The 71795-nt window shown below is 38.3% G+C and overlaps 4 protein-coding genes, 2 long non-coding RNA genes and 1 pseudogene across 7 annotated transcripts; 2 read left to right on the top strand and 5 right to left on the bottom strand.

The window, feature by feature from the left end:
* Window positions 1–13262: 13262 nt before the first annotated feature.
* LOC126613817 (cysteine-rich and transmembrane domain-containing protein WIH2-like) lies at window positions 13263–14541 on the bottom strand. Its single transcript, XM_050281417.1, has 3 exons — window positions 14272–14541; window positions 14012–14177; window positions 13263–13455 (listed from the first exon to the last, which is right to left on the bottom strand). The coding sequence occupies exons 1-3, from the start codon at window positions 14321–14323 to the stop codon at window positions 13410–13412; spliced, it is 264 nt and encodes an 87-aa protein (XP_050137374.1). The 5' UTR covers window positions 14324–14541; the 3' UTR covers window positions 13263–13409.
* A 911-nt stretch (window positions 14542–15452) lies between these two features.
* On the bottom strand, window positions 15453–16367 carry LOC126585798 (uncharacterized). Its single transcript, XR_007610655.1, has 2 exons — window positions 16145–16367; window positions 15453–15893 (listed from the first exon to the last, which is right to left on the bottom strand). It is a non-coding gene; the product is annotated as an uncharacterized LOC126585798 (long non-coding RNA).
* A 33-nt stretch (window positions 16368–16400) lies between these two features.
* On the bottom strand, window positions 16401–19288 carry LOC126585783 (uncharacterized). Of its 2 annotated transcripts, none has more exons than XM_050250321.1 (6): window positions 19059–19288; window positions 17851–18060; window positions 17482–17638; window positions 17239–17385; window positions 17049–17111; window positions 16401–16964 (listed from the first exon to the last, which is right to left on the bottom strand). In XM_050250321.1, exons 3-6 carry the CDS (start codon window positions 17561–17563, stop codon window positions 16891–16893), a joined length of 366 nt encoding a protein of 121 aa, XP_050106278.1. In that variant the 5' UTR covers window positions 17564–17638; window positions 17851–18060; window positions 19059–19288; the 3' UTR covers window positions 16401–16890. The 2 variants fall into 2 exon arrangements, with proteins under 2 accessions (XP_050106278.1, XP_050106271.1); XM_050250314.1 differs by having other exon boundaries at window positions 17812–18060.
* Window positions 19289–29330: 10042 nt separating this feature from the next.
* Window positions 29331–31586, bottom strand: LOC126601673 (uncharacterized). Its single transcript, XM_050268416.1, has 2 exons — window positions 31495–31586; window positions 29331–29868 (listed from the first exon to the last, which is right to left on the bottom strand). Exons 1-2 carry the CDS (start codon window positions 31584–31586, stop codon window positions 29331–29333), a joined length of 630 nt encoding a protein of 209 aa, XP_050124373.1.
* Window positions 31587–32782: 1196 nt separating this feature from the next.
* On the bottom strand, window positions 32783–35834 carry LOC126584231 (uncharacterized). The gene is made up of 3 exons (XM_050248683.1): window positions 35496–35834; window positions 35048–35187; window positions 32783–33275 (listed from the first exon to the last, which is right to left on the bottom strand). Exons 1-3 carry the CDS (start codon window positions 35746–35748, stop codon window positions 33117–33119), a joined length of 552 nt encoding a protein of 183 aa, XP_050104640.1. The 5' UTR covers window positions 35749–35834; the 3' UTR covers window positions 32783–33116.
* A 3851-nt stretch (window positions 35835–39685) lies between these two features.
* On the top strand, window positions 39686–41122 carry LOC126613392 (uncharacterized). The gene is made up of 3 exons (XR_007619936.1): window positions 39686–39780; window positions 40141–40207; window positions 41035–41122. It is a non-coding gene; the product is annotated as an uncharacterized LOC126613392 (long non-coding RNA).
* A 3512-nt stretch (window positions 41123–44634) lies between these two features.
* Window positions 44635–45292, top strand: LOC126613683 (uncharacterized; annotated as a pseudogene).
* The last annotated feature ends 26503 nt before the right edge of the window (window positions 45293–71795 follow it).

Genomic DNA, 71795 nt, shown 5'->3' on the forward strand with positions numbered 1-71795 from the left:
AGACTTTAGAAGTGATTTATTTCCCTTTCTTAGAATGATCTAATTTCCAATTAATGTGGAAATCTACATCAAAATATGAAACAATCTTACGTTTCCTAAAGCAAGGGAAGATCTCTACACCTGCTGCCCTTTCTTGCGAGCAACCCAACAGGTGTGGAGGCATTTATGGAGCAAGAAATAATCAAGAAAATTATGGAGGCGACAAGTGAACTTTTGGGTGAAAAAGACAAAATTATCTTCGAGGCACACCGGGATTCCCACACGCATGCAATGGACAATAACAGCTTAATCAAGGAAAAGTCAAAGGTGATCAAAATGATAATTATTCAAAATCCTCTCATCACTCCTCATCAAATCCTCACTCAAAATGTAACTCCCAATTATCCTATTTAAATTAGGATTGATTACCAGGTTAATTGCAAGATATTAACCTCAAAAAACTACCATAAGTGGCCGGTCCCTATTCTCCAAATAGGGCTGGCCACACCCCTATATATAGTCTCATTTCTCCACCAAAAAACTAAGTTCATTCTCTCCCTAAAATTTCCTAAACATTTTCTCTCTCAAATTGTAACTTTGGCATTGGAGAATATTCAGCCAAAGCACCCCCCCCACCCAAATTCATTGTGGGCACATAAGGTTCTTGGCCTTGATCTTATGTATTATTGTTTTGCAGGTGTATTTTCGTCAAATGAGAAGAACGTGGAAATTTGCATCCACAATTATGGTTAGGAATTTTTACTAAACTTTTATTTTCTCAAAATATGCTTCTAAAGGTTTGCCTCATCTTCACTAATTTTCTAGCCATTCACTCGCTCTAAATTTTGTAAGGGCTTATCGGCCATTCCTTGTATTCCCAATTAATTTTATAATAAAATCTCAATTTCCTTCATAGTTGAGTAGAATTATGGTCAATTAGCAAATGTCTTCCATAATTTTAATGTCTTTAGTAGTGGGGTCATTTCATCGTCAATTCATAAAGTAGGATAATACCAAAGATGCTAGTTAGCATCTAGCACTTATCGATACTTTGATCATCTCCACTAATTTGGTAGCTGCTGTTCACTAGCTCTATATTATATTGATTGTGTCCTTAGACAAGACATGGAAAGAATAGTAGCAATCCAGAATGTCACTGCAGTTTAAATAATCGAAATGAACAAATTTTGTGACATACTTTTGGGTTTTGGCATCTCTAATAATTGTGGTCGTGAAAAACAATCACTTTCACGATAAAAATCGAATTTGTTGGGGTTGGATTTGGGAGAGGGAGGAAAAGAAAAACAAGGAAACACACAAATGTGTTGTCTTTCAAAAGAATCTGTGATAACAAGTTAGCAGGTTAAACGATACAAAAAGAGAGCAATTAATCAAGTTTTGGAGTATTTTGGAGAAACTTTACAAGATAAATTATAACTTATATTGAATGGTTATACTTCTAATTGTACTGAGGTTTTTAGTAATTAAACTAAACACATGTCGAGCTATGCATGTGGTTAAGTGTGATTAGCAGTAAGCTGATAGCCGTCTCTAAAATCTTTGACAAAATGAGCATTCATTAGCTGTGAAGGTGCGAGAAAGTGGTTTCTTCTAGTGAATTTAAGTTGGTCAATTTATGAAATTAGTTTAATAGTACGTCCCCTACACTTTATGGATCTTAAGTTTAAATCGCCATTAAAAAAAGGGAAACAAATAGTATCTTAGTGGATAGCATGAAGCTACGTAAGATTCTTGGGCTAGAATCTGCCTTGGAAATATGTCTCCTTTCTCCCTCTGGGCTCACTGTTTGGTAGATTGGGAGCTTCCGTGTCTTCTCTCACAAAAGTAATTTGCCAAGTGTTTCAGTGCCGTTTGATTGAAATCAAATGAGTGATACAGTAAAGAAAGGGTATAGTACAAGTGGGTCGAAAGTGATCTGCTACAATACATGAAGCGATTCAAATAACGTGAATGATGGTATTAGTATCGCATACCGCCGCCATACTGACAACGTACATAAATGTATTGAAACTGAATATCGGGATCATATCAACATTCAGATTCGAGTGGATATGGACACTTTAGCCACCCACCGAGACGGAGACCAAGTAGCAAGCTAACTCCATAGAATTCGGCAGATGGTAGAATTTCAACATGAAGTATACCCAATCAGTACGAGGAGCAAGTCGGTAGTTCTCTTAGGAGCTTGTTCCATCGCCCACTGATTAATCATATGGATCTGTTCATTTGCTAAGAAAATCGAAGGACCGTAGCAAAGTTCGCAAGTTTTGATTGAGAAATTCTTCTGTACTAGCCTTTATACATGTGCTCACGTGCATATAAAAGATATTTTTTGAATCACGGCGCGCTATACTCAACTTATACATTTTAAATATATTTATATGCATGAATTGCTTCAATTTTTTTTTATTTCACTGTTTTCTTTTTTATCACCGGCGCTATGCGCATGGACGGTTTGCTATAGGACCCCAAACTGAAAATGGGATCCAGGATCCCAAACCAAAATTTTTTGGGACGGAATTTGAAGACCAATCTCGAACCGAAATTTCGGTATTCCCAATTTTTTAGGATTACTGAAATGTTTTTGGTATTTTGAGATGGATCAGGATTGTGTTCTGGGTTTTGGGCTTTTGGGCATAAATTTGAGATTTTTGGGTTGTGGCCTAACATTTGGGCCTTTGGCTTAAAATTTTGTTGCCCAATTTCATATCAATTGAAATTTAAGTTTTTTTACCAATTATCAATTTGAAATTTCTTACCAATTGAAATATCAAAACATTCTTACCAAGTCAAATTGACATTCCAAAGTTCCAAACTATTTAATTTCATACTTTTATTTCTAATATAGTCTACTCTCAAATTACTTAAATTTAACATTCAACATGCATGCAACCAAAATAAATATACATATGTATTTTCGGTTTAGTTCGGGATTCCCATACCATTGAATATGTAATCCCGATTCTCGTACCAAAAAGTTTAGGATCAGTTCAGTATGGATCCCAAAATTTTCGGTACTATTGGTTTGAGAATTTTTGGGTATGGGATCGAGATTTTTTTGGTTTGGTTTGGGATTTTCGGAAAAAAAATTCAGCCATAGCTACGGGCCTCTTAAAATGTCTTGAACGTATTTAAAAATAGAGAAAATAGTATTTAATAAACAACTGTTTGTGTGATAATTCGATACAACACTTGCAACTTTACATAAGAAGTCATAGCTCTTATAAATTCAAAGAGTTGTACAATTGGACTAAATAAATAATATTAAAACATGCTAGAAGAAACTCGTGGATATTCCATATAATGGTGAGATACTAATTATAAAAAAATAAAAACTTAAAAAAAAATATTTGTTATGACTAAAATTACCAAATTATCCCTGCATTATTTTTATTTATTATTTTTGGTTGCTTTTGAACTTTTTTTGTTTGGAGGGCATTTCTTGTGACAGCCCGTCCCGAAATATATTTTATTGATGGTGAAATGACTAAAGTGCCCTTGAATGTTTTGTGGTGTTGTGGGGTCTAAGCTTAGGATTTGGACCCATTTCTTTTATTCCTAAGTGTTTGGAACTTAAGTTATTTTCTTGTTTTTTGTTGGGGGCCAATCCGGACTACACATACACCCACACACGTTGACTCTCTCTCTCTCTCTCTCTCTCTCTCTCTCTCCTACTCTCTCAACTTCCATCCATTTTTCCGTACAACCACACGTACCACTTCGAACCTAGCTCACTAATCGCGGATCGAGGCATTGAAGGTTGGTTTTGTGTTCCTTGCCAGCTCCAGAGTTCATTCATGTTCCTAGTTCGACATGAAGACCTCGTTTTCCCAAGAACCAGAGAACCCAATTTTGGAGCACTGTTCATTCGATCGTGAGCGTGGACCTTCTAGTGAGTTTTAAGACCCTAGGAAGCTTTAGAACATCTTCATGAAGCTCGGGGAAGAAATTTGAAGTGATTTGGATGTCGAGAAGCCCTGTTTTGGTAAGTTGCAGAGGTGGCCGGATTATCGTGTCTTTTCCAATGAAATCATGTGGATTTTAAGACCTAAAAGTGGTAAAATTTTGTTCATCTCATCCTAAACTTCATTTTGGTATATAATTCATGAATTTTGGTTGAGCATCGAAAAAGATATGAAGTTTTAAAGATTTGTCTAGTTTCCAGTGATAACAGCGGCACTAGCGTCGGACTCTGGCGAACTAAGGAAGAAGGACAAGAATATTCTGTCAAAATTGACGTAATATTCTAACGCCGTCAGGTAATTATAACAGTATATGCTGATTTTTAACGGAATACTCCCTAACGCCGTTAGGGAATCCGTTTGGTGTGCCAGGCACATGCCTGCGCGTGGGCAACACGTCTGGCCGTGCCTTGGCTGGCGTGTGGGTGCTCGAAATTTTTTTCTAAAAATATGGGGGTGTTCCTGAGGTTAAGTAGATCTCGGTGGTATATTTAAATACCCCATTTGAGCAATGTGTGAGAAGTTATTACCTAGTTTTGTGTATGTGCTTTAAATAATGTTTATATAGTTGTTTTGCATATAGGTGAGACCTATGTTGAGGACGAGCGCAGTCAAGCAAGGCTCGGAGGCTACGACCCTTCCACATATTAGTGAGTGGGCTTTTCTTTTTCAGTATATGCCTATATACTTGGTATTTTTCCCAGAAAATGCATTTAAATGAAATTATGTTTTGAATTGCTATGCCTATTGATTTATACTTAGAATATGAATTAGTATAGTATGCATAAATATGATTAAATATTGTGGACGCTCAGGTAAGTACCAGGTAAGTTGTATACTGTTTATGTGTGATTTGATGATGATGTGAGATGTGTTGAGAATTTATAAACCTGCACCTCGGTGTTAGTGCTCCCGCCAGTGGCCAGGGCACAGGCCTTCACGTGATGTTCACCAACCGCACCATACGCTCACCTTGGATCCAAGTTAGGTGCACAATCCTGTCGTACAGACCATTATAGGTGGTTCTGACTCGTAGGTGACCCTCGATTATTCGCACAGTCTTCATGTGATCATAACACTAGAGCGTATTTATTTATTTACACCAGTCCTATCTTACAGACCACTTTAGATGGTTCCGACTCGTGTACAAGTATACTTGTTGAGTTATAGATTCAGCCGTACATGCTACTTTAGGTGGATCCGGCTGATATGCTATTTAACCTGAGCTTTTGATTCTGTTATTTTGAGATATTTGGCATGGCATATTTAAGAATATCATTTTCTGAGTATGGTTTTGAGATATATATATATATATATATATATATATATATATATATATATATATATGCATTCTATTTTCTGGGAAATTATATAGGTTTTACGACGAGGGGTTAGAACTTTTGATAAATGAAATGGTTTTGAAAAGCTTTGTTTTTGCCCACTCACACTTTCTGTTTTGCGCCCCTCCATGTTCTAGTTAGGAGTGCTTGTCGGTGGCTTAAGAGGAATTCACGGCAGCTTTGACAGATTATCACCAATGTAGGATTATCTTTGGTGTTGTATAATTAGTATTCGTCCTGCTGGACTACACTTAGGCTACTTATGCTCTGATTGTGAACTCACACTTATTGTCACACTTGCACCTTACCTTATCTAGTGCTCTAGTTAGTTGGTTTTTATTTATTCGCATTTCCTTATCTTTAATGCTTCCGCACTATGCTTATAGCTACGCCACCATCACGTGACGGCCATCATGCCTCGATCTAGGTCGGGGTGTGTCAGTTTGGTATCAGAGCCTAGGTTTGGCAGTCTTGCATATCTTGTGAATACTCTAATTGTTTTGGTGTCTTCTGTCAGAATTATGCCGCCTCATAGAGAGCCACGTTCTTCAGTTGAGCCTAGTTTCCTTGATATTGCTTAATTAGGGGAAGTTATAGATAATGCTATTCAGTCTTCGCTTCGTCCTCCCCAAAGGACTCTTCTGGAGATTGTATATAATTTGAAGTTGAATCATTTCTTGGGTAATGAAGGGTCTAAAGGAGCAGAGAAATGGATTAATCATCTTGAGAAGACTTTCCGTTTGATGCATAGACAGGGAAATCTTCCGAATGATAGGTGGGTTGAGATGACTACTTGGTTTTTAGGTGAGCAACCTGCATCCTGGTGGAGACAGGAGTCGTATCAGTTGTCACCAGAGGAAGCTGCTGATTGGGAAGTTTTTAAGTAGTTATTTCATAAGAGATTCATTCCTCAAGAGTATATAGATCGCAAGAAACAAGAGTTTACAAATTTGAAGCAAGGGAAGATGACTACTAATGAGTACTACATGAGGTTTACTAATTTATCTCGCTATCACCCGGAGGTTGCTACTAATCCGGTTAAGATGCTTCGTCGTTTTAGATTGGGTACTAAAAAGAAGTGGCGTTCTATGGCGACCACAACTTCTTGTGCTACTTACCAAGAGTTTTATGAGGTTCTAATGTGAATTAAAGATTCAGAGAATATGCACAGTGATAGTGATAAGGTAGATAATGATGGAAATCAGAAGAAAGATAATAAAGGTAAAGGTCAATCATCTTTGGGACCTCACAAGTCTCAGAGTTTTAAGAGAGATGGAACTAGTTCCAGTTCTTCTAGCGGAGGTATGAGTTCCACTGGTCAGATGAGAGGTGGTAAATTTTCTAGGGGTACTCGTTTTCAAAGGCAGAGAGATTCTGGTAGCACAAGTGCACTTTTATGTTGTAGGTGCAATAATCGACACTTTGGAGAGTGTAGGCAAGGCAGTAGTGGATGCTATACTTGTGGTCAAATGGGACATAGGGCTATGCATTGTCCTTAGAATCAACAGAGGCCCCAACAGCCTTCCTTACCACCACCAATGTCGATTCAGCCTATTTCAGGAGCTAGCAGTTATGGTTAGACGGGTTATGGAGGTACTTATCATTACCAGGGCGATGTAGCTCATTATTCTGCAAGACAGTATCAGTATCCACATGACCCGTATCAGCAGAGTGGTTATCCTTAGTATCTTGGAGGTAATATGCCATATCCGCTGTATTCAGTTGGTGGATCACAGTGGTATCCTGGAGGACAATCCCAGCACGTGAAGGTTGCTTCTATTAGTGCGAGATCTTCAAGGCAGCCTGGTCAGTCGAGTCAGGGGCTAGGTGTGCAAGGACGAAGTAATCAAGCTAGCAGAGGTCGATGAGGTCGACAGCAGACCCAGGGACATATCCAACACATGACATTGTAGGATGCTCAGAATAATCCTGATTTGATCATGGGTACGTTGAATATTCTTGGTCATTTTGCTAGAGTATTAATTGATTATGGTGCTACACATTCTGTTATTTCTCATACGTTTGCTCAGTTGACACAACCTCATCCTACACCTCTTGGCTATGATTTAGAGTTTACGATGCCTAGAGGGGAGAGATGTTATGTTAGTTGTGTATATCCAGGATGTCCCATGTTAGTGGAAGATGTAGTTATGCCAGCTAATCTCATCCCGTTAGATATTGTGGATTTTGATGTGATTTTTGGCACAGATTGGTTGCATTACAATCGTGCCAATATAGATTGCTATGGGAAAGCAATTACTTTTCATCGTCCTGGATTGCCTGAGGTTATTTTTGTGGGCGAGCGTAGTGGGGTGTGGCATGGTGTTATTTCTACCATAAGAGCTAAAAAGTTGTTAGAGAAAGGTTGTCAGGGGTATTTAGCTCATGTAGTGTTGAATGATAAGATTCCTAGTAGTGTGGAGAATGTTCGAGTGGTTAGGCATTTCCCTAATGTGTTCCTTGATGATTTACCTGGATTGCCGTCAGACCAAGATGTGGAGTTCACTATTGATTTGTTTCAAGGTACAGATCTTATATCTTTAACTCCTTATCGAATGGCTCCTTCTGAATTGAGGGAATTGAAGATTCAATTGCAGGAATTAGTTGATAAGGGTTTTATTCAGCCTAGTACTTCACCTTGGGGAGCTCCGGTGTTATTTGTGAAGAAGAAAAACGGGATTTTGAGGCTATGTATTGATTATAGGCAATTGAATAGGGTAACAATTAAAAACCATTATCCATTGCCGCGTATAGACGATTTATTTGATCAGTTTCGAGGTGCCTATGTGTTTTCTAAGATTGATTTGAGGTCTGGTTACTATCAATTGAAGATTAAAAGTGAAGATGTTCCTGAAACAGCTATTAAGACTCGATATGGTCATTATGAGTTTCTTGTGATGCCATTTGGATTAACTAATGCACCTGCAACTTTTATGGATTTGATGAATCGAGTATTCTAACAATATCTAGACAGGTTTGTTATTGTTTTCATTGACGATATTCTGGTATACTCTAAGTCTAAATCAGAGCATGTTCGACGTCTTACTTTGGTGTTGAAGAAATTAAGGGAACATCAGTTGTACGCAAAATTTAGCAAATGCCAATTCTGGATGGATCAAGTGGCATTTTTGGGACATGTCATATCGACTCAAGGTATTCAGGTGGATTCTCAGAAAGTGGCAGCTGTTAAGAATTGGGAGCAACCATGAACCATCACCGAGGTACGAAGTTTTCTTGGTTTAGCAGGTTATTATCGACGGTTTGTTAAAGATTTTTTCAGTTATTGCATTACCACTAACGAGGTTAACTAGGAAGGATGTTAAGTTTGAGTGGGATGATAATTGTGAGCAGAGTTTTCAGTAGTTGAAATATTGTCTCACTCATGCACAATTTTGAGATCTACAGTGATGCTTCCTTGAATGGCCTAGGTTGTGTGTTGATGTAGCATAGTAGGGTGATTGCTTATACGTCGCGATAGTTGAAGCCTCATGAGATGAATTATCCTACTCATGATTTTGAGTTAGCAGCATTCGTTTTTGCTTTAAAGATTTGGAGACATTATCTTTATGGCGAAAATGTAAGATCTTTACGAATCATAAAAGTTTTCAGTATCTTTTTACTCAGAAGGATTTTAATCTTCGGCAATGAAGGTGGATTGAATTGCTCAGTGATTATGATTGCACAGTTAAGTATCACCATGGTCTTGCAAATGTAGTGGTGGATGCACTTAGTAGGAAGCCTCAAGGGAGAATTAATGCTTTATACGCTTGTCATGTTCCTCTTCTAGCGGATTTGAGGTCCACTAGAGTGAAGTTAGGAGTGGAAGATCGAGGGGAAGCCTTACTTGCTAATTTTCAAGTCATGCCAATATTAATTGATCGAGTGCTCGAAGCTCAGATGAATGATGAGGAGCCAGTGACGATTTTGGATTGGAAATATAAGGTTCTGAGGAATAAGATCGTGCGCTTGGTGAAAGTTTTGTGGAGGAATCACTCGGTGGAGGAAGCCACCTGGGAGACAGAAGAACGTATGAAAGAGTTATATCTGCGCTTATTTTATGGTTATTAGCGGTTGTTCATTGTTGTATGGAAATTTTGGGGACAAAATTTTCTTAAGGAGGGTAAGTTGTGACAACTCGTCCTGAAATATATTTTATTAATGGTGAAATGACTAAAGTGCCCTTGAACGTTTTGTGGTGTTGTGGGGTCTAAGCTTAGGATTTTGACCCATTTCTTTTATTCCTAAGTGTTTGAACTTAAGTTATTATCTTGTTTTTGGTTGAGGACTAATTCGGACCACATATACACCCACACACGTTGACTCTCTCTCTCTCTCCTTCTTTCTCGGCTTCCATCCATTTTTCCGTACAACCGTACAGACCACTTCGAACTTAGCTCACTAATCGCGGATTGAGGCTTTGAAGGTTGGTTTTGTGTTCTTTGCCAGCTCTAGAGTTCATTCATGTTCCTAGTTCAATGTGAAGACCTCGTTTTCCCGAGAACCAGATAACCTAGTTTTGGAGCACTGTTCATTCGATCATGATTGTGGACTTTCTAATGATTTTTAAGACCCTAGGAAGCTTTAGAACATCTTCACGAAGCTCGGGGAAGAAATTTTAAGTGATTTGGACGTCGGGAAGCCTTGTTTTGGTGAGTTGCAGAAGTGGCCGGATTATCGTGTCTTTTCCAGCGAAATCCCGTGGATTTTAGGACCTAAAAGTGGTAAGGTTTTGTTCATCTCATCCTAAGCTTCATTTTGGTATATAATTCATGAATTTTGGTTAAGAATCGAAAAAGATATGAAGTTTTAAAGATTTTTCCATTTTCCGGCGATAACAACGACATCGGCGAACCAAGGAAGAAGGAATAGAATATTCCGTCAAAGTTGACAGAATATTCTAACGCCGTCAAGTAATTATAACGGTATATGCTGATTTTTAACCGAATATTCCCTAACGCCGTTAGGGAATCCGTTTGGTGTGCCAGGCACGTGCCTACGCGTGGGCAGCGCGTTTGGCCGTGCCTTGGCTGGCGTGTGGGTGCTCGGAAAATTTTTCTAAAAATATGGGGGTGTTCATGAGGTTGAGTAGGTCTCAATGGTATATTTAAATACCCCATTTGAGTAATGTGTGAGAAGTTATTACCTAGTTTTGTGTATGTGCTTTAAATAACGTTTATATAGTTGTTTCGCATATAAGTGAGACCTATCCTGAGGACGAGCATAGTCAAGCAAGGCTCGGGGTTTACGACCCTTCCACATATCAGTGAGTGGGCTTTTGGTTTTCAGTATATACCTATATACTTGGTATTTTTCCCAGAAAATGCATTTAAATGAAATTATGTTTTGAATTGCTATGCCTATCGATTTATACTTAGAATATGAATTAGTATAGTATGCATAAATATGATTTGACATTGTGGACGCTCAGTTAAGTTGTATACTGTTTATGTGTGATTTGATGATGATGTGAGATGTGTTGAGAATTTATAAACATGCACCCTAGTGTTAGTGCTCTCGCTCGTGGCTAGGGCACAGACCTTCACGTGATGTTCACCTCCCGCACCATACGCTCACCATGGATCCAAGTTAGGTGCACAGTCCTGTCGTACAGACCATTATAGGTGGTTCCTACTTGTAGGTGACCCGCCACGTGATCGTAGCACTAGAGTGTATTTATTTATTTACACCAATCCTGTCATATAGACCACTTTAGGTGGTTCCAACTTGTGTGCAGGCATACTTGTTGAGTTATAGATTCAGCCGTACATGCCATTTTAGGTGGATCTGGCTGAGATGTTATTTCACATGAGCTATTGATTTTGTTATTTTGAGATATTTGGCCTGGCATATTTATGAATATCATTTTCTGAGCATGGTTTTGAGATATGTGTATATATATATATATATATATATATATGCATTTTATTTTCTAGGAAATTATACAGGTTTTAGGGCGAGGGGTTAAAACTTTTGATAAATGAAATGGTTTTGAAAAACTTTGTTTTTGCCCACTCATACTTTCTGTTTTGCGCCCCTCCAGGTTCTAGTTAGGAGTGCTTGTCGGTGGCTTACAAGGAATTCTCGGCAGCTTTGACAGATTATCACCAATGTAGGATTATCTTTGGTGTTGTATAATTAGTATTCGTCATGCTGGACTGCACTTAGACTACTTATGCTCTGATTGTGAACTCACACTTAATGTCGCACTTGCACCTTACCTTATCTAGTGCTCTAGTTAGTTGGTTTTTATTTATCCGCATTTCCTTATCTTTATTGCTTTCGCACTATGCTCATGGCTACATCACCCTCACGTGACGGCCATCATGCCTCAATCTAGGTCGTGGTGTGTCATTTCTGTCCCATTATTATTAATTATAAAAAATAAAAACTTAAAAAAAAAATCTTTTTATGACTAAAATTACCAAATTACCTCTGTATTATTTTTTGCTGCTTTTGTACTTTTTTATTTGAAAGGCATTTTTGTCCCATTATTTTTTGGTGAAGCCGTGACCCCAAAAGTTGGCTTCCGCCTTTATGTATAGAAGATTTGTTTGGTAACTATGCTCCTTTTTAAACGCGTGCAATTTACCTGACGAAAAATTCTCATGGAATTGAGGTCAATGATCAATGCCTCTCAATTTGTCAAATTTTGTAACCGTTTTAATGATTTTTTAATTCAACACCAAAGTTACAATTCGTTACTTATAACACAAAATCAATGCTCTCAGAAGAAAAAATAAATTGAAGAGGGTATACAACAAGGATAATGTTACAGGGTCAAATTTTTTAAATCATATGATGTGGTTGTAGATGACTGAATAATTAATGAAGTGCGATTAAGATGCTTATTTCTTAATGGTGGCGTATCATTTGGTTTAAAAATTTAGTCTCCCTAACATTATCCTTACAACAAATGACCTTGTTTACGAACTAAGAGCATTTCTAAATAAGATGCCTAAATGTCAAAATCAGCAATAACAGTAAAAAATAAGACAACAGCAATGCTTTTCAACTGAGAAACTAAATTTGATGTGGCATGACATAGAATAACATATCTCCCCCTCGCTGCCAAATTTGACACCATCCTCAAAAAAATTTAATTAATTATTAAATGCTTTTTTTTAATTTTATTGATTTAAAGCGTTACCTTTTTATTTCTTTTCATTACCATGCGATGTTTAAATATTTTTTTTACTTTTTAATTCATTTTCTTTTATTACCAATGCAAAGAAGATAAATATAAATTTTTTATTATATGTTCAAAATTTGACATATCGATCGTAGAGCAAAAATTTAAAAGATGTCAAAATATCACATAAAGCTATCAAATTCAAACTTTTCTAGTGTGCAACTTACAAATTAAACGATCCTTTTTTATTTGATAAAACGATATTTTGGCAACTGTGCTTGGATCAACAAAGATTTAGTATCGAACTCGTCGTTCAAAAACTCAACCTAAGGCTCTTACTTAAAACTAAAAAAAATGGCTTTTCGAACTAAAATGCCCCTCGATTAGGTCGTTGATAACTTCATATCACCCAACCAACGCATCTGTAATTCAATCACATCGCCAAAACATTAGAAAAGCACTACACTTGCCTGTACTCCACAATGGCACGAGTGGTAGGCCCATCCACTACCAACATTCATCTTCTTTGGGTGGGAAAAGACTGAAAGCACTAGAGAATGCGTCCATTCTACGACAATTCATGACATCCAACCAAAAAATAAACCCAGACATAAGACTTCCAAGCGAAAACAACAGCGGAACTTCGAGAGAATTGTTTTTAAGTAACCCCGAGAGAGTCGATACGCCGTACTCGCTCTGAACCGTTAAATATCGACAATGTGATGGGTTAAATAAGCATAACTCAATCATAGTAAACCGTAATCAGCTGATAAACGATAGCTGATCACAGTTGACTGCTTGATCAAAAAATAAGAATGATGATGCCGAAAATTGACATAAACCTGCTGTTATTCAAATCCAAAAAGTAAATTTACTCACATAAATCCAACATATAATTCCTTGAGTTTGCATTACATATTCCAAAACTAAACAACACTATTAAACATCAGACACTTGAGTAAATCGCCAAGACATCCCTCAGAAGCAAGCATCCAAGAGGCAACAACAGCAGAGTGCTGCTAAACTGCACAGTACATAAACAAACCATGTCAAAGATCGTACGCAAATGTTGCTGATCAGGCTTTAACTTCAAGGAAAAGGAAAACGAAACAATACGAAAAGGAACCGGTTATGTTCGAACTCCAATAAGTATCCCATTCAAAACCAACATGTAAATTAAGCATATCACTATCTTCAGGCATAAAAACACTGCAATTTCTTAAGACTGTTACACAACAAAAATTACTCGAATATTATTAAAAAGAAATCAAAACAAACAAACAAAAGCGGAGAAATATTTGACCACCAAACAATCGTCAATTTCTTCAGTCATAAAAATAGACCTTCTTAGATTGTTTTAGTCAACAAAACACTAGTAAAATTCTATAAAAAAATAAACAAAAAAAAAGAGCAAAACCTTCATAGATATTTAGGCAAAAATCAATAATAAATAAAATGAGAGGAAACCAAATAAAAAGTGGAGATTAAGAACAGAAAACTCTGCAATCAAACAAAATATAATCTAGACAAAGAATTTAGAGAGAGAGAGAGAGAGAGAGAGGAGGAGTGAGGGGGCTTACCATCCTTGAAGGCAACCGTCACTTTCTTTCCTAGGAGGGGGCTGCTGAGCATACTGGGGAGCATAGCCCTGCTGTGGTGGGTACCCCTGTGGAGGGTAACCCTGTTGAGGTGGATACCCCTGCTCAGGGTAACCCTGTGGAGGGTAAGCATCCTTTGGAGGATACCCTGTCCAACGATAAATAATTGAGTACTAAATTCAAAGAACCAAAACAAAACAGACCAAAATTGACCCAAAAGGTAAAATCGACATGATTCATACCTTGTGGAGGAGGAACACCAACTGGAGCTTGCTGCTGATTGTAGTAACTCATCTTCTACAACAAAAACAAAAAAGACTGGATATTTTTAGGACTCGGGAGCAATTTGAGAACTGGGTTTGGATCGAATATTGAAAACGTTGAGAGATTTGGAGGATTTTATAAGATCTGTGAAAGTCGGCTGAAGATTTTGAGGACCGGAACCTGTGTCGAAGTTTCGCTTGGAGTCCAAAAAGCAGAAGGAAAGGAAACCGATTATTTAGGGGAGGTTGTGATGTGTGCCGCGGTTTTCACACGGAGCATTAAAGTTAAACAACCCACAAAAAGAGGAGAGAAAGAAAAAGTTTGTTGGCCCATAAAATGGGTGGGCTTATCTAATGAGGCCAATATCTTTACCTCCAAATCGAATAAAAATCATCCAACGCAATAAAAAAAGAAGTTATTTACTCGATTAAGAAAGAAAATTAGTTTCTTGTGTAGTCTTATTCTTTATTCTTTATTCTTGTTTAGTTGGCTAAGTAAAGGATAATTTTCTTTGCTTGGGAAAAAAAGGATGGAAGAAAATAATCGAATTAAAGAGCATTCAGCAAATATTGCATGTACCGTCAAACTTCGCTTGCTGATCTTAAATTTAATTTAACAAATTTATTGTTTGACACAAAAACAAAAAAAAAAAAAAAAAAAAAAAACAAACAAACATCGCATGTACAGTTAAGGTCAAATTGTAAAATTCGTCTTCGATCTTCCCTCTTTGAACTTGTTTATCGTAACAATAACAAAAATAGCTGAAACACATAAAGGATTAAGGCAGCTAAGTGTGTTGTCTCTCTTTTGATAAAGAGTGTTACACCAAGTGACAGTGACACGATTTCAAAGAAAAAGTAGACCCATTTTGACAAGAGTGTTTGTATTCACAAGAGATTCTTTTGTAATTCATTTGATTAAGATAACAAGTTTTTGTTTTTTTGTTTTGTTTTCGAAAAAGTTTGATGGTAGCAAAATTACAATCAAAACTCCCTCAACTTTTATTAAACAATAAGCCCAAAATTACAAGCAAACCAAGGGCTTTATTCAATTCTTCTTTGTTTTTTAGCCCTCCTACCGCCCTTCTACTATCTCTTCTTTCTCCAATATACCCCACTTGTATTTTCAGCCCAAAAAGTGAAACCTAAAAACGAAATAATTATCAAACATGATCTTTGGATTTCAATGTTATATAGAGAGAGAGAGATAAAGAGATCCTTTCCACTCAAGTTGCTCAAAAAATCATCCTACTTTCAAGTTAGAGTAGAGTCAGAAAAGAACATATCCTTTCCATTCAGGTTGCACAAAAATAATGAACTGCACAAAACTACGAATTTTACAACATCGTAACCTTTCCAGCTACCCTCTAGAGCCCAGACTAAAAGCAGCCTTTTCTTGCGTGTACCATGCCCATGTTGACTTCGCAAAGGGCATGTTGTTAGCCGTTTGTTTACTACAACCAAAGGAGCCACCGGTTGAGCGGCTGATCAGAAACTTTTCTATTGTTTCAGGGGGCGACACTGATTCTTTCTACATTTGAGGAGCACCATCTGTGATACTCAGGAGAAGAAGCAAGTTCTTGCAAGGCTTTTGTTGTTCTCTCTGGAGAACAAGGACTGTATGTACTTATATACCAAATTATGCAATACATGAAAATTAAGCCGTAAATTTCTTTTTTTTCTCCTTTCGGATGTGGTGTGGAAAGTAGAAGGAAATAACCACGTAAATTTCTTTCGGATGTGGTGTGGAAATTATGCAATACATCAAAATCACTTTTTAGATAACGAGACATATATATAATCACCACTATTGAAATTTTGATAGTAAACTTGAAGTGTAGACTTATCTAACGTACCTGAAAAATCACAGTAGCACCCAGAATTTTGATGGACCAATTAACAAACTGAGATGTCATTATCTCGATAGATCCATCTTCTGCCAGGAACAATTTGTGGACTGCCCAGATGCCCAACCATGCTCCAGCCAGAAAAACAAAAGCCAGAAGAAATATGGCCAGTTGCAAATTATGAGAGAATTTCCTAAATTATTAGAGAATGAAGAATGTGTAGTAGTCTACTTGTAACATAAAAAACCGACAGCATGCATCAATTAGTAGTTAGTACACACCTGAATAAAACTAAAATCCAAGATGGTAAGGGAAATGGAGTAGTGCAGAATTATAAGCACGCCTTGCCCGAAAGAGAATACAGAGTACATCAAAACCCAAAAGATAAAGATGAAATGAAAAATTGTTTACCAGTTCATATTTCATCAAAGCATGCAACTATATGCCGAAGTCAATGCGATGCGAGGAAATTTGTTCCCCCTAATAGAAAGCTGTTTATTGGTTATCACTATATAAGGCTGAGTAAACAAGCTATACTTCAGCAACAATACCAAAATATAAACATTCAAGAAAACAGGAAAACATTGAATGATTTGATTTTAAAAAATAAAGGTTTCAAGCCAAACATGACAATCATATGCAATCAAATAATCTGGATGGAAAAAGAGGAAGGCATTTTTCTTTATGGTGAAGATAGCAGGGCAACTAAAAGAATAATTCAAGATAACTTACAGGATTATACATGTCTTCGCTAATTCCAATCTCTGTGAGTAGTGTACGCAATAACCCAGGTAGGTAGCCGAGGAGAAAAAATCCCATACCAACCTGATAAATTGTGAGAATTACATTGATCATTATCATGTAAATGAAAAGTGTAGAAATGTAAATTAACTGAGGTTTGGTACATACCACAGATGAGTACACAAAAATTGCAAGAGAATTCTTCCGACCAGTTGGGAGAAGCTTCATCCCCTGTAAACAACCATAAAAATTAAACCGTCCTACTCAGTTATGTTATCTTTGATGGTGTAAGGACTTCATTGGACATTCAGCAATCTTATCAAGAAAAAGGATCACATCAGTACGGCAACTACATTACCTGAAAAAGTACCATCAATATTACAAGGACTACCCCAATTTGCCATTCCACTGCCGTAATAAAATACTAATGACTTGCTCAGGTGGGACGCCAAGCTCATCATGATTATGCCCAATATCAAAAATGTTACGTGATATTTAACAAATTCTGCAAAACAAAGAACACACTCAATGAACTGGTCACCAAATGCAAGGATTAAAGTAAGAGGTAAAATCGTGTGCACATTAGACTCCGGAGTGGTACCTTCTTCAATGGACACCTCCAAGCTCTCTAAGGATGAACCATATGTCCGTACATCTATTAGTTGGTGCTCAAAAGGTGACATGGACCTTGACCAGAGCCCTTGGGAACCTTCTGCCAAGAGCTGTGAGGGCACATCCCTATCCCAAGAGATGTATTTCTGCAACGAAAGAAAAAATAGATCATTCCACACAGAAATAACTTTACAGCAATACAAAACATATTTAAGAGACAATGGTATTATCATATCGCACGATAATGAATTTCTTCTCATTCAGTTAAGTAAGTCCTGTATGCATGGTGTCTGACAGGCAAGTAGTATTAAAAACTCACATGACCCATAATATTCACGACTCTCCTGTGGACACAAACCTCGAAGGTCGGTATACGAGTGCTTGAATTTGTTCCTGATACCTTCACCTTCACCGTGTTGGCAAACTTCCCAATATTTTTAAGCCTTGAAACTTGAAAGTCCACGGATATGAACTCGTTCACACAGCACCAAAATGCCGGGCTTGGAACCGGGAAATTTTTTTACTGGCACCCCATGAGATAATTGTAACCTATCCGACTCGGAAATAACTGCAAATCAAAAGCATAAGAAAGGGATGACTCGTTAAAAGTATAAAACTTCTCACACCCACCATCAAATAGGTAATTTCTATCTGCATACAATTCCAAGCCACTAATCTCAGTAGCCTTTTTCTACCTTCACAAGACGTTCCGAAAAAGCTGTGATCTAGTATGCAGCCACATTTTGGTTCCCAAAAGAAAAACCCATTTTAAACAACCAATGTAGCAGTCGTTTCAGAAAAATATAATTTGACATAAAAGTAATTGTAGCAATGGTCCTTTAACTTTAATCAAATTGGAGTAACAATATTTCAACTGAAAATTCATTATCATTAACCTCTTAACTCATCAAAATGTGTAGTTATGATCTTTTTCGTCAACTTAGTCAGAATTTTGTTAAAATGAGTTATGTTGAAATGACCATTGCTATAATTAGGTTAAAGTTGAGGGAGCATTGCTCTAATTGAGTTAAAGTTGAGTGATCATTTTTCCAGTTAGATTAAAATTGAGGGACCAATGGTAATAAATTTTTAATTGAGCGACCATAATTGCACGTTATGATGAGTTCAGGACCAATGACCAATGGTAATGAATTTTTAGTTAAGAAATCATTGCTCCAAGAAAGTTAAAATTAAGTAACCATTGTTAGAATTTAGTCTTAGACATAATCAAAGAGAAACCCACTCCAAATCAAAATTTGAAATTTCCCACAATCTTAATTCTTCAGAAAAAATTAAGAAACCAGATGAATAATTCTACTCCAATTTACTTCAAAAACCTATACATTATGAGTTTTCGAATCCTTGATCAATTCGTAGCAAAAAGATTAAAATTTTAAACTTTCTTCTTTTCACTCGGTATTCTCAGAAACCCAATACGCCAACATTATAAACAAAAAATCAGTTTTGGGATTCAAATTACTGTTTATCTTAAAAACCCTAGATTTCATTACTTCGTTGAGTTGGATAAGCGCAATAAAACTTGATGGGGAATTGAAAAGAAAGTACCTAAAGAAAGCTCAATGGAGGGTTCGACGGAGGAGGAAAAAGGGAGTGAGAGGAAGAGAAGCCAGGGAATGCAGGCGAAGATCCGAACCGAATGTGCAGAAGCCATTGCTTCTGGTTCTGTGTTTGGCGGGGGCTCCCGAGTTACAGAACTGTCAGAAAGAGGGGGATAGGCGCGCGTAGAAAATACGGTACGATAGCAAGGGGATTTTTGCTATTTTGAGAAGAAGTCTCTAGGTCGTGTGTTGATAATGTATTACAGTGACATTGATAGTGCAGTGTATCGACATTATTATATTGTCCAAAAGATGGAATATGTCTTCAATATGGGAACTGTGCAAACCATGGCCCGACCCAGCACAGGTGAGCATTTTTGTTTTCGGAGTTGCTATTGGCACTCAAAATAAAAAAATATGGATATATGTTTGGGTACAAACAAACACAGTGGCTCGTTGAGTAATTTGCTTATTAGTGTTTGTAGGCTTCACTCTTTGGCGTTCGAAGAGGCTTAAGAAATTCCTAAATTTGTTGTTTGTAAGGCATGCCATCGTTGGCTTCTGTCTACAGAATGATATGTTGTATTTAGAATAGATTATATGTATATGCGATACTTGCTTACAAGTAAATAAAACTTCTTGATCATATTATTCCACTGTCTAGCTCAAGTTTGATTCTTTTTAATGCTTGCCTGTTAAAGACTTTAATTGTTTCTTGATGTCAGACCATAAACTACTAAGATGAGGTTAGATATAAACATGTTATATATAAACACACCGCTTCAGTCATTTACGAATAAGAGCAGTAAACACAACACTGAAATTGATATTAGTAATATTGAATATCACAAAACAAGTACATACACAAATGAACTTAAAACAATCGAATTTTCTTTTATCGTTGGATTGGGTTAAAGATGCTTCCTTGTAAAGTGTTTCAACCAAGAGACAAACTTATATAATGGTTGGTAAAACGATACTACCCAAAGAGATGGTGGCAGAGCAATTCTAATTGGTCTTAGAGTCTAAAGGAAGGAATCATAGAGTTCTAAGGTTTTGGTTTCAAGTGGTCTTTTGACAAGGCAAAAGGAATGAAGCAAGTAAAGTGAAAGAGCTTTCATTTTAAAGCTTGCGTCTTGTTTTGTAGAATGATTTGAGTGTCCTTCGCTCTGAGGTCTTTACTTGTATATATAGACCTTTCACTTCCTTCTTCAATGCTTCCTATATCTTCACTTGAAGCCGACCTAGGATTATTTTCCAAAAAGTAATGCACAAATGGTAAAGTAATCCAAGATATCTGGGTAGGGAATCTATCTTAGCTTAATCGAGAAGACGGTTTATGTCTGATCACCATCCTTACAAAAATACCAAAATACTTTGCATTCAATGTTCCCAACAAGAGAGAAAACTGTTATAATGAATACCTAATACTTAGCATGGGTTATAGCATGGGTTGTAGTTGTTAGACCTTGATGTAATCAGCTAGGGTTTAGACTATGTAAAGTATGGGTCTAGGCATGGTGTGTGAAGCATGGTGTGTGTGTCTTCCGAGTGAATCCAAAGGGAGTGCAATGGTGGTGCACGACAATGATGGAAAGGTGAATGGTGGAGTGACACCCCTTTGTGGCTGAGCTCTTTGTCCTTTTTACATTAATTCTTTTTTCTCTTTAACACATTCCTAGCCTCTTTAGTCTTCAATTTCGTCCATCCACCTTGCTCCCATGCATGTGCTATTCATTCCAAGCCCAAAACTGCTCCAAAATGCACCAAAATGCATCTTATTGCTTTATAAGGCCTATGGACCTACAAACACACGAAATAGCTTAAAATACATAATTAACTAAGAAATAACAATATAAATGCACGAGAACAAGCTAACTCAGTCGCAAAAATATGCTCATATCACGTATCACGAGGAAGAAGATTGGTGAAGGTGTTTACAAAGATGGTCTCTATATGCTCTCGGTGCAACCTGTTGAAGCTAGAGGCCTTCAAGTTAGTTCTTTGCAGAATCATCTACTATGGCATAGATGATTAGGACATCCTTCTAATCTTGTGCAATCACATCTCTTCAAAACTTCAGAGAATGTGATGACTCAAGATTGCGAAGTCTGTCATTTTTCAAAAAAAACAAAGTTGCCTTTTGACTCCTCATCAACCAAGTCATGTAAACCTTATGAGATCGTGCACTCTGATGTTTGGGGATCTGCACCCGTGGATTCTTTTGATGGTTTTAAATATTTTGTCACCTTTGTTGATGATTTCTCAAGATGTACTTGGTTGTATTTGTTGAGATCAAAGAATGAAGTTATTAATATATTCCAAGAATTTTGCAACCTTGTTACAAATCAATTCTCAACCCAACTCAAAGTCTTCAGGTCAGACAATGGTACCGAGTATATGTCCAATGCTTTCACTCGATACCTAACTGATCATGGTATAATTCATCGAACAAGCTGCGTTGGTACTCCACAACAAAACGGAGTGGCAGAAAGGAAGAACCGCGATTTACTGGAAAATACTCGATCACTTATGCTTCAAATGAATGTACCTAAGAAATTCTGGTCACATGGGGTTCTTACGGCTGCATATGTGATTAATAGGCTTCCAAGCAAAGTCCTAAAATTCAAATCACCTCTTGAAAATCTTAAGGGCAGGAAAATCCACTTGTCTCATATTCGAGTGTTCGGATGTGTTTGTTTTGTTCATATTCAAAACTTACATCGAGATAAGTTGGATCCTAGAGCTGTAAAGTGTTTGTTCTTGGGGTACTTATCTGTTCAAAAGGGATATAAATGCTATGATACAAAGCGCCGGAAACTCATTGTTTCCAGAGATGTGAGCTTTGATGAGAAGGTTCCTTTCGTTGCAAATACCAGAGATGAAGAGCTTCTGGGGGAGGATTTTCTTGGTCAAAGTTTCATGCCGATCGTGGAAACAAACATATTGCCTGATCAATCTTTAGTTCTAGATCAACCAAGCAATAATGAAACTTCGATTGATCCAGCTGAGTTTGATCAATCATCTGACATAGTTGTTGAAAATGAACCAACTGAAGGTACTGACCAAGATCACGTTTTGCATGAAGAGAATCATGTCCCTACTCTTGAAGTGATCATTCCAAGGAGAAACCCTAATAGAAACTGAGGAAAGCCAGCATGGTTTAAAGATTATGTAGGTTATACCTCAAGATACCTTATGGAAAAGTTTCTTGAATACTCAAGAGTTTCTCCTTCTCATGCTGCGTTTCTAAGCAAAATAGTTGCCTTATCTGAGCCAAGCTCCTTTCAAGAAGCTGACTCTCAGTTGATATGGAAATCCGCTATGAATGAAGAGCTTAAGGCTCTAAATGAAAACAAAACCTGGAGCATCACCAAGTTGCCTAAGGGGATGAAAACTGTTGGGTGTCGATGGGTGTACAAGACCAAGTTTAAGAGTGATGGTTCAGTGGAAAGGCATAAAGCGAGACTGGTTGCCAGAGGTTTTACTCAAACTTATGGTCTCAATTATAAGGAGACCTTTGCACCCGTGGCAAAGATGAACTCAGTGAGAGTCATTCTCTCAGTCGCTGTCAATCATGATTGGCCCTTATTTCAAATGGATGTCAAGAATGCTTTCTTACATGGAGAGCTTCAGGAAGATGTGTACATGCAATTGCCTCCGGGACATCCACAAGAAGGAAATGACATGGTCTGTAAACTCCACAAGGCCATATATGGCCTCAAACAATCCCCTCGAGCTTGGTATGCTAAGCTAAGTTCTGTGTTAGAGGGTGTTGGTTTTAAAATGAGCAATGCAGACTCCTCACTGTTTGTGCGAGATAGTTCAAAAGGTAAATTGGTCGTCCTTATCTATGCCGATGATCTCATTGTTACCGGTGACAGTTTGACAGAGATTCAAAGACTTAAGGGTCTTCTTCACAGAAAGTTTGCCATCAAAGACTTAGGAACTCTGAAGTATTTTCTAGGGATTGAAATTGCTTCTTCTAGTAAAGGTTTACTCTTGAATCAGCGGAAGTACATACTGGATTTACTTCAAGAGTTCAACATGCTTGAAGCAAAACCAGTGGCGACCCCAATAGCATGCAAGGAGAAACTGGGATTAGATGGAAAATTATTGACAGATATTGGCTTGTACCAGAGATTGGTAGGGAGACTTATCTACCTCACAATTATACGTCTTGATATTATGCATGCCGTGAGTCTAGTAATCCAGTTCATGCATGCTCTCGATCAACTCATTTACAAGCTGCTCGAAGGATTCTGCGCTACTTAAAGGGCACTATAGGTACTGGGATTGTTATGAGAAAAATTGGAAATACTCATATTGTTGGCTATGCAGATGCAGACTAGGGTGGCTCCAACATTGATTGAAGGTCTACTACTGGATTTTGTACATTTGTTGGAGGAAATTTGGTGACATGGAAAAGCAAAAAACAAAACGTGATGGCTTGATCAAGCGCAGAAGCTGAATATCATGCCATGGCATCTACTACCTGTGAGTTAGTTTGGTTGCAAGGTCTACTCAACGAATTAGGGTTCAAAAGAACACTACCTATGCCTCTTGTTTGTGATAATCAAGCTGCCATTTACATCGCTTCAAATCCTGTCTTTCATGAAAGAACCAAACATATCGAAATGGATTGTCATTTTGTTCGAGAAAAAACTCAATCCAATGTCATTCAACCTATGTTTGTTTGAAGCAAAGATCAACTAGCAGACATCTTCACCAAGGGATTGTCTCGTGTTCATTTCAGCACACTTACGATCTAGCTTAGCTTGATTAATATACTAGCCTTCGCTTGAGGAAGAGTGTTAAAATGAATACCTAATACTTAGCATGGGTTATAGCATGGGTTGTAGTTGTTAGACCTTGATGTAATCAGCTAGGGTTTAGACTATGTAAAGTATGGGTCTAGGCATAGTGTGTGTGTCTTCCGAGTGACACACATCACCACATCACCTTTTCATTACTTGTATAAGTTCATTATTCTTTGTACCTTTGAATAATCAATATATACAAAATCTTCCAAAAAATCACAAAAATTGAGACTACCTTTGACAAGTCAAAAGTAATGTGAACCATGAAATGTTTATTTTAGACTAAATTAAAAGCTCAAACTCAATTTTCTTTGTGAATCGTCTTATTAGGGCAAAACCAAAGCTCAATAATATTTTTAGTGTAAACAATCTCATTCTATTTTTTTTTTAGGTTAATGTTTCAACTCCATTTCCCTGATCTGTATTGTTCTCTTTGATCATAAATGAAATTCAATTGCTAAGCTTGAAGCATACTGTTAGAGCCTAGACTTCTACCAAGTTTAATGGCTTGATCTTAGATGATTCTTGGCTAGCACTACATAAGTGCCCCCACACTCCCGAGGTTCAGTAATCTTGTATAGGTTACAATTTTTAATTCCAGAAGTGAAGAATTATGCTCCAACAAAACTGATTTTTGTTATAAATAAGCAAAAATTAGAAAGATAACCTTTGCTAAAGACAAGAACAAAGCGGGTACGAAATATCACACTGTTTTGTTTCGTAGCTATAACACAAAAGAATTGCAGATAAAAAGAGGAGGGGATGGATACTGATATTATTACTTTCAGTAATTTTCTCTTTCATTTGTTGTGTTGATCACCCACAGAGTGATCTATTTATAAAGCTACATTTGTAGGTTTATAGTGAATGGAAAGTCACACCCGTGACAAATCCAACAACATTCGTGATTTTTCTCTTCTGAAAAAGTACCACACAACAAACTCCCTACTATTCACTACTATTCCCATATGAGCATTCAATTATTCTTACAATTATTACAACACTCCCCCTTGGATACCCACATATCAACATTAGTTGCCTCGTTAAAACTTTGCTCGAAAAAACCATAACGAAGGAAAAAGAGTACAACTTTACCCGGATTGTTGATATAGTGTTAAACATGCTTATGTTGCCTCATTAAAATCTTGATAGGAAAAATCTTGTGGGAAAAATCCTAGTCGAAGGAAAAAAAGTACAACATACATGTATCATGGATGCTCCCCCTGAATTGTATCTCCCTCTAATTCCGCATTCTTCAAATTTAGTTGATTGGTAAGCCGATAAAATTCGATCCCCTGCACTAGCTTCTGAAATGTGCACTTTGGTAGAGACTTGGTGAACAGGTCTGGCATATTTTCATTGGAGTGGATTTGTCTGACTTCAATAACTTTAGTCTTCTGAAGCTCATGTGCATTGAAAAACTTTGGAGATATGTGTTTAGACTTATCGCCCTTGATGAATCTTTCCTTCATTTAGGCAACACAGACTGCATTATCTTCATGGATGACAGTTGGGGTGTCTGTCTTTGAAGGTAGACTACATGAATTTTAGGTATGATGGATCATTGATCTTAACCAAGAACATTCACGACTTGCTTCATGTAAAGCAAGTATTTCTGAGTGATTGGAAGATGTAGCAACTAATGTTTGCTTTGTTGAGCGCCATGAAATTGATGTATCTCTATTAGTGAATACATATCCAGTTTGTGAGCGGGTTTTATGTGGATCAGAAAGAAAACCAGCATCTACATATCCAATAAGGGTCTGGTCATTTGTGGATTTCTCGTAGTAGAAGAGGCCCATGTCTGTTGTCCCGCGACGGTATCACAATACATCTTTGACTCCATTCCAATGACGAATTGTTAGAGCAGAGTTATATCTTGCTAACAAGTTGACTGAAAAAGCTATATCTGATCTAGTACATTGTGTTAAATATAATAAAGCACATATTGCACTCAAATATGGTACTTCTAGACCAATGACCATTTCATCATCTTCTTTTGGAATGAATGGATCTTTCTTAGTGTCCAAAGAATGAACAACTATTGGCGTCCTGAGTGGATAAGCCTTGTCCATGCCAAATCACTTCAGGATTTTTTTAATGTAAGCTGATTGATGGACCAAAATTCCTTTAACATAATGCTCGATCTGCAGGCCGAGACAATATTTTGTTTTTCCAAGGTCTTTCATTTCAAATTCACTTTTCAGTTATTCAGCAGTTTTATTGAGCTCTTCAAGGGTTCCAACTAAGTTCATATCATCAATATATACTGCCACTATAACAAATCCAGAATTTGATTTCTTAATGAACACACAAGGGCAAATGACATTGTTGGTATATCCTTCTTTGATCAAATACTCACTTAAACGATTATACCACATTCGTTCAGATTACTTCAGCCCATATAATGATCGCCTTAATTTGATCGACAACATACCTCATGGTTTGTTAGTCGTTTCAGGTAACTGAATTTATTCTGGGACTTTCATACATATGTCAGTATCTAATTCTCCATATAGATACGTAATAATGACATCCATAAGTTGCATGTCAAGTTTTTCTGAAACCACCAAACTTATTAAGTAACGGAACGTAATTGCATCCATTACAGGAGAGTATGTCTCTTCATAATTAATTCCAGGTCTTTGTGAAAAACCTTGTGCAATAAGTCGTGCTTTATATCTTGCAATCTCGTTTTTCTTATTGCGTTTTCTTGTTTGTAACCCACGAGGTTTACACCAAGTGGGGTTTGGACTATCGGTCCCAAAACACTTCACTTTTCCAAGGAATTCAATTATGCCTGGATTGCATTTTGCCACATAGGCCAATCTTGTCTCTGTTTGCATTCATTAATAGAGCGGGGCTCAATATCATTGCTTAATATGATTTCACTGGCTACTGTGAATGCGAACATGTCGTCGATGGTTATTTCATTTCGATCCCACAATTCGTTAGTACATGCATAATTTATGGAGATTTCTTTGCTTTCATATGCTTCTGTCTCTTCAGGGACATGTGTCTCATTAAGGACATTTTCTTTTTCTGAAAGTTCAGAATCATGAATTGTGGATATATTATTCATTGTCTTTTTCTGAATGATTTCATTTGGGTTTAGTTGTGCCCTAATCTTTCTCTTTCGAGGGGCTGAATCTTTTGAACCTGGGGTCTACCAAGCTTCAAGCATACGTTGAATGAATCATTCGTTGCCACTTTATTTTGTCTAACAGAGACATTAATTCTTGTAGGCACATTTGCAGCTGGTATATGTGATTTTGTCACTTTCGAAGCATCATTAAATGCATCTGGCATTTGATTAGCAATACTTTGAAGATGGACGATCCTTTTCACTTCATTTTCACATTGAGTGCTTCATGGATCAAAATGAGATAAGGTAAGCACAACCCATGTTAGCTCTTGCCGTTCTTCTGGAATGATCTTTTCTCCCCCTAATGACAGGAAGATTGTATCATCAAAGTGACAATCAGCAAAATAAGCTGTAAACATATCACCTGTCAAGGGTTCCAAATATCTAATGATAGATCGTGAATCAAAACCCACATAAATTCCTAGTTTGCGTTGAGGTCCCATTTTAGTGCGTTGTGGCGGTGCAATAGGCACATAAACAGCACAACCAAAAACTCGTAAATGGGAAATCTTTGGCTGCTGCCCAAACACGAGTTGTATTGATGAGTACTGGTGGTTGGATATGGGTCTCAATCGAACCAATGATGCAGCATGTAAAATGGCATGTCCCCATGCAGAGACTGGCAATTTTGTTTTCATAAGCAGGGTACGAGCTATTAATTGAAGTCTATTGATAAAGGCTTTTGCTAAACCATTTTGAGTATGGACATGAGGAACAGGGTGTTCAACATCAATGCCCAGTGTCATGCAGTAATCATCAAAGGTTTGAAACGTAAATTCACCAGCGTTATTAAGTCGGATTGACTTAATAGGGTGATCTGGGAACTGTGCTAGCAACTTAATTATCTGAGTAAGAAGTCTCGCAAAAGCTACATTTCGAGTATACAATAGGCAAACATGTGACCATCGAGTAGATGCATCAACCAAAACCATAAAATATCGAAATGGTCCACAAGGTGGTTGAATAGGCCCACAAATATCCCCTTGAATTCTTTGCAAAAATGATGGGGATTCAGCATCAATCTTGGTCTAGTTACCAACTTCCTTTGAGAACAAGCTTTGCAAGGGTTATCATTTGGGATAGCAATGTGTCTGCTTAATAATAGATGTCCATTAGAGTTGGTAATGATCCTACACATCATAGTGGAACCTGGATAACCCAAATGGTCATGCCAAAGCATATAAATTTTTGAATCAATGAACTTCTGGTTCATGATAATATGTGCTTCAATTGTCTTTATGTATGTATAATAAAATCCACTCAATAAACCACGCAACTTCTCAAATATACGCTTCTGGGTTTTATTGGAGGTAATGCATAGATATTCCACATTTTTTGCACTTTTCGTTTCAATGTGTTATCCATTTAAACTTATGTCTTTAAAACTTAACAAATTTTGAATAGATTGAGTAGTGTACAACGCATTTTGTATGGACAATATTGTTCTATTTGGTAACATGATTTGAACTTTTCCTAAGCCTTCAATTACCTCTGATTGGCCTGATATTGTTGTCACCTTTTCTTTTGTAAGCATCAAGCTTAAGAAATATTTTCGATCTTGAAGTATTGTATGCGTGGTTACGTTGTCTGCAAGACAAATATCTCCGCCATTGCTGTTGTTTTGATAATAACCATAGTTTTTATCCATGCTTTATGGGTAAGGAAATCACAATTAAAAACAATTTATTCATAATAAAAGGAAACTGAAATGCCACTTATATTGAATTGAAATGCAAGCTTTAAACTACAAGTTCAGAATAATAAGAATACATCAAACATAAGTGATTTAATAGGATGAATACACTTCATTCCCTTTTTCCACAATGAAGTCTAAGACATCCAAGTGGATTTTGTTCAATTGCCTTGATAAATCGAATACTGGATCAGGTATATCCATCGGTTAAGCCTGGTCGATAAAATTGGTTTCGACACATTTCTCCTTGAGGGAGGCTTCATATAGATCCACCAGATGTTTTGGGCTACGACAGGTACGCACCTAGTGTCCATTGCCACCACATCTATGACAAACTCCTTTAAGATTTCTAAGAGTGTTATTCATATAAGCTTTGCCTTTTTGGCGATTTGCATTCTTGAAGCTCGGGCCTGAATTATACCTTGGAACCTGGTTGTGAAACTAGACACCATAATTTTTGCCTTTCTCATTCTACCAGCCTAGCTTGTGGCCACATCCTCGTTTGTAATTATTGCTACGAGAGGATGTGGTGTTCACTTCGAGGGAAGCAGCATTCACTTCTGGGAATGATTGTGATCCAGTAGGTTGAGATTGATGATTCTTCATCAAAAGCTCATTGTTTTATTTAGCTACAAGAAACATAGATATCAGCTGGTTGTACTCAGTAAAGCCTTGCTCTGTATACTGCTGCTGTAGGAGCACGTTGGAGGCATTAAATATGCTAAAAGTCTTTTCTAGCATATCTTCCTCAGTGATGGTTTCCCCACAGAGCTTCATCTGAAAGCTAATTCTGAACATTGTAGAATTGTACTCAACTACCGTTTTGAAATCCTGGATCCTTAGGTGAGTCCACTCATAACAAGCCCTTGGAAGAATCATCATTTTCTGATGATTGTATTTGTTTCTCAGTTCATTCCAGAGGGCTAATGGATCTTCAACTATTAGGTACTCGTTTTTCAGTCCTTCATCAAGGTGGCAACGAATAAAGATCATGGCCTTCGCCCGATCTTGAGATGATGCACTGTTCTCCTCCTTGATGGTTTCTCTAAGATTCCCTGTCTCCAAATGGATTTTGGCATCCACTACCCATGTAAGGTAGTTATTCCCAGTAATATCTAGGGCAACAAAACCAAGCTTTGCCAAGTTCACATTTTCTTTTCTAAAAGAAAAATGAGATGCGTAAGAACTTGCAATAATATGTGTTCTAGAGGAGTATAATGTTAAAACTTTTGGTTCTTAGAAATTTTTCATTTTGATCTTTGTTCCAAAATGATAAGCACTCGAAACTTCAGACTCGAGATTTACATGATTAATGAGGAGGGCGATTGTACCGCACCACTCTTATTGAAACAATATAGCAGGAAAATTTAAATATGCATAGCAGGGTGAGCGATTATACCACACCACCTAAAATTGTAGTAAAATTAAATCTGTAGTCCAAGATGGGCGATGATACCGCACCATCTTCGATCGCAGCAAAAATAAATAAACATTGGGTTAGTAATCATGAGCTACACTAAACAAGAAATTAAAGATATAAGTAATTGTTATATTGACAACTAGAAGTAGGCATGGTGCTAGCAGTTCTTTACGAGGGTCCATCTAGCAGGTGAGGCAGGTGAGGCAGATGAGGAAGAAGAACAGTAAAATCCTTGGAGGAAACATTTTTCGCCGATGTGAACTGTGTAGGGTTAGAGAGTCGTGCTGATAATGTGTTATAAATAGGCAAAAGTTAGAGAGATGACATTTGCTAAAGACAAGAACGAAGCGAGTTCGAAATATCACACTGTTTTGTTTCGTAGCTATAACACAAAAGAATTACAGATAAAAAGGGAAGGGGAGGGATACTGATATTATTGGTTTCAGTAATTTTCTCTTTCAGTTGCTGTGTTGATCACCCACAGAGTGATCTATTTATAGAGCCACATCTGTAGGTTTATAGTGAATGGAAAGTCACATCCGTGACAAATCCAACAACATCCGTGATTTTTCTCTTTTGAAAAAGTACCACACAATAAACTCCCTACCATTCACTACTATTCCCATGTGGGCATTCAATTATTCTTACAATTATTACAACAATTTTGATTTTGATTCCTAACAATTAGTAAATAGTTTCGTTGAACTCAATTTCATTGTCACTATGATTACATATAGTTTTTTCCTGTCAAATGTGCAGGATTGTAGATAGTTAATAACCACTTTAATAACAATATCCAATTTTGCAGTCTCACTGAATCATTCCTACTTCAACTCCTTTTTACTATAACTCATTCTCATTTCAATTCAGGTACGTAAAACACGATTGATAAGTTCATAGGCATATGCTTCCTATACAGTTTGTGTCATAGGCCTAAACTTTCACATTTATCCTTTCATGTGACTCCCACGTGTTATAATCTAAGCAAAGTTTAAAGAACAAAAATGTAATTTGACATAATTTTATATTGCTTTTTAGTGCTTGCTAGCTTTCCATTGCCTCCTCAACACCCAGACAAAGCAAAGCACCAAGCGAGAATTTTGATTAAAGATGGGTACTTATCAACAACAGGAGATGAGGACAATTATTCAATCAAGAAACATGAACATGCATGTTAATTCAACATTTTTGAAAGAGAAAGTTAGTGGACCGAGCACTAAAAAAACCTTACTGTGCAGTGTAAAGGTAGATTCGACTAATTTAACCACAAACATAGTAAAGAAGTATGTTTTCTTTTATCAAGACTTATCATATTATCTAATTGCCCCACTTGAATGGCTCTACAGAAATTTAATTTTGATATACATTGGTGTGTACCATACACCGATATTTGAGGCCACAAGACCATTCTTAACTGCTGGACTCTTGGTCGCACATTTAACACTCATTCCATCCATTTCCTATCCTAACATACCGGAGTATAGTAGAACTTTCTCCATTAGGGTCTACCCTCAATACCAATGTATTAGGTTTGCCGTGTGTAACTAGTAAGAAAATGAGTGAAATGACTTGATGCATTTGTGGGAAATTCTGGTATGAGACTGTGGCCTGGATTATTGGACCTAATGCCATATTAATGGAGAATTAAAGCTCTACGGCATATTGCCTCAGTCAAAGCATGTAGCAGTATATGCTGCAGAAGTAAATGTCAATGCATGTCTTTGAAGCAAGTTCTTAAGAAACTCAAGCAACCTATTAAATCCATCAAATTCATTTAATTATTATCTTGTAAGATCAGGACCACAACTACCGTAAACATTTTAATTTTCGGGCATATATAAACTTTTGTGTTTAATTTACGTTACTAGATAAATGCTTATATGATTACACTGAGAATTTGGAGTACAAAAAAATTACTTTTAAGCACCATTAGTATATAGGGAATTGTTATTGGCACTTCAAAAATCTCATTCTACACTCCAAACTTTCTATATTTGGAAACAAAATTACACTTGTGAGGAGTGTAAAATGAGATTTTTGAGGTGCCAATAACACTTCCTAGTATATATGAGTCTTTTTCATAATCATTTTGTTTTTTATTTTTAGTTTTCATTTTTTTTGTGTTTGAGACATGGGAAAGTGTTTGAAGAAGAGGAAGTATGAAGAAGGGTGGTGATATGAAAGGAAGAAATACAAAGAAAACATATAAAAAGAAAGAATTGTTAGGTTAGACTAAATTTGTAGACTTAATATGCAACTAATGATGTGTTACCAACAAGAAATAAATACGTTTATCAATACTTAAGTAATAATCCAATCAACTTCCATATTATTTAGTTTACAAAATTTATTCTACGCATTTAGTCTCCCTAGCTTTTACCCATAAAGAAAATTTTGAAATGAAAACAATAACTTACTAGATTTTGATTTTGAGTTTTTAATTTTCATTTTATACATCTTTCTTTATAGATTTTTTTTATTCTTCTAACTCTTCTACGCTTTTATACCTTATTTCTTTCATGTATTTGTCATCTAATCTCTAACATAAAAATGAAAACTAAAAACTAAAAAAAATGAAAAGATTATAAAACAGATTCGTAGCATTGATACTAAGCTACCCATTCATTGCTTGATAAATACAAAGGAAGGTTGATTAGTCTAATAAAATGGAATTAAGTTCAACTTTGGGCAAGATAGTTTGCACCTAATTACGACAAACTAAAGGGTTAACACGAATAAGCAAGAGTGGTATACGTGTCCAAGTTGAATGAGTTATACATGACATCTAAACTCTGGAAACCCTATAGGCCGTGGATAGCTAGCAAGGACGTGGAGTAGTGGAAACTAATAACTATCAGTCTAAAAAAGAAGAGATATGTGAAGATATTGGAAAAAGCGAAAGGAGGAGTCGCTGCTTCTGCTTGTTTTTTTTGGTGGGAGAGAAATGAAGAGTTGTGGGAGAGAAATGAATAGTGGAAACTAATATTTCAAGTTCCAATCTCCGCAATACTCTGCAAGGCTGGCCTCCACTGCCCCACACCACCTCCATCTCCACCACCACCACCACCATAATTTCTTCCCACGCTTCTGTAGATTCTGCCGTTGTTAGTGCTTGTGCTGCCACCGTTGCTTCCCACACTCTCCATCTGAAGAGATAAATAAATAAGTATTTTAAAAACATGCATCAATATCTTTCTAAACCAAAAGACCCCTAAATTTAATTAAGCAAGTTTGAAGCAAACCTAACTAAAGTTGTTTACCAGATTAAGTGTCATGCATTAACTAGACATGTTCTTCTAAGAAAAACGTAACTTAATCATCATATGGTTAGGAGTTGATAACCAATTCTATCAGTGCTAATATTGGTAAGGGAAAAATGAATTCTCAACCCCCACCAAATATTTGTTGGACAAGAAGTATATCATTTATCAAATCATAAAGTGATCAGTTGAACCTTTCCTCTGTCATCATAAATCTGCCAGTCCTTCAATAAAGGCATAAACGCATCCCATGAACCATTACAATGGAAGACTTATGGAATGATGACATAAGCCATGCCAATTATTGTACTTTGAACGCGAAAAATAATTTTTGCATGCTCTTTTCTTTTTCTGCACATCTCTATATATATATTTATGTTCTTCTAGCTTTCTTTAATTTATTCACTACGAATGTGAAAAATAAGTTTAAGTACATGTAAAGAAAAGAAATTTATTCACTACGAATGTGAGAAATAAGCGTAAGCATGCATATAAAAAAAAAAAGAACGTGCGAAAATTATTTTCTTTTGAACATAAACCTTAAGCAAACATGTGCGGAAACCATTTTCATGTAAACATGTGTAGCTTTGATATGTTCTATAGCCCACACTCTAGCACTTGAAATTCATTGCATGCGGTGAGTGGATCTTACATAGTGGCCACCATTGCTTACTGTCAAATATGGCAACACAAAATTCCAATAAATGGATGAGAACCTAACCATGCATGTATGTTACGGAACAAGATTACATTACATGAAAAAAGTTGAACCTCTTTAACGATTTTTCAAACCAAAATGCTAATGTGTAATTCGGCCTTTTATTTGACCCTAACATTACCTCCTATCTTTTCTATGTAACAACCTTAATCATTTTTCAAATTGAAAGTTTTATTTTTTTATATATGTTATTTCTTATTGATTTGCATTTTTTTTGTAAAGAGAAACTGTAATTATATCTTATATGATTTTTCTTATGAATTTTTAAAAAAGATTGAATGAAATGTTCTTAATTGACTAACATAGACAAACATAAGAATTAAATTAGCCAAATAAAAAACACGAAGATTAAATTAATCATATAATTATAACATAAGGACCATTTTGACATTTAAACTTAAATATAAAATGCTACTCCGACATCTTTCTTTTCCTAATGGAAACTTTTGACTGGGGTAAGATTCTTACATATATTTTATCCTGAGTGATGTATCTGACAAAAATAAACGTGTTACCATTAAAACCTACATTCTCGAGATACGTGGATTTAAAAGTAAGATCAGATTCTTCGAATTGCAGACGATAATTTAATTAATGTCAGTAGGACACAGTAAAATATCTCCTCTGCACAGATTTAACCTTTTCTTTTACTACTATTTTTAAAAATCCGTACAGACATCTGAAAGTATCCCTTTTTGGATCGCAAAGATGCCCTAATGAGTTGAAGTGACAAACAAAATGAAGATGCCCACACATTCACATACATATCCCGCACTACCGAAGAACAAAACTCAAGGTCTACATAGTGCTTGATATCCGAGCTTCATATCATTATCACGTCAATTTTGAATGACCAAATTACCCTGATAATTTCATGTGATTCAACAATGATTGATGCAAAGATGGTTTGATTATGTAGGTCTTTAAAGTTTATATTTACCTTGATGGAATTGTTGTTGACGGACTTCAAATTCTGACCTGCCAAGTCCTTCATCTTCATTTCCACTCCAAGCTCACCTCTATGCTTCAGCAACTTCCCCAGCTTCACAGATTTTTTAGCAGCAAACTCCTTCAACACATCTGTTTAAATATATAATGAAATATGAAATATTAAAATTAAAATCTTAACCAAAAATCCACTTACAATTTTGGCGGACAAATGTTTATATGGTCATACGGTAAGTTTCTTTGCCGGAAAAACATTTATATTGTCAGAGATTCGGATATAAACGTAAACCCTAGTTAATCTACCTTCATTTGTTTTGTTGCGTCTGAAAACATGAACTTGTACTATATAATCTAACTGAAACATTCTCTATAAACAAAAGAAAAGCTAATTGATTAAAACTCGTTTCTAAAAAACTGAAAAACGAAGCTAGAAACATGACCTTCGAAACTGATGAGGCGATAAACCTGTCCAATGAGCAAAGTGTCGTCAGGCCTGAGAAGCTTGAGCTGCTTCACTGGAGCACCAGTCTCAAACTTCATGGTCGGAGAGTTGACGACAAGAGCTACGTAGTGGCCGGGGTTGGAAGTCATGACCTCATGAGCGCCCACAGACCAGTAAATCCTCTCGATCTTGTTGTTCCCCGGGTGCTGAATCACCACCGTCGCTGCCTCTGCCGCCTGACAATTCCCCATTTCAATGGCCGCGATATTGAACTCCTCAAGACTCAAAATATAAACTGGATGGAACCCTTTGTGCTGGTGTAGCTCTAAATACGAATAGGTGGTGGGTTTTAGTGACAGAAAGGTGACGTGGAGTATCAGGGCCGGTTCTGAGTATTTAGGGATCTGTGCAAGACATAGATAGAGGCCCTTCAATTTTTTTAACGTTATTTTCTTTTTTCTTTTCTTTTTTTTTTGGAATTTTTTTTATCTATAAAACTAATATATTACAAGGTACTGCAATGAGAATAAGTTGTTTGATTGGCCAGTTTTTTTTTCACTTACCTTCAAAGGTCCTAAGTTCGATACATGTTGGATGCGTTTTTGTTATCTGCTTTTTAAGTTTGCAAATTTGCAAAAGAAAAAAAAAAACAGCAAAATAATGTCACTGAGATTCGAACCAAGCACATGGGCTACAAGGTATAAGAGCTAAACTGATAGCGCTAGAACCACATATATGATTGTCCTTTGCCTCTAATTTATTTTATATGCATCTGTATACATGTAATTAAAATCTGGGGGTCCTTCCGAATTAGGGGCCCTGTTCGGTGGCACCTTTTGCACACCCTTAGGGCCGGCTCTATGGAGTATAGGGTCTAATTTGGGGTCCCTATTATTAGAGTAGTTCCACGGTGTCTAAGGCCATCTCTAACTGAATGGTTCAGAAGGCCAGAGGACCGAAAATAGTTCGAAAACCGTCTTGAACTGAGGGTTAGGCCAAAGGGCTGTGGAATCCGAGAGGGCCCCATGGAATCGGAAAGGGCTGGCCAGAAAAAATGGAAATCATGTCGATTCTAATTGACAGGAATACATTTATACTAAATAATATGAATGTATTCCTATCGGTTAATGCTTTGAATTTTTTTTTAACAATTTTTTTATTTTTTTTATTTACAAAATTTTTCCTATAACTTCTATTTTTCATATATTTTTTTTAAATTCTATTTTTTTCCTATAACTTTTATTTTACAAAATTTGTTTCATCTATTTTTTTTAATTCCATTTTTTCTTATAACTTCTATTTCACAAAATTTGTTTCATTTTATTTTAAATTCTATTTTTTTCCTATAACTTCTATTTCACAAAATTTGTTTCATATTTTTTTTAATTCTATTTTTTTCCTATAACTTCCTAAGCCATTATACAACATTAAATTAAATGAAACAACATTAAATAATATTAACCAACATAAAAATTATACAACATAAAAAAAACATTTAACAACATGAAACTTAAACAACATTTAAGTTGTAGTTTTTAAATAATAAATTATGTTTGGCCCTATGACCCTTTGGCCCTCGGTTGGAGACGGTTTTTTGTGACATGGCTCAAACGAGCCCTATGACCCTTTTGCCATTGGTTGGAAATGGAGGCAAATATGATCATGTACTGTTCATTAAAATATTAATATCTTGGAGGGCCAGAGGGCTAAAACGAGCCCTCTGTTGAAGATGGCCTAAGGTCCTTTAGGGCTATCCACTATTTAATCCACCTAATGAACAGTAACTACCTTTAATAAATAGTAATTGTTTTTTGCATCTCCACCCCTACATTGAATAGCCTTGGCAATTGGCAATAAAATATTAATATTCTTTTCTCACCCAATCCATCAAACATCCCCATCACCCTCCCTTTCCTTTTTTCCCCTAATTTGACCGGTTCTTCCTCTCTCTCTCTCCCTCATCTCTCTCTCTCTCTCTCTCTTTCTCTCTCTCTCTCTTCCTTCCATCTCTCTTTCCCTTTTTCCCCTCATTTGACCTTTTTCCCCTTATTCCACCATCATCATCTCTCATCGTCTATGCTTTCATTCCCTCCCTCCTCGGTTTCTCCTTCTTCCCCAATCTTTGTCTTCGTCTTCCTTTTCCACTTCCCTTCTCTCTACGTCTCTCCGGCAAAGATATCACGCATAGCGGCAATTGCTCGCCGGGACTAGAATTTCGCCCCAATTTCTTGCGACCCATTCTAAGTCCCAGCCATGATTCCAAAATAGTGAGTTCAATTCGATGATTCTTTTTTTTTTTAATTTCTTATTTGATTTATTTGCTGCCAATCGAATTTGATCCTATATGCGATGGTTTTAGAATCGTAGTTTTATTGGAAAATTTTAGTTTAATTTAATTTTTGGAAATTGATTTTGCATAGTTGATATTTTTCGTTCGAAATGAGGGTTTGGGCGTGTAGATCTAAGTCAAATGAGGGGAAGGAGGACAGGGAGATGTCGAGGTCGGCGCATGCATCGATGCCGCACATCAGCCACACGTCACACAGCCTTCAGGCTCTCAGGCTGTCGATTCCCGCCTGGCCTCTCACTCGGGCCTGCTTGGGCTCGCTCGCCAGCACATGCTGGGCTTCATCACTCGGGCTCTTTGGCCCTGTTCCTATGCCTGTCCCTCGGGCTGGAGCACACGATGGAAGTGCTCTTAGGGAAGGTCTGTCCTTTACTCTGCAAACCCAGCAGTTGCTAATAATAAATAGAATCTAACTATTTCACGTTCACTAACCAAAGCACGTCAAGAATCAAAACTCATAAGGGATGTGAGAAACTGACAAACTGACAAACACAAAGCACCACGATCGTACGTCCAATACCAAGGTCCAATAAACCCTAAAAGAAAAAGAAATGGAAGCTAGAAATTTCAAAACCAATGATTTGGCAGTGCAAAGGAAATTAGGGGGAGAAGGGTGTTGGGTGCGCTTATAATGTCATATTTTAGGAAGTGAAGGCATATTATTATTATTATTATCATGGATTATGGTTGAACGCCGAACTGCAAGAAAAGAAAAAATAATATTAATAGTATGGGAGCAGATGTATTAGATTTGCGAAACCACATGGGTTGGGGTCCACAAGAAGGGAGAGAGGAAATGTGGGGGCAATGTAAAGCCATCTCCAACCGAGGGCTGGCCAGATGGCTCGTTTTAGCCTCTGGCCCTCCAAGATATTAATATTTTAATGAATAGTACATGACCATATTTGCCTCCGTTTCCAACCGAGGGCCAAAGGGCTAGAGGGCTCGTTTTAGCCCTGTCACAAAAAACCGTCTCCAACCGAGGGCCAAAGGGCCATAGCGCCAAACATAATTTATTATTTAAAAACTACAACTTAAATGTTGTTTAAGTTTCATGTTGTTAAATGTTTTTTTTATGTTGTATAATTTTTATGTTGGTTAATGTTATTTAATGTTGTTTCATGTTACTTAATTTAATTTAATGTTGTATAATGGCTTATGAAGTTATAGGAAAAAATAGAATTAAAAAAATATGAAACAAATTTTGTCAAATAGAAGTTATAGGAAGAAAAATAGAATTTAAAATAAAATGAAACAAATTTTGTGAAATAGAAGTTATAGGAAAAATGGAATTTAAAAAAAAATATGAAACAAATTTTGTAAAATAAAAGTTGTCACAGCCCGTCCCGAGATTTTCATATCGAGAGTATGAAATGACGGAAATACCCTTGACGTTACTAAGGTGTGTGTGTGATATGTTTTAGATATTCATATTTTTCCTAACCTATTAGATATATTAATTAAGTTGGATAGAATTTTCAAAGGTTGGATTGTTTGTTTGGTTAGGGATGTAAATGGATGGTGTGGATTTGATCTTAGACCACACACATACACCTCCCTGTTATTCCTCCCTTCCCCGTGTCTCTCTCTCTCCTCGTCCCGACTCCCTCTCTCTCTTCACACCCAAACGTACGGACACACCCAAACACCTTCCAAACTAGACGGATCGAGGCATCCAAGGTATGCATCTTCATCCTTCTGACGTTCTGAGTTGATTGGTACTAGTTTTAGGAAGTGAAACCTTCGGAATCACGTGAAACCCGAACCTCCATTTTTTATCACTGTTCATGCGAACGTAAAATGTTGTGTTTCAGGGAATTATAAGTTTGTAGTAAGCTTAGTGAGGTTCCAAGGAGGCTCGGAGTACTTCGTTTGAAGGATTTGGACGTCGGGATCACGTGGTTCAAGTTTGGCCGAATTTCTTGGAATTTTCCCGGTGAGAATTCTTGATTTTTAGAGCCTTAAACTAGTCTATCGTGATTCTACATGTTTGGGGCTTCAATTTGATATAAAATACGAAGAAAATGGGTGAAAAACGAAGGAGAATGAAGAGTTTTAAAACTCGTCGGAAACCGGCCGCCGGAAAAACCAGTCCGGCGAGCCAAGGAGGAAGAAGATGCGCGTGGGGGGCGCGTGGGACCTCCAAAAATTTTTCTAAAAATTACTCGACGTCCGTGACGTCAAGTAGGTCGATGTGGTATATTCATATACCCAAATTGAGCATCGTATGAGAAGTTATTTCGAAATATTGGTGATGTGTTTAAAATTAATGTTTTTATAGTTGTTTCGCATATAGGTGACACGTATCCCGAGGACGAGCGCATCCAGGGACGCCATGGGGGTTACGACCCATCGACTTATCAGTGAGTGGGCAGTTTTAATTTCGTATTACCTATATACAACTATTTTTCCCAGAAAATACGTTTATGTGAAAATTACGAATCTATTTTCCATGCATGAAACTGTTGAGATATTTAGTTGATAATTGATATATATATATATATATGTGAAATGTTGCGGTGGACGCCCATGTGAGTTTAGTTATTTTCAGCTGAGTTATTTATCATGGATTGCATTGAAAGCTCATGACCTGCACCTAGGTGATAGTGCTTATATTGTTATTCACCACACCGCACGCTCGTCTTGGATCCAAGTAGGTGGATGTCGTACAGACCATGTGAGGGTTCCGACATGCTAGTCGTACAGATCACTAGATGTGATTCCGACTAGTGGGTGACCTTAGTTATGCGCGCTGATGATTGATGAGAGAAGCACTAGAGCGTAATTATACACCTGTCATCGTACAGACTACTATATGTAGTTCCGAGTGACGTGCAGAGTTGAACCGTACAGGTCACCGAGGTGACTCCGGTTGGATCGGATGTTGAGCTTTAGAATCAGCCGTACAGGACCATTGTAGGGTCTCCGGTTGATTTATCATTCACCTGATTGATATTGATGTATTCTGATTATATTTTGGGCATGGCATGTCATTATTGAGATATTATGTTGATGAAATTGAGTTGAGTTTGATGTTGCGTATATATATATATATATATATGTATATATACTATTTTCTGGGAAGGTATACAGGTTTTTACGGTGAGGGGCTAGAATTGTTTTTTAATGAACTGTTTTGGAAAACTATTTGGTTTTACTGACCCACTCATTTTGTTTTGCGCCCCTCCAGGTTCTAGTTAGCGGTTGGTGGCTCTCGAGGTCTTATTCCGGCTTTCTGACAGACTCTTGACATGTAGGACTCACCTGAGGGTGATGTACTTTTACTTTAGTCCTACTTGACTGCACTTAAACCTATGCTCTGAATTTATGTGTTATCTTAACTCGTCCTGTTATTCTAGTAGGTTATTCTGCTAGAGTTGGCTTGAATTCCTTCTTATGTATGTTATTGTCTTGCTTCCGTGTCGCACTCTTGGTTATGTCACACTCACGTGACGGCCAGCACGCCTTGATCCTCTGGGTCGGGGTGTGTCAATTTGGTATCAGAGCTTAGGTTGCAGTCCTGTATAATTGTTAATGCTTTAATGATTTTTTTATGTTTTCTGTCAGAATTATGCCGCCTCGTAGAGAGCGTAGGGAGTCCCGCCGTACTCCTGAACCTAATTTCCCGGATATCACTCAGTTATGGGAAGCAATGGCCCAGGCTTTTCAGAATGCCATCCGTCCTCCTCCCCCACCTCAGAGGACACCTCTGGAGACCATGTACAATTTGAAACTGGATCGTTTTATGGGTAATGAAGGTCACGAGGGGGCAGAGAAATGGCTAGATCATATTGAAAAGACATTTCAAGTAATGCAAAGTCAGGGGAACTTTCCGGCTGATAGGTGGGTTGAGACCACTACCTGGTATTTGGGTCGAGAGCCGGCAGGTTGGTGGAGGAATCAGACGCAGTTTATGTCCCCAGCTATGGCATCTGATTGGGAAGTATTTAAAGATAATTTCAAGAAAAGATTTGTCCCCCCAGAGTATATTGATCGCAAGAAACAGGAATTTACTCGATTGAAACAGAAGAATATGACAACTCATGAGTACTACAGAAAGTTTACTGATTTGTCTCGCTATGACCCTGATACAGCTGGTAATCAGGGAGAGATGCTTCGACGTTTCAAGTTGGGATCTAAGAAGAAATGGCGTACCTTTGCCAGTGCACTTCCCTGCGCCGACTGCCATGAGTTTTTCGAGATTTTGGTCAGGATGGAGGACTCTGATAATCTTCCCAGTGAGCGTGACGATGATGAGGATAAGAATGACGGTCAGAAAAAGGATGATAAAGGTAAGGGTATTACTATTCCGGGACCTCGCAAGACTCAGAATTTTAAGAAGAGTGGAGCAAGTTCGAGTTCTTCTAGTGGTGGATTTAGTGTTACTGGTCCGAGGAGAGGTGAAATTCTCTATTGATTTGCTTCCAGGTACTGACCCTATATCTCTAACTCCTTATAGAATGGCTCCTGCTGAGTTGAGAGAATTGAAAATTCAGTTGCAAGAATTACTTGATAAGGGTTTTATTCAGCCTAGTTCGTCACCTTGGGGTGCTTCGGTATTATTTGTGAGGAAGAAAGATGGAACTCTGAGATTATGCATTGATTATAGGCAATTGAATCGGGTAACGATTAAAAACCGTTATCCATTGCCTCGCATCGACGATTTGTTTGATCAGCTGAAAGGTGCGTGTGTATTTTCTAAGATTGATTTGAGATCCGGTTATTATCAGTTGAAGATTAAAGAGGAAGATGTACCTAAGACGGCTTTCCGAACTCGATACGGACATTATGAATTTCTGGTTATGCCGTTTGGGTTGACTAATGCACCTGCAGCTTTTATGAGGTTGATGAATGAGGTATTCCAGCACTATCTTGATAAATTTGTGATTGTTTTTATTGATGATATTCTGGTATACTCTAAATCTAAAGCAGATCATATCCGACACCTTAACTTGGTGTTAAGGAAATTGAGGAAGCATCAGTTGTATGCTAAGTTCAGTAAATGTCAGTTTTGGTTGATTGAAGTGGCATTTTTGGGGCATGTTGTATCGGCTCAAGGAATTCAAGTTGATCCTCAAAAGATAGCAGCGGTGGAGAATTGGGAGCAACCTCGAACCGTCACTGAGGTACGAAGTTTTCTTGGTTTAGCAGGTTATTATCGACGGTTTGTTCAGGATTTCTCTATGATTGCTTTGCCGTTAACGAAGTTGACCAGGAAGGATGTTAAATTCGAGTGGGATGAAAACTGTGAGCGGAGTTTCCAGCAATTGAAATATTGCCTCACTCATGCCCCAGTATTGGTACTTCCTAATGATAGCGGTAATTTTGAGATTTATAGTGATGCTTCATTGAATGGTTTGGGATGTGTTTTGATGCAGCATAATAGAGTGATTGCCTATACCTCTCGACAATTGAAAAATCATGAAAGGAATTATCCTACTCACGATCTTGAATTGGCAGCAATTGTTTTTGCCTTGAAGATTTGGAGGCATTATTTGTATGGTGAGAAGTGTAAGATCTTCACGGATCACAAGAGTCTTCAGTATTTGTTTACTCAGCATGATCTTAATCTTCGTCAGCGAAGGTGGATGGAATTGCTAAGTGATTATGATTGTACTATTGAATATCATCCGGGTCGTGCTAATGTGGTAGCTGATGCACTGAGTAGGAAACCCCAAGGTAGGCTCAATGCCTTATATGCTAGTCGTGTTCCTCTTCTTGCTGAACTGAAGGCAACTGGAGTAAAGTTGGAGTTGGAAGACCGAAGTGGAGCCTTTCTTGCTAGTTTCCAAGTCAGGCCAGTTTTGGTTGATCGTATACTCGAAGCTCAGATGGTGGATGAGGAAATTCAAGAAATGGTTCAGTTAAGAAGTGAAGGGAAAAAGAAAGACCTTAGGATTCGGGAATCAGATGGAATGCTTATGCAGGAAAATAGAATGTATGTTTCGAATAATGACTTCTCCTAAAACCATGACTTATCCTACATTGGATTTTACTATAGCGAGGTTTTATGAGTTCTATTACTTATGCATTCTTGCGTTTAATGTGAGACTCGCATTCGCTCATTGTACCAACGACTTCATCAACTAACTTCGTCACTAAAGACTTGATGCTACATTTTGTTTGAGTATTCACACACTCAAGAGAAGTATTGCAATCCTAATTTAGTTAGGAATGTGATTGTATAAATCCTACTGGGATTCTATAGTATGTTTTAGATAGTGTTCTATTTCAAATGTATTACTTGAAAGACAATGATTTTTCCTTCCTTACTACTACAAATAAAGGCACAGTAAGGTATATACACATCATAATTCACCAACTTCTCTCTTCTCTCTGCTACTATCGTCTCTCTCTAATTCTTCAGTTAAATAGGTTTACAACAATTTTAAGTTTTTTTATTTATTACATTCTCAGATACTCAATTTTCATTCTCTATGTATTATAGAAAAATAAAAAGAGTATTTTTTTTTGTTGCAATATCAAACTTCTATCAGTTTTTATGTTAATTTGTCTGTCAAATGCTGATGTGGCTTGAGGCGGGGCCCACTCCCTAGCCTAACTGGATTAAAAAATTAGTTAAATATTAAAAAATAAAAAAATAAATCATTTAAATATTTATCTAAAAAAATATGGACCTACCCCTACAAACCCATCACCGTCACCCTTCTTCCCTAGTCCACCCATCTCCCTTAACCTTCCTTCACTCACCACCAAAACCAGAGCCCCTCTTCCACAGTCGCCCTCACTCGCCAATCACCACCCTCTCTCGTTGGACCACCCAGCTCGAATGTAGTCTCAGCGCACCACCCAGCTCGAACTCCTCTCTTACCTCCAATCCCAAAACGTCCCAGCCTCCTCTCTTGGACCCCAAACCCAACCTCAGAAACCCGATCGAACCCGCTTTCCCTTCGACCCCAGAACCTCAACAAAGCCACCTCTGTCGATTTCAAGATCTCCAAAGCCTTGCAGCAACGATCAGTCCCTAGTGTTGTCACCCAAGATGATGCTAGGTCTGAATTCAAATCTAAACCCAAATCTGACAAACAGGTATGTTTCTTGTTGATTTTACTGAAAATTTTCATTCAATCAGTTCGATTTATATAAAATTTATTTAAATTAAGCGTTGTTGGTGTTGGTAATTTAGGAAGATTAGGAAGATTGTTGCCCAAGATGTCCCCAGTGACATTGCCCAAGGTGATGCTCGCTTGATTGTCCGTGTAAAGACTAACGAACACGCCACCGTGTGTTCGAAACATAAGGGAAAGAGAAAGATGGATGCATGGGGATTTGCTGGTGACGGTGGCAAAGGTGTCAAAGGGGCGTAGCAACATAGCACACCCAGTTTGCAAAATTCTGGGATTTGATTTGTTTGAGTAAATTAACCAAATTGGGGACTGAAATGGTAAAATAATAAGTAGTGAATAATTTGGGCTGAAGAGCAGCAGGGAGAGAGGGTGGTGATTGGTGGGTGAGGGCAGGGCCGGTCCTGTGTTTTTGGGTGCCCAGTGCGAAAGCTCAAAATGTGGCCTTTTTTAATACGGAAACAAAATGTGGCCTTTTGAGTACACGAGCCATTTCCTATCATAAATTTCACCCGTTGGTAATTTTCGATCATAGTAGTATGAGGAAAATTTTCTAGAGAGTTTGTCCTTAGGATAAGTGAGATTAGTTTCTCGAATTGGCCCATTTTCTACAAGCAAGTTTCTCATTTCTGCATTAAGACCATCCCAAACTCTTGGATCATAAATGTTTATATGGAAAATAGGTTCAGGAGATTCAATATTTTTCTCTACACCAATATGATCATCATCAACATTTAAATCCACATCACCACCATTTTCATGGTCTTGAGACTCATCACCAACATTTTCTTCTAAATCACTACCATTTTCATGATCATGAGACTCCCCAATAACATTTTGTGGCTCTTCACCAACATTATTTTCTCTCAAATTTTCAACTGACTCATTCTTTGTAGAGAAAAATTTATTAAGAGATCCTCTTAAACTTTCGGCAATTTCGTTATCCTTTGCCTTTTTTTTTCTTTTCATATTACCAGAGAGTTGTTTCCTAAAAGACATGGCTTCAATAATTTGTTTGCAAAAATTACCTACACATGATATAACAAAATTTTCCTATCAAAATTATCATTCCAACACATTGTATATTATAAAAACACTAACACATAGTCAAACATATTATAAAAATTGAACCTAAAATTGGGTTTGAAATGAAATCAAATAATTCAATAATCAATTAGTCAAGAATTCAATTCATCATTCATCAACAACAATAATTCTATACATCAATTATCAATTTATTATATAATTCTATATCACTTGCATTGCAAAATTTTATATTAAATTATAAATTGAGAATTAAAATTTTAAAAATTTACCTCAAAACTAATTTTGTCTCCATGCTTGAGAGTTTGGAGCAACCATTAAAGCTTGTAGCAAAGAAGTTGGGACGGCAGAGCAAACCAAAGCACCAATAATTCAAAGAAAGAAAAATGATGGGCAGGGAAGGCAAAGTGAGGGATGTAGGGAACAAAAGGGAGGTGGGTGGGTGGGTGGGGAATCGGGAAAGGTTAGAGTATATTAGGGATTAGGGTTTGATTGGGACCACTGGTCCCTGTTATGTCTTGTTTTTTTTTTTTTTTTTTCTTTTCGGCTGGGTCTTTCTGGGCCCTTTTGTTGCCTTTGGGCTCTTGCCAGCCCCTATTTGGGCTGTGAATTTTTTTTTTTTAATACTTAGTTATATGGGTTTTTTTTTATTTTGGTGCCCTCTTTATTTTGGGGCCCTGGACAGTTGCCCCTGTGGCACTGGGCCTGGGCCGGCCCTGGGTGAGGGCAGCGGTATGGGAGGGAGTTCTGGTTTTGGTGGTGAAGGAAGAAAGGTTGGGTAGAGACCTATGGAGTTGGGAAAAAGGTTGAGGGTAATGAGTTTGTAGGGATGGGTTCCATATTTTTTTATAAAATATTTAAACGATTTATTTTAATTTTTTCATATTTAATAAATTTTTAATTCAGTTGGGTTAGGGGATGGGTTCTGCTCACGTCAGCATTTAACAGATAAATTAATAGAAAAATTAACAGATGTCAGATATTGCAACAAATTCGTAAGATAATGTATGACATTATAATTTTTAAAACATGAGATATGAAATTGTGGTTTGATTTATAGCTTAAATAGTTTTGTTTCATTTACCATAACTTTTATGTTGTCTTCTTTCCCTCACAAGAAATACTATATTGTAAATATGTAGGGTCCAATTTTGCCTGCGTGTATACTTGGGATGAGTAGGCAAAATATTTTATTATAAATGGATATGTGGGTCCAGTTTTGCATACGCATGTAGAAGTAAACAATGTTGCCTACTTTGGAGGAGTGGACAGAGTTTACATGGTCAATTGACTACTCATTTGTGTATCTGGATTATGTGGCTTACCAAAAGAAATTTAACTATTCATTTGCTAACTCCATTAGAGATGAGTATCTGGATTTTGATATTGACATCGACACTTTAACAAATGAGATGTGACTAAAAGATGAAACCTTCCACCTATTATGAGATGACGAGTCTGCGAATAACATGCCTCTTGCGAATACTTTCCCGTTTTCATTTATCTATATTTTTGCATCTGGCCAAATTCATGCCTTTTTTCGCTTCTTCTGAAAAATGCATTTTACACACTATTTCTTACCTTATGGATACTTTTCTTTTGTTTGTTTTGTAATCATTAAGATTAAACAAGTAAGATAAACTCAACAAGTTAAATTAACATAGAATATGTAAAAAGTAAAAATTAGTGTGTTAAAATCACTACTCTTTTTCTTTGCACATAACAACATGTTGAATGGTGATTTTCATATCGGACAGTAAACGGTCTTCACACTATAGGACAAGATCATGGTCATGCATGGATAGTTGAAATTAATTTATCTAAGTCCAAAAAAACGATCATCTTTTTGTATAAGAAAGATATCGAGATACATAGAAATTTTTTTAATGCCAATATTGACATTAGAAAATAGAGGTAATATTGTCAACAAAAAGGGATAAATTAGTGCATGGTATTTGGAATTGGTTGTATACCATTTAGTGAACTAACAATTTATACTCCAAAGAATTTGTAGTTTGAGTTAGGGGTGGGCACGGGCCGGGCCCAAAATTGAAGGAACCGGACCGACCCGTTTGTAAATAACACGGGGTGGGGCGGGTTTTGGATTTTTCAAAATAAGATCCGGACCTAACCCAGCCCTTTTGAAACGGGCCGGTTCCTACGGATCCTCACCTTCTGGTCCCTCCCTCCTTTCTACAACTCTCCCTCCTCCATCGCCTACCTCCTCAACTCCCTCCCCACCCAAATCGCCTCCGCCAACAACGTGTCCGATGTCGACCCCATCCCCACCGGCATTCCGATCATCGTCCTCGTCCACTGCTCCTTTTCCAACAATAATTACAAAGGTGAGTTCTGGCACCTCCACCAAAATTATAGAAGCCACATTTTTTGGGTCAGCTGGACGACTCAAACGGGGAGATCCGGTTGAAGACCATTTTCATCCCGGACAAGGAGTGCCAGAAGCCAGATCTGCGATTCAAAATTTCACAACTTTTCACAAATTTTGTAAATCAAAATTAAGAAATTGACGAAATTGGAAGAAATGAGGGAAATGGGTTACCTTGGTGTCGAGATCGGAGGAAGAGACGGAATAATTGGTGGGGGAGGAAGGCAGCGACAGCATATCATTTCTCGATGGGGTGTGGGTGTGGTGTGTCTGTGCTCCGGGAAGGAGAGTTGCAGAAATGGTGGAAGAAGAAACAAAGAAGAGGAATAAGGGAGAAGGTTCGAGAGATTGGGGGAGGGGGGAAACATTGGGAAGTGGGGTGTGTGTGTGTGTGGAGTGTTCAAGAGTAAGACTCATAACTATCACGGGAAACAAAAGGAAGTAGGCCTGGGAGCCAGTACCCAACATGGGGGTATTTTTGCAAACATGTTGTCCAGGTACCTATTTTTCTATACTTTTGGAACTGGCCCGAACCTAAAATCTCAAAGCCCCTCCTTGCCCCGTTTCTCTTTTTTAAAATTAGGAACTGGCCTGTACCTGCCCCTACCCCCGGTTCCTGTACCCGTTTACCTACCCTTAGTTTGAGTAGTTAAAAACGTTTGCTTGAAAACGAAGGTTATGTATGAAGGATTTGTTGTAAAAATGATTAGTTATCCTGCACATGCTATGCAGTAGAGAAAAATATGGAAGAATTTGTTTCTTAAATTGATTTTTCAAAAATCTGTATAAATAATATAATATTTTATCATTTTAATGGAATTTTTTAAGGGTAAATTACACTTTCATACCTCAGGTTTGAGGTTTATTTCAATTCCTTACAACATCTTTAAAACATTTCACTTTCATACCTTAAGTACTATTTTATTTCAAAATAATACCTCCGTTACATTTTCCATCCATTGATTCGTTAAATGCTGACGTGGCTGCCACATATATGCCATGTGGCTGCCAAATGTTTGCCACCTGGCAAATAAAATAAATTTTAATTTTTTTTAAAAAAAAACCTGAATTTTTTCAAAAAAAAATAAAAAATGAAACCGACATCTACAAGAAGAAGAAGAAGAAGAAGAAGAAGAAGGAGGAGGACGGGAAAAAGGTCGCCAGGCGGGGGTAGCGGGGACGGGAAAAGGGTCGCCGGGCGGGGGGGGGGGACCGGGGCAGGAGAAGGGTCGCCAGGAGGGGGGACGGGAGGAGGGTCTCCGGCCGGGCGAAGGGGGGTGGGGGAAGGGGGCTTCTTCTTCCTGCATATGTGGGTCGCTGGGGGGGGGAACAATTTTTTCTTTCTTTCTTCTTCTTCTTCTTCTTCTTCTTCTTCTTCTTCTTCTTCTTGCATATGTGGGTCGCTGTGGGTCGCTGGGGGGGGGGATGGACAACTTTTTATTTTTTTATTTTTTATTATTATTCTTCTTCTTCTTCTTCCTGCATATGTGGGTCGCTGGGGGGGACAATTTTTTTTTCTTTCTTCCTCCCTCTCCTTCTTCTTCTTCCTCCTCCTACATATGTGGGTCGTTGGGGGGGGGGAGAGACAATTTTTTTACTCTTCTTCTTTCTTCCTCCTTCTTCTTATTCTTCTTCCTGCATATGTAGGTCGCTGTTCTTCTTCTTTTTCCTGCATATGTGGGTCGCTGGGGGGGGAGACAATTTTTCTTCTTCTTCTTCTTCTTGCAGATGTGGGTTTCAAATTTTTTTTTTTGTTGAGAAAATTCAAGTTTTGAAAAAAAATTAAAAAATATTTTATTTGCCACATGGCAGACATTTGGCAGCCACGTTAGCATTTAACAGATTAATGAATAGAAAATGTAACGGAGGTATTATTTTGAAATAAAATAGTATTTAAGGTATGAAAGTGAAATGTTTTAAAGATGTTGTAAGGAATTGAAATAGACCTCAAACCTGAGGTATGAAAGTGTAATTTACCCTTTTTTTGTTATTGTGAATCATAGCAAAAATGGTTTTTTTGCTGTGATGATGTAAGTGATTTGTATTATCCAAATAGACCATATACTTGGGGTGTAAGTGAGATTGTAAATGATTTAATTTTTTTAATTTATTATTTATTAAGGGAAGAGTGGAGGATCCGAAACTATTACATAATTTAGGAGAGTGAGGAGTTTCGAACTCAAAACGCATGGGTGAGTGAAAAGCGAGCATCTCCAATGGAGATCTCAAAAATGGAGATCTCAAAAGAGAAATGTCAAATGTTAATTTGATGGCTGACGTGACAATGTCAGATTTTTGCTTTTTCCAACTATTATGTTTTTTTGTTATAAATGATATTTGTAGGACCCATTTTAAAAAGAAATCAATTAAAATAAAATTTCAAGATTTATAATTGGTGTATTAATAGGATTCATACAATAAAATAATTAAAAATTATTTGACATCACATTTTCTCATATGTCAAATTTGATATATGAAAACTCATCCACATAGGATTGACATATCGGTTGGAACTTGCTCCTACCTTTAAATTTAATTACATGACATTCCACTTAGAATTTGACATCTCCTTTGGAAATAGTCTTATCCACTTGGATATTGTACCAAACATGTCACTACAAGTTAGGCTAATCATTAATAACATGCTTTTAGGTCAACATACCACGATCTCACCGGTCAATGTGTTTTGGAGGGTGTAAGAGCAACAACCCACCCTAATGAGGTTGCACTAAACTCGCTTGTCCCACCAACATTTACGCCCACTGCAACATGAAGAACCCATGCATCATGTGGAAGCAAATTCCCACCATCTTTTCCTTTGACAAAATGCACCTACAAAATAATAACACCTAAGAGTAAGGTCAAAAGCCTCATGCGCCCATGATGAATTGGGGGGAGGGGGGGAAGAGGGGCTTTGGCCAAAAAATCTCCAATGCCAAAGTTAGAATTCTGAAAAGAATGTGTTTAGGAGTTTGTGGGTAGCAAATGGCTTAGATTTTTAGTAGGATAATAGGGCTATTTATAGGGGAGTGGTTGGCCTTTAGGGTGAGGAGTGGCCAGCTGTATATGGTGATAATTGAAGAATAATTGCAATATATTATGTGAAATAATATCTTGCAATTAACATGGTAATTAATCCCAAATTAAATAGGATTTTGAGAGTTACCTTTTGAATAAGAATTTGATGAAGACTGATTAGAGAGATTTAAATAAATACCATTTTGATCACCCTTGACTCTTCCTGATTGAGTGTGGGAATCCCAGTGTGCCTCGCGGGTAGCTTTATCCTTCTTACCCAAAAGTCCATGTGTCACCTCTATAATTTTCTTGATTATTTTTTGCTCCACAAATGCCCCCACACCTGCTGAGCTGCTAGCAAGAGAGGGGAGCAGGTGTAGAAATCTTCAACTTTGATGTAGATTCTCACTTGGACTAGGAATTAGATTCTTTTAGAAAAGGGAAATAAATCGCCTCCAAAGCCTATTTAAGCCTATCTTAAGTAGGGGATTAAATCAACTTCGGAGGGCAATTATTTATCCCTACAAGAAAAAGAGAAAGCTAAAGGATATTTGTTCCCCTCCCCTAGCATTCTTCTTCGTTTGTCCATGCAAAGAACCGTCTTTTGTTGATTTCTTTGTCTTCTCCACACCGCACCAATGTAAGAAAAAGTTAATTTTCCTTGTTTTCTTATTGGGTAGTGTTGCCGCGGGGCAGTCGTAGAGGTGGTACGACATGTTGGTTAACAGGGGCCAGGAGTCAGCTCGGCATGGACTGAGAGTGTGGTGTGGCAGGGGCCACGGCTTATGCTGCTCGGCTTGACTGGAACCAAGGGCTAGCTTGTTATAGGTCGAGGAAATGGCATGGCATGAGCCACAGTTTGGGCTGCCTCGCCTGTGCTACTTGCAAATAATGAGGAAACTGCTTGAGTTTGATTTCTCAGCTACCGTAAATGGAGCAATTGAAGACGGAGATGCCAAGACCGAAACTGCCGAAGATGAAGTGTCGGATGAGCAAACTATTGAGTGTGAAGTGGTTGCTGCCCCTTGACCATTTGCTTCTTAGCTGGTATTCGAGTATTTGATCTTTGGATTGTGTGGCCTGCATCGCAACATGATAAAGATATATGGAATATGAAATTTGTTAACTAATCACATCAAAATGAGTAGTTGTGAGGAAATTCATTGGCAGTTTGCCCCCTTTAGTTGAAGAGTAAACCCAGATGGGCGTCGAAGAATTAGTTTACTTTCTTGCACTGAAGAACAATTAATTTATCCTCTCGTACTGGAGAGCAAACCCAGATGGGTGTCGGGGAATTAGTTTACCCTTTCGCACTAGAGAGCAATTAGTTTATCCTTTCACATTGGAGAGTTTACCCAGATGGGTGTCAGGGGATTAGTTTACTCTCTTGTCTTGAGTGTTGAGAACAAGGTCTGCCCCCAGTTCTTGGTAGTCGGGCTGGTGTGTCCTTTTAGTACTCGTCTGCCTCCGGCGTGCCATTAGGCTGAGCTGCTGCGTTTATCAAAATAGAAGAAGTCTTTATATTCGGCAATCTATGTGGGGTAGTCCCGTCTACTCGATCTTGTCATTGAAAAATGATTAACTTATGTTGGTCATGTCTCATCAAAGTGCCTTGTCAATAGCTTCGTTGCGCTAGAAATCGCGTAATCGCTCAGTTATAAGTATTTCTACTTGTTCCTGAATTTTCCTTTGTTGGGGGTGGTAGAGCCCTCGGTTGCCCCTGGTCATGACCTGCTGGTTTAGGCTGCTCTTCTATGTGTTCGGCTCGTCTATGCAGCGGTTGCGGTCGGTGTGGCATGTTTCTAGTAGGAGAGCGAGTAACTCATAAGCTGCTGGTTGAACTTGAGCCGGATTGAGTGATTGCTTATCTTCGTCCACTGTGCTGCTTACTCCGATGTGAGGTGGATGATGCTCCTTGCGGGCCTTATCGCGAATGAACACTTTGCCTAGAAGGTTGCTCATGTTAATTATCAGAGTGTGGCCCCAACCGTGAGTCTATGTTTGTTTGTGGGCCTAGTTAAGAATGCACGCTCCTCCATGAGCTAAGACGAGAGTATACACTATCTCGGGGGTCCAGTCGGGAGTGTACTCCATTAGAACGTTCGGTTCGTGATTGGTCAAATGGCTGCTTGCCGGGATGCTGGTGGAGAGGTTCGTCTGCCCTTGTCTTTTTTTGGGACACCTCGTCCGGGGGGCGATGGATCCCGATGCGTTGCAAGAGTTGATTCACTAAGGTTGTCTGTTGTGCAAAGGTGCTTGTCAACTTTATGACTTGTCGAGACAAGTGTTGTTCACCATTTAGATTAGAAGAGCTGGGAAAAAATATGTCTCATTAAGCAATGGAAGTGTGGTAAGCTCCGGGCGTGAGATTTGAATTAGGAAATGTCAAATCCGTGGAGAAACATGGTGAAAATGGCCCCGGCTAGATGGTTGGTCCGAATGGTTGAGATAGTCTTGGGCTGATCTAGGCTACTTAGAATGCCGCGGGAGCAGGCTGGGCCACGAGAGTGGGCTGCTCGGCATGCATGTGTTGGGCTCGGCTTGGCAATGCGTTAGTCTTGCATTGGGCGTGGAGTGACATGGCTTGGGCCTTGGCCTTAGTATCGTGAGCAGCCTTGGATGGCATGACTCGGGCCGTGGTAGTGACACCATGAACCTTGCCGCGGGTGGCTACCGTGGTAACCACCGCGGTGGTTCCCATGGTGGAAACTCGTGGTGGTGGTGCTGCTTCACCTATTGTCACATTTAGCCTCATGGATCGCCGTGGTCCCATCTCTTGAATGTTAAAATTTTCATTTGTTGAATTTTCTAAATTTCTAGCCATTGTACATCTCTTTTACGTTTTATCAAAGAATTTTTGTGTGAAATCCCGTTCCCGAATTTCACTGTTATAATCTACGTATTTGTACTATTGAGATTTTATATTATTTCTCGAGAATTTATTTTAAATTGTTTGGATTTAGATTTTAATTAAACTAGTTACGAAGAGTGAAGTTTGGAAAATAATTATTTAAAATTCGTTGACCTTTTGAGGTCATAAGTAATGTTTTCGAATAGGTCTCGAAGCCACGAGAGTATAGGCGAAAGCCGTTTGCAAGTCAGAGTTATAACGGTTTAGTTACGGGCGTTTGAAGTTGTGATACTATAGATTTTCAAAATTATTTAGACTCCCACTTTGTGGGAAAGAGAACCAATCAGATTTTTTAAAGGTTAGGAGCTGCCCAATCAAGAGAAGGGGAAGGTGGGGAAATGAGAGACCCGAAATGGGTCATTTTTGACTCGCGAACCACCATTTTTGACCTGGCCATATCTCTTTCATACGAACTCCATTTTGGGTGATCTTGGTGTCCATGGAATGCCCTTGATGAGCCCTATATCGTGGTAGTGTTAGATTTCCCAATTTTTTTTTTCCTATTTTCCAATTCGAAGCCACAAACCCACAGGTGTTCCGGCGGCTTTAACCATTTTCCCGGTGGCTCTGGCAAGTTTCACCATCCATGACCACCACCAAAAGACTTCCCTCAACCCTAGGAACAAAGCCCAAGCAGTGTTGGAGGCGTCAAAGTACGATTGGAAGCCGAATCAAAGCACACCATTTTCTAGGGTTTTGGTGGGTTTGAGTGAAATTGAGGTGTTTCCCAGCCAAATTGGACTTGGCCACAGGTATAAAGTTTGCTCTACTCTTTGAGATATCCATTTCTGTAATTTTTGGTAATTTTTAAAAATAGTTGAATTTTCCGGCAAGTCAGGGCGGCCGACCGCCACCCGTAGCGGCTTGGCCAGTGGGCCGATGATGTCCTTTAAAGTTCAATTAGATGCTTTGATTTCATAATTGATATCCTTATAATATGGTTTGATTGTTTGAACCTAATTTCATTACGATACGTGGTTAGGTCAAAATATGATTCGACGATCCGACCGTTGGATCGTCACCAAACCTTAATGTATGATAGAACATAATATTTGTGGATCATAGAAACTTACGGATTGATAATTCGACGTACAGATCTTCCCTAATTGGATTTCTAAGTTGGTAAAATTAAATGTCGACTGCCACTTGAATTTTGAAATTGGCGGAGATCCGACCGTCGAATCATGTTGAGATTTTAGTATGTTGTTATTTGAGCATAATGTAGACTTTGGAAAGTTACGGATCCGAAATCCAATGTGTGGATCTTCAGGATTGAATTGTGGACCCTACCTTTGACCGAGAGTTGACTTTTGGTCAACATGTCTCGAAACGTCCTAATTACTAAAATTAGTACTACGGGGGATTAAGTGAAGTCTAGTGGGCCTACATTGGTTAGAGAGTGACTTGAATATATGTGATATGGTTATTACCTTAATTTCCTATGTTAGTATCCTTTGTGAAGATGAATTGGTTTTATAAATGTGATTTCTATTGAAATGTGATTTTAATATATTTAGCCAAAGGCCTATGATTATTAAACATGATTTGGCATAGTACTGATGATGGTTGTGACATATTTTTAGTAATGTGATTCATGTGTATGATTATTTTTATGATAATGTGATCCTAGAATCCTATTAGAAGTGTATTGTAGCACTTATATGCTTGGGTGGCATATTAATGGTGACCTTGAGAAGTTGATGGTGTAGATGATTACGTTGTAACTCATAGGGGTTGAGATGTGGATAAGTTGAGGTGTTGAATTTACTACACCATGTAGTACTTGTACATTGATGGTTCTGCTTGGTATATCCGCGTTGGGGAACCATATGCATGCTATAAGTGAGGAGGATTAGTTATACTTGGTACATTTGATGGGGGAATCATATGCTTGTTTGGATTCCGTTGAGTGATGTTCCAGAATTGTATCCTGGTTCGGATTCCTTTAAGTGATGGTTCGGAATCGTATCCAACTTGTATCTCATCGAGTGGTTCGGTTATATATGCATGGTACTTCGAGATTCCATTGAGTGATGGTCCGGAATCGTATCATAGTCTAGATTTCGTTGAGTGGTCCGGAATCCCTTTGGTGTCTTGTCTTGGTCCCTTGGATTTGTTTTCAGCTTCAGAGATGTAGGCATCGGTAGAATTGTGTTGCTGTAGCCCTACTTTTCATGGTGTTGTATGAGATTATGATTATGAGCTGTTGTGATTTGTTTCAAACGAACCGTTGGATGTCTGGGTGACTCATTCAGAGTTGTTAGAGTTCCTTGGTTAAATTTGTAAAATGATATGTTACTGCATTCATTGATTAAACAATTAAATGCTAAGATCACGTATCTTTGATTCATGATTAATTAATTGATGTGATTGTGGAATGATGTTGGGTATGATTGAGATTATTATGATTAGAGTAATTGATTAATGTGACTTGAGAATAACATTGTGCTTCATTGGTTATTTGATATGTTACATACTATGATTTGCGGTATTATGTGAAACATAGTGATTTATATGATGGAGGAATTCGAAAGTATCTGTGTGAGAATGGGTTACATGCGTGTATGAAAGATGATAATTGTTGTTTGACGTAAGGTTGATGTGTAATATGGTGCATTATGATTTTTCTGTTAGAAGTATTTTACGGAAAGAGTAGAGTTGACAATTGGTGAACTACGAATGGCTTGATCCCTTTTGAGGGTACGTAGGCAATCTAATGAGGAGGTTAGATGCAGCCATAAAGTATAAGAAAAATTATCATGAAATTCGAATCTTGAGTTGTTCATTGTCCATATCCCGGAGGCGAGGTATGTGAGTGATACAGGTATTTGGTAACGTCACGTGTCGATCCTGAACTTATGTGGGGATCGGGACGTGACATTTTGCAAATAAAAATAATAAGAACGCACGAAAAATCTACAAATGGACAAGAAAATAGAAAACCTTGGATGCGAGAGTCTTCTACGAGTGTGGGACTCAACTCTCAATGAAAGCACCAATTTGTAGATGCAAATTTTTTCCTCCTTGATCTTGGACAAAATTGCACCTACAAAACAATTAACACATTTGGTTAGGGCCAAAAGCCTCACACGCCCACGATGAAGGGGGGGCTTTGGCCAAAGAACCTCTGATGCCAAAGTTAGAATTTAGAGAGAAAAGTGCTTAGAGAGTTTTTGGAGTTTTGCAAGAGTGTGGACCTCCTTTCTTAGAAAAAATAGGGTCATATACATAGGGAATGGAGGTGGCCGGCCCTTAGAGGTTTTTTGTGTGAAAATGAGTGATTTAATTGGTGATTAATGGATTAATTAGGAATTAATCCATTAATTAGCCAATTAATCTCCATTTATATGGAATAATTTGTAGGTTATGAAGTAATTACCTAAGATGAGGATGGATGAGATAATTTGGAATTGGTTACCTTTTTGGACATTCTTGGTTTGATTAAAGAATGATTGTCCATTGCTCGCACGTAGGACAACTGGTGTGGCTCAGGGGTAACTTTGTCCTTTTACCAAAAATCCACGTGTTGACTTGTGATTATTTTTTGCTCCACAATATGTCCTTTGTTACCACGGTCTAGTGATAATTTTCTTCGCTTATGAGTGAGATGTTTTAGGTCCAAGTCTTGTGAATTGAGTTTGCGAGACCAAATTATTGTAATTGATCCATTGTGTGGCATAACCCAAATCTCCACTCCTTAATGCATATAATATTGCTGTATTCAATATATAACATATTATGTTATCCTATCTTTAATATTAACTACCCCTTGTGAAGAGTCTCCCCAATTAAGAAATGTTCAAATAACCTTGTTTTGGGACACCTTGTGAGACTAGCTTAGTGTTTTGACTCAATGATCAGAATAATTTCATTCAAAATCATAAAAAAAATTAGTCAAATTGAAAACCACTAAGACACATAGTCTTTGCAAAAACACTAAAATAATAACCATTTTAATTGAGTGATTAAATGGTTTCAAATTTTTTGTAATTTTTACTACAATGACCGTTGTGTTGTTTTTTTTGTCGAAAAAACAGAAAAGAAAAAAGAAGAGAAGAAGAGGTCGGTGTAGCAATGACCGTTGTGGGAAGACATAAGAATTAAGTGATTCTGATTATATTATATTAATGAATGGGTATACAAGCTTATCCCTCTAATCTCTCTCAACCGGAGCTCCCTTTTAAACAATAATTGAGATTAACAATTTATAACATAACTAATAACTTTATTTAGTAAAAATTATTATATTGCTCTTTTGCATGTGGTGGATAGGGATGGGCAAAATAACCGCGGTTATGTACTCTTCACGGTTACGATTATGGGTAACCGTTTAGATAAATAAATGGTTATAGATATAACCGTTTACCTGTGAAATTTAAATGGCTATTTATGGGTATTAACCGCAGTTATAAACGGATAACCGTTTACCCATTTATTTTATATATGTAAAATTTGATAAGGAAGGGGAACTGGGGAGGCTTTTGTGTGGGGAACATTTTTCCTACCCGGTTTAAACTTTGGTGTACGTAACTCCCTACCTACTGTGATGCTGTGTGTCCCATAAGATACCCAAAGTTAACCATCAATAATTAATAGTTTAAATTATGTATTAGTACATTTCTTTTTCTTATGCCAACGATAGTTGGCTTAGTTGGCTCAATTAACCATCAATAATTAATAATCTACATAATCTAAATTATCTATTAATAATCTAAATTACCCATTTATTTATTTCAAAAGGAGTTACGTAACCCAAGAATGCTTAGCAAATATTATATTACCTTAATTGGTAACAGTTAAAAATATTGTCTATAAACTATTATTTTAATTATTGGAATGGTATAAGGACTTAAAAAATTAAAATACAGAAATATATGATGAATGTACCTATAACGGTGTTTAACTGTCATAAAAAGAGAAAATTATGAATTTGTTGCAGTCATATTTAGAATAGGAATGTGATTGTGTAAATCCTAGGGAATCTAGGAATGTATCTTGTATTCCTATTAGGATTAGATTACCTATTAAATGTTGTAATCCTAAAAGGAAAGGTTTTACCCTTCCTACTACTATAAATAAAGCCACAATGGGGTGAATCAAACACACCTCACAATTAAATTAATCTATCTTCTCTCTAATAATGGTCGGCCCCCTCTCTCTCTAAACCCTAGATTGTTCAATCAAATAGGCCTACAACATGCTATCAGCACGCTCTTGCCAGAAACTAAGGAATTGACGCATCGTTGGAGGAGGCTATCATCCACCAAATCCAAAGGTTTATTCGTTTTCTGCTAATCAGGTACGCTAAAATAAAAGAAGATATTTGAAACGTCCACGAAGCATGAAAACATTCCCCATGATGCATGAACCCCTCTATGTTTATATTTTCCTTTCGATATATATATTGTATATGTTCATATATTTGTCAATATATATATATATATATATATATATATATTTGTTTCATGCATCACACAATTAAATTGTTATGTGGAATTTGTGAGTTAAATTATACAAAATAAATTAGAAGCATATTTAGGGTTTTTCCTCAACCCTAAGGGATTTAAAAAAATAAAGGGACACTAGGGCATGGTACGGCACAACATTGACAGCAGCCCTCTAGGCTTTACTGCACCTACTTGGACCCCCAGGCCTTCGGCCTAATTGATTGGAATAGGCCTGCAGCCCTAGTTCTATCTCTGAGAAGGCTTGTAGTCTTCATGGATCCAGACCAAACCCACGACAAGCCTTGCTTGTTGGGTCCTTGTCCCGTATTCACATGCTAGCCCACGGGCTGGGTTTTTTTCCCCTGTGCATCACCCACAAGGCCAGCACTTGTTGGGCCTTATCCTATGCCCTCCCTCAGTCCAACTTCGAAACCCAGCTGCGGCTGGGGTTTCCATCCCTTACCCGTGGCCTATAGCCACCATCCAAGGACCTTTAGGCCTTGCCTTATGCTTAAGGCACCTAAACCTGTGCCTCTTAACCCACGGCACCAAGCCCAAAATAGTTTTGGGGCTATATTTTTGATCCTATAATATTATTTTAATATTATTTAGCTTCTACAATCGACCCCGTATGGCCCAATTTATTGAATTAATAAAAGTGACCTGCAATCCATTAATCTGATAATGAATCCAAAATTATTAACTTGAAGATCACTTTTGGACATTAACGATTCAATAATTTATTTTTATACTTTGAACCGTCAAATACTTTCGTAGTAACGAAGCTCTCACACTTGAGTTCCCGAAGAACCTCAAATCCATTACACTTAGTATATTGCATTCTGTGTTTCTTGCAGAAACCTTTCATTATGAACTAATTGTTCATAAAACTAAATTGAACCTGTAGTTTCAAATTTAGTGCCTTTGAAACCCGAAGTTATCATTCAAAACATACCACATGAAACTCGTAGTTTTCATGCATAAATTAAACCACTACATGTCTATAAAACCTATATGTTCTACGCTATATGTCTATGGCTTACCAAATGACTAATCGCGTTTTCTCCCTCCATTTTAGGGACATGTTGAACTTGAACAAGCTCGATTTCTCCGCTCTAGAAGTCTTTGGAAGAAAATATCTGAAGTGGGTTCAAGACGTGAAGCTCCATCGTACTGCAAATATTTTCTTCATCCGACAAACCTATTGACGAAGCTCAGAAGGCTACTGCAATGATCTTCATCTGAAAACACATTCATGATGCACTGCAGACTGAGTATCTCACTGAGGAGGACCTACGCACCTTCTGGCTTGCTCTGGCCGACCGTTTCGATCACCAGAAAGACATATACTTGCCTAAAGCAAGACACGACTGGCAGCATCTTCGCTTCCAGGACTTTAAGTCCGTGAATGAATACAACTCTGAAGTTTGTAGAATCCGTTCTCTGTTGAAATTCTGCAAAATGGAACTAACCGAATCAGATCTCCTGACAATAAGTATTCGACCTTCCATGCCACCAATATTATCCTACAGCAACAATATAGGGCATAAAAATTCATCAAGTTTTCATATTTGATCTTTGTTTTACTTCTTGCTAAAAAGCAGAACCAGCTTTTGATGAAGAATCATCAAGCTCAACCCACTGGCTCGAACGCCGCGCCTGAAACATATACGACCTATTCTAGTAACCATAAACGACGAAAGAACCATCGTGGCAGTGGCAATAGGCTTCAAGCCCAACCATGGGCCCAAGGTCAACAGAGTGCCACACCTAAGGGAAGAAATGTGACCCCGCAGCGTCCACCACTCGCCCCTAAAGTCCCAAACTTCAAGAACAAGGGCAAAGCTCCCGTTTAGGCTACTTCTATTGAACTGGGCATGTGCTATCGCTGTGGATCAAGGGATCATTGGTCACGCATATGCTGAGCTTCCCCTGAGGCTATTGCCAAGTATCATTCTCGTCATGAGTCTAACTTTGCACATGTGGATCATCTAGAAGATGCAACTACATCAATGGAGAATCGGATTTCAAGGAGGCGTTAGCACCTATGGATGAATAAAATAGACATGTATTTAGGACGTTTACCCCTAATGGCCGAACCCACTAGGAGTGGCCGGCCCTACCCCCCCTATTTTGCTAGGTTTATGGTTTAATTTTGAACAATTTTTCTAAGTATTTGGAATAATTTGTCTGGTTTTGGTTTGTTTTGAATTATGGATTGTTATTTGAATGGATATTATTTCTCGAATTGCTTAATTGAATGAATGGACTTATATTTATACATATGACCAATTCAATCAATTTATTTCTAGGTATGTCTAGTGGGGAAGTTAGTTATCTTGCAGATAGTGTAACCACACACACCATCTTGCATGAACGACACTATTTTACTAACTTCATACCCAAGAAAGCTCATTTAACAACTCTCTTAGGCTCATCCAACTTGATTGAAGGATACGGAAAGACACGTATCATGTTGTCTAATGGTACAATTCTGACCATTAAGGAGGCACTTTATTCTCCACGTTCCGGAAGAACGTTGCTGAGTTTTAGAGATATTCGAGATAATCAATATCATCTTGAAACCACTGAAGATCATGGTTTTGAATTTCTTTGTATCACTTCGTATGAATATGGCCAGAAGCATATTCACGAGAAATTGGAACGCTTGCCAAGTGGGTTATACATCATAACCATTCGCGACATAGAAGCCCACAGTGTGGCCGGCCCTACGCCTGAGTTCCCGGACACTTTGTTGTATTGGCATGATCGTTTAGGACATCCTGGACGTGACATGATGCGCCGTATCCTCAAATCTTCACACGGGCATAAGTTACATCCCTATGTTGGACTCCCATCATGCAAACCATGTTCTTTAAAGAAGTTGAATACTCAACCCTCATATACAAAGATTATTCATAACCCCTCTAAATTTCTTTAAAAGATTCAAGGGGACATTTATGGACCAATCAAACCAACATGCGGACCATTTAAATATTTTATGGTGTTGGTTGATGCATCAACACAATGGTCACATGTTTCTTGTTGTCCACAAGCAACGCCACATTTGCTAAACTCCTAGCTCAAATCATTAAGCTAAGGGCTCACCACCCTGATTATTCGATCAAGTCGATTCGATTAGATAACGCTAGAGAGTTTATGTCACAAACTTTTGACGATTATTGCATGTCAGTAGGGATTAATATGGAACATCCTGTATCCCATGTTCACACCCAAAACGGCATGGCAGAAGCTTTCATAAAGGGCCTTCAATTGATAGCTCGGACTTTGGTTATGAGAACTAAACTGCTGGTATCTGCCTGAGGCTATGCAATATTGCACGCAGCTATGTTGGTCCGCCTGAGGCCCATCGCTACCCAACCACATTCACCGTTACAGTAGGTCACTGGTTACAAGCCTGACGTCTCGCATTTACGGGCGTTTGGGTGCGCCATTTATGTGCCAATAGCACCGCCGCTATGCACCAAAATGGGTCCTCAGAGAAAAATGAGAATCTATGTCGGTTATGATTTGCCATCAATTGTTCGATACTTAGAACCTTTGACAGAAGATCTCTGTACCGCAAGTTTTACGGATTGTCACTTTGATGAGACAGTCTTCCCGTCGTTAGGGGGAGATAAACATGCTAACGTTCTCGTAGAACATTGTGAATTGTCGTGGTATGCTCCCACTATGTCTCATTTAGATCCCCGCACTACCCAGTCTGAAACTAAGGTGCGTCTAATTATAGATCTTCATACCATTGCTTAAAACATGCCGGTTGCTTTTAATGATCTAGAAAAGGTGACAAGATCACACATACCCGCTGTAAACACACCTGCAAGGATAGATGTACCCTGTGTACATCAACAACCTGCTTGGGAAGGCTAGACCATCCCCAAAGATGGGGAGGCCACACCTTCCACACGGTAAGGTACATTGGTGGCTAGCCAATCATATGCTCTGACCCTGAAGCGTGGCAGACCCCTTGGTTCAAAGGATTCACAACCTCAGAAGAGGAAAATGGCACCAACTAGTGACCCTAGTTTGAATTCGACCATCGCTCACTCATCCGTTCCAACACATGAGGTTATTCTAGATTACGGTGATGCTTCAGATGAAACATGTCGGTCTTCTAAGAATCTCGAGATTTTGGTCCACTAAACAGTATTCAATGAGGTTTAGAATGAGAATGAGATGATCGTCGATGATGCATTCTCGTACTTAGTAGCTACTGACATCATACTTAGCAATGACATTGAACCACGTTCCGTCGATGAATGCCAATATAGAAATGATTGGTCAAACTGGAAACAAGCAATCCAGGTCGAACTTGATTCGCTCGCAAAAAGTAAGGTATTTGGACCTATCGTTCCTGCACCACCACGCGTGAAGCTCGTTGGCTACAAGTGGGTTTTCGTGAGGAAGCATAATGAGAATAATGAAATAGTGCGATACAAAGCACGCCTCGTAACGCAAGGCTTCTCTCAGCGCCCAGGGATTGATTACGAAGAGATGTATTCCCCCGTAATGGATGTTATAACGTTATGCTACCTAATCAGTTTGGTAGTTTTCGAAAAACTGAATATGCAGCTTATGGACGTGGTAACTACGTATCTCTATAGGGATCTAGATATGAAAATTTATATGAAAGTTCCAGAAGGACTTCCATTGACTAGCTCAAATAATTCTAGACCATGGAACACTCTCTCAATTAGGTTGAGGAGGTCACTCTACGGATTAAAACAATTTTGGGGGATATGGTATAACCATCTGAGTGAATATTTGACAAGTCAAGGTTATGTGACCAACAAACTATTCCCATGCATGTTCATATAGAAGTCACATTCTAGATTTGCAATCGTTGCAGTTTATCTCGATGACATGAACCTCATTGGGACTCCCGCAGAGCTTGAGGAAATTGCTACATACTTGAAATTGGAATTTGAGATGAAGAATCTTGGGAAAACTCGATATTGTCTCGGCCTGGAGATTGAGCACTATTCGGATGGAATCCTATTACATCAATCGAACTACACCCAAAAGGTGTTGCGACGTTTTAATGAGGATAAAGCGAAGCTTTTGAGTACACCCATGGCATTCGGACTTTAGATGCTAAATGAGATCCCTTCTGTCCAAAGGAGGATGAGGAAGAGATTTGGGCTTGTTCTATACTCGCGAATCTCCAAGTGTTGTCACCTTCTATGGCTCTCGGATTGATTCTCGCCTTGTTGGTTACGTAAATGCTGGATATCTGTCTGACCCAGTAGAGCACGTTTTCAAATGGGTTATGTCTTTACCGTTGGAGACACCGCTAGATCTTGGAGGTCTACCAAGCAAACGCTAGTTGTGACTTCGTCTAACCATGTTGAGATTCTCGCCCTACATGAAGCATAACATGAATGCTTTTTACTGAGAGAAGTTATGGAACATATTCGAAGCACTAGTGGTCTTACATCAGTCGTCGACCATCCTACGACGATCTTTGAAGACAATGTAGCATGTATCGAGCATCTGAAGAAGGGATACATCAACGGAGACAACACCAAGCACATAGCACCTATTGATGCACAAAATCAGTAAGGACTTTGAAACAACAGAAAGTGTTAAGTTTGTGACCTTCGCTAGATTGCTCCGGTCACTAGTGTGGATCAGTATGTAAATGGATAGGGACAGGTAAGCCAACACAAGATGTACATGGTTCACCCAGATTGGCTACGCCTACGGAGTAGAGGAGTTCTCATTAATTGTGAAGGGTTTACACAAGTACATAGGTTCAAGTTCTCCTTTAGTGAGTACTAGTGAATGATTTAGTACAAATGACATTAGGAAATATTGTGAGAGAATGATCTCTACTTATAGAAGAGAGTTTCTAGTTTCATTCTGACATTGACACGTGTTGTGTTGTGATTAGCTTCTGATGTGGACACGTGTCGCGCTATGATTGGCTTCTGATATCAACACGTGTCACGTTGTGATTGGCCTCCTGGTTGGCGGGAAAATCTTCTGGGTCCTTGACGGTATAACGTTGACTGGTGCTCAGTAGTTTCGGGATTGGTCAAGTATGGTACAAACAGTGCTCCTCTAAGTTCCCGAGTGAGGGAAGCTCCTCGGTTGGGGACTTGCAAGATCCAAGCCATTGAGTAATCACGAAACTTCTAAGTACCGAAGTGTGGTATCATTTTTACTTGCCTTATCTGTCTCATATGTAGATGTGGCATCTTCTCTGGAAGTACTTTTCCTCCATCCAAGAGTGGTATCTTTAACCGATGAAGATGCACAAGGTAATGTATTAATTTCACTTGAAGCTTACTTGTAGTTTCGGGCTTGGTCAAGTGCGATACAAACCCTATAATAGGAGTCCTCCAAGTCACTGAGCTAGGAGATTTGCCAAATGAGGTAACGACAAGGTAAGCAATAAGACTTCCATGCAAGCAACCTGGATCGGAGGTTCGACTTCAGCTTCCGATTGATTATTCTTCTTCTCCTTGTGTCGTAAACAGCAACAAGGATAAGGAGAAGCAAATGGAGAAGAGATGATATGAGATACTTTTTCTTTTGAAGAAATAACTTTCCACAGGCTTATTCTTGAACTAGGCTGGAGGGTTTTCTGGTTTCCTCTAGAGTATAAGGCTGACTCAAGAATCTGAGGGTCAAAACAAGTCTATCAAATCTAGAATACGTTCGACCCTGATGATATGGGATACTTTTGCTGTTGACAAAGTAGTGGATGTATCGACACGTGTTCTGTTACATTTGTCTCCACATGCTTCTTTGTATCCTTCTCACTTGCCCTATCTGTTCCTCAGGTAGATATGGTATATTCTCTGGAAGCATAAGATGTTGAAGATAAGTACTCGAGAGCAATGCCAAGTAAGTAATTAGGCAAAGGGTTCTAGGCAGTCAGTTCCTGACTGGAAGCTTAATTCGAAGTGCTGACTGATTGCTCTATTTCTCCTTATCTTGCAGGTAAGAACAAGGCCAAAGGAAAAGACAGGGAAAAAGCATGATATGGGATACTCTTGCTTTTAGCCTTGATGATATGAGATACTCTTGCTCTGGTATGGATTGTTTGCAGTGGTATTATCGGAAGGACAAGAAGCTGAGTATTTCGAGAGACTCTGTTGAGAGTACCCTCTCGGATGTGAAGAAAAGTTGAGCATTTTTTTTATTTGCAGGTCTGCCTGGCTGTGGAGGATGGAGGTCGACATATATAGGGGTCTCCCTAACAACAAGTAGTAGTGATATTCCTTTACCCTTCTTGGTCATAGCAATGTAGTGGGAGCTGCAAGCTTCACGTGTTTTAACTTTGTCAGAGCACTTTGAAAAAGTGGTCTGTGGTATCTGGAAAGCTGATGTTGCGTGTGATGATTGCAGACAAACTTTATCCAAGGAAATCTGGCTCTCGAAGTTCGGAGAGCGGTGCCTCTTCGATTTTCGAACAAGCAATCCTGTCGGGGATCTGGCTCTCGAGATTCAGAGAACGGTGCCTCTTTGATTTTTAAGAAAGCAATCATGTTGGGAGTCTGACCCAAGAGAGTCGAAGAGCAGTATCTCTTCGATTTTTGAGAAAGTAATCATGTTGGGAGTCTGGCTCTCGAGATTCGGAGAGCGGTGCCTCTTCGATTTTTTAGTACGTAATCCTGTTGGGAGTCTGGCTCTTAAGATTCGGATAGCGGTGCCTCTTCGATTTTTGAGAAAGCAATCCTGTTGGGAGTCTGACTCTTGAGATTCGGAGAGCAGTGTCTCTTCGATTTTTGAGAAAGTAATCATGCTGGGAGTCTGGCTCTCAAGATTTGGAGGGCGATGCCTCTTCGATTTTTGAGTACGTAATCCTGTTGGGAGTCTGGCTCTCGAGATTCAGAGAGTGGTGCCTTTTCGATTTTTGAGTAAGCAATCTTGTTAGGAGTGTTTTCTCAAATGTGAGTAAAGGTTGGGCATTTTTGCCAGTTTACCTTGCCACAGAGCACGGAGGTTGACACACATTGGGACTTTCTAGTTATCAAGCAGTAGTGCTGTTCCTTTACCCTTGTGGGTAATAGTAGGGTAGCTAGACCTTCAAAATTTATATGTCTAAACTTTGCCAGAGATCTTTGGCAAAGCTATCTGTAAAGAGCTGATGTTGCGTATGGAGAGTGGTGCCTCTTCGATTTTTAAACCAACGGCCCTGTTACCCTTTCTTTTATAAGGGCACCAATTGTGTGCAATAAGTACATTCAGAGAATTACTGCTTGTAGGAATTTTCGCCTTATTTTTGTACTTAAGAGATTTATTGCACCTCATTTCTCCTTCATCATTTCTGAGAATGTTTAGCCCATCCGATCGTCGTTTTGACTTGAACTTTGGTGAAGAGGCAGCCATGCCTTCTCAAGACAACATATGGCACCCATCCTTCTTATCCCCTACTGGTCCTCTTACCGTTGGGGACTCTATGATGAAGAATGATATGACCGCTGCGGTGGTGGCCAGGAACCTTCTCACTTATAAAGATAACAGACTACTTTCCAAACGGTTTGATGAGTTGGCTGTTAAGGATTCTCTGGCTCTTAGTGTTCAATGTGCAGGTTTTGTGTCTAATATGGCTCAACGCCTATTTGCTCGAACCCGCCAAGTTGAATCATTGGCGGCTGAAGTGATAAGTCTCAAACAAGATATCAGAGGGCTCAAGCATAAGAATAAGCAGTTGCATAGGCTCGCACATGACTATGCTACAAACATGAAGAGGAAGCTTGACCAGTTGCAGGAATCTGATGGTCAGATTTTACTTGATCATCAGAGGTTTGTGGGTTTGTTCCAAAGGTATTTATTGCCTTCATCTTCTGGGGCTGTACCGCGTAATAAGCTCCAAATGATCAACCTCTGCTGCCTCCTCCTTCTAGGGTTCTGTCCAGTACTGAGGCTCCAAATGATCCCCCTCCAGTGCCTGCTCTTTCTGGGGCTCTACCGACTGCTGAGACTTCTCCTAAGCAACCTTTGTGAAGGCTCCCTCTTGTTTGTTTATTTTGACTCATGTATATGTACATATTTGTGACTTATCGGGGATATCCTTTCTAAGTCTCCGATCGAGGGAGTTGACGAATGAGGCATTTCCTTTCTAAGTGGTAGCCCAAAACTCCTTCTTCATAAATATTTGTTATGAAAGTTGTTAGGCCCAAAGAAGAGGAGGCCTAGGCAATTTTTTTTATTTTTTTTTATTTTTATTTTTTTGAATTTTCAAATTTCCGAAAAAAAAAAATAAATAAATATATATTTTTTAAAGTTTTGTAGGTGAAGCTTTGGTGTTGAAGCTTTATAGGTGAAGCTTTGAGGTTGAAGCTTTGTTGGGCACCATGAATTGATTTTGCTTCACACTATCTTGATCAAGATAGTGTGAAGCTTTTGTAGGTGAAGCTTTTGTGTTAAAGCTTTTATGTTGAAGCTTTTGTAGGTGAAGCTTTTGTGTTGAAGCTTTTGTTGGTGAAGCTTTTGTTGGTGAAGCTTTTGTGGGTCAAGCTTTTATGGGTCAAGCTTTTGTAGGTGAAGCTTTTGTGGGACAAACTTTTGTGGGTCAAGCTTTTGTGGGTCAAGCTTTTGTAGGTGAAGCTTTTGTGGGTCAAGCTTTTGTAAGTGAAGCTTTTGTGGGTGAAGCTTTTATGGGTAAAGCTTTTCTAGGTGAAGCTTTTGTGGGTAAAGCTTTTGTGGGTGAAGCTTTTGTAGGTCAAGCTTTTGTGGGTCAAGCTTTTATAGGTCAAGCTTTTGTAGGCGAAGCTTTTGTGGGTAAAGCTTTTGTGGGTGAAGCTTTTATGTTGAAGCTTTTGTGTTGAAGCTTTTATAGGTGAAGCTTTAGAGTTGAAGCTTTGGTTGGGTACCATGAATTGATTTTTCTTCACACTATCTTGATCAAGATAGTGTGAAGCTTTTGAGAATTTGTAGTTGTCCTCCATTGATGAAGCTTTTGTTGGTGAAGCTTTTGTGTTGAGCCTTTTGGGGGTGAAGCTTTTATGTTGAAGCTTTTGTAGGTGAAGCTTTGGAGTTGAAGCTTTGTAGGTGAAGCTTTGGAGTTGAAGCTTTGTAGGTGAAGCTTTTATTGGGTACCATGAATTGATTTTGCTTCACACTTTGTAGGTGAAGTTTTGTAAGTGAAGCTTTTGTGGTGGGTGAAGCTTTTGTTGGTGAAGCTTTTATGGGTGAAGCTTTTATGGGTGAAGCTTTTGTGGTGGGGGAAGCTTTTGTGGGTGAAGCTTTTGAGAATTTGTAGTTGTCCTCCATTGATGAAGCTTTTGTTGGCACCATAAATTGGTTTTGCTTCACACTGTCTTGATCAAGAGTGTGTGAAGCTTTTGAGAATTGTGGTTGCCCTCCATTGATGAAGCTCTTGTTGGCACCATAAATTGGTTTTGCTTCACACTGTCTTGATCAAGAGTGTGTGAAACTTTTAAGAATTGTGGTTACCCTCCATTGATGAAGCTCTTGTTGGCACCATAAATTAGTTTTGCTTCACACTGTCTTGATTAAGAGTGTGTGAAGCTTTCGAGAATTGTGGTTGAACTCTTTTGATGAAGTTCTTGTTGGCACCATAAATTGGTTTTGCTTCACACTATCTTAATCAAGAGTGTGTGAAGCTTTCTACGAATTGTAGCCTTTGCATTATTACAGAGGGGAAATGTCTGAAGCAGATGCAAGAGGGCTGAATAACTTGATATTCGTATGCTATGCACTGAAGTTGTTGTTGGATTGCAATAAGACTTTGTTAGTGACTATAACTCTTGTTGGGCATAAGTGTTCCCCTAGTTGAGTTGTCAAGCTTGAGGGTTTTTGATTATTTGTGAATGCTAGGAGTTCACATGTACAAGTTGTACCATTCGTCTTCTGGTATGGGGAATGAATGATGAGTTTCTTTCATCACTTGGTTGGTGGTACGAAGGTGAGTTTCTTCATCACCTTTCATCACCTGGTTGGTGGCACGAGGATAAGTTCCTTCTTCACCTGGTTGGTGGCATGAATGGTAAGTTGCCAAATGATATTAGAGTACGGGTTGTACATTTCATCATCTAGTTAGTGGCATGAAGGAGAGTACGGGTTGTACATTTCATCACCTGGTTGGTGGCATGAAGATGAGTACGAGTTGTACATTTCATCACCTGGTTGGTGGCATGAATGGCAAGTTGCCAAATGATATTAGAGTACGGGTTGTACATTTCATCACCTGGTTAGTGGCATGAAGGAGAGTACGGGTTGTACATTTCATCACTTGGTTGGTGGCATGAAGATGAGTTCCTTCTTCACCTGGTTGGTGGCATGAGTAGCAAGTTGCCAAATAATATTAGAGTACGGGTTGTACATTTCATCACCTGGTTGGTGGCATAAAGATGAGTTCCTTCTTTACATTTCATCACCTGGTTGGTGAGAATAAGGGCAAGGTGTCTAGGCACATTGTAGCAAGTGTCAAATGACACAAAGTATGTTGAACCCTTTCAAAGCAATGTTGGCTTATGTATGAATGTGTTGGAGTGTATGATTGAACGAATATACTATGAAGCTGTTTATTTATTTGTATAGTCTTGTTGACATATACTTAGACTTTGTTTCATGTTGGAAGCATTCATGTTGAAGCTTTGAACCCGGGTGTTTCATTGCTAGGAATGTAAGAGGATTAGAATCAAGTTGCCTAAATCACCTCTTTATTGAATTCATGCCAAATAGTCTTCGTTACATAGGATGTCGAATGGCTGAAGCTTAACACTTGTATAATGTGAGTTTACTTGTAATAGTACTTCAAGTGATTAGCGTTCCATGGATGGCCAAATGTCTTGCCATCGGAGCTTCTAAGCTTGTAGGAGCCAAGGCGACTGATGCCAACAACTTCAAACGGTCCATCCCAATTTGGACTAAGTGTTCATTCACTCGGGACTCTGTCGCAGAGTAATCTTTTCTTCAATACCCAGTCCCCCACTTTGAAAGAATGAGGTTTGACCCTTGAGTCATAGTAGTTGGAGATGCGCTGCTTGTAGGCGACATTCCTCAAGTAAGCCTGGTTTCTGTGTTCCTCAACTAGATCTAAGTTGAGGGTAAGTTGTTTGT

Source organism: Malus sylvestris, chromosome 2 (genome assembly GCF_916048215.2).
Source record: "Malus sylvestris chromosome 2, drMalSylv7.2, whole genome shotgun sequence".
NCBI lineage: Eukaryota > Viridiplantae > Streptophyta > Magnoliopsida > Rosales > Rosaceae > Malus > Malus sylvestris.

Coding starts and splice junctions, on each gene's coding strand:
- LOC126584231 (XM_050248683.1), bottom strand. CDS start 35,748: ATGGGGAATTGTCAGGCGGCAGAGGCAGCGACGGTGGTGATTCAGCAC. Junction 35,188..35,495: donor TCGCCTCATCAGTTTCGAAG/GTCATGTTTCTA, acceptor ATATTTAAACAG/ATGTGTTGAAGGAGTTTGCT. Junction 33,276..35,047: donor TCAACAACAATTCCATCAAG/GTAAATATAAAC, acceptor TTATCTCTTCAG/ATGGAGAGTGTGGGAAGCAA.
- LOC126585783 (XM_050250314.1), bottom strand. Junction 17,386..17,481: donor GGAGGTGTCCATTGAAGAAG/GTACCACTCCGG, acceptor TTTGTTTTGCAG/AATTTGTTAAATATCACGTA. Junction 17,112..17,238: donor TATTGATGGTACTTTTTCAG/GTAATGTAGTTG, acceptor GGTTGTTTACAG/GGGATGAAGCTTCTCCCAAC.
- LOC126613817 (XM_050281417.1), bottom strand. CDS start 14,323: ATGAGTTACTACAATCAGCAGCAAGCTCCAGTTGGTGTTCCTCCTCCA. Junction 14,178..14,271: donor TGGTGTTCCTCCTCCACAAG/GTATGAATCATG, acceptor ATCGTTGGACAG/GGTATCCTCCAAAGGATGCT. Junction 13,456..14,011: donor GACGGTTGCCTTCAAGGATG/GTAAGCCCCCTC, acceptor TGTACTGTGCAG/TTTAGCAGCACTCTGCTGTT.
- LOC126601673 (XM_050268416.1), bottom strand. CDS start 31,586: ATGGATGGAATGAGTGTTAAATGTGCGACCAAGAGTCCAGCAGTTAAG. Junction 29,869..31,494: donor GGTGTATGGTACACACCAAT/GTATATCAAAAT, acceptor TTTTTCTTTTAG/AAAAGAAAATGTGAACTTGG.